The 71,733-nt window shown below is 46.0% G+C and overlaps 3 protein-coding genes across 6 annotated transcripts; 2 read left to right on the top strand and 1 right to left on the bottom strand.

Annotated features, from left to right (window-relative positions):
• The first annotated feature begins 19,733 nt into the window (after positions 1–19,733).
• LOC122932054 (pollen-specific leucine-rich repeat extensin-like protein 2) lies at positions 19,734–22,858 on the top strand. The gene is made up of 3 exons (XM_044286236.1): positions 19,734–20,198; positions 20,663–20,816; positions 22,074–22,858. The coding sequence occupies exons 1-3, from the start codon at positions 19,928–19,930 to the stop codon at positions 22,696–22,698; spliced, it is 1,050 nt and encodes a 349-aa protein (XP_044142171.1). The 5' UTR covers positions 19,734–19,927; the 3' UTR covers positions 22,699–22,858.
• Positions 22,859–28,232: 5,374 nt separating this feature from the next.
• On the top strand, positions 28,233–57,146 carry TRMT10B (tRNA methyltransferase 10B). Of its 4 annotated transcripts, none has more exons than XM_044286204.1 (10): positions 28,233–28,324; positions 39,710–39,931; positions 42,706–42,820; positions 44,147–44,274; positions 52,004–52,088; positions 52,191–52,315; positions 54,429–54,507; positions 55,189–55,256; positions 55,598–55,721; positions 56,946–57,146. In XM_044286204.1, exons 1-10 carry the CDS (start codon positions 28,274–28,276, stop codon positions 57,074–57,076), a joined length of 1,128 nt encoding a protein of 375 aa, XP_044142139.1. In that variant the 5' UTR covers positions 28,233–28,273; the 3' UTR covers positions 57,077–57,146. The 4 variants fall into 4 exon arrangements, with proteins under 4 accessions (XP_044142139.1, XP_044142133.1, XP_044142148.1 ...); XM_044286198.1 differs by having other exon boundaries at positions 52,191–52,384; XM_044286213.1 differs by lacking the exon at positions 52,191–52,315 and having other exon boundaries at positions 52,004–52,156.
• A 5,161-nt stretch (positions 57,147–62,307) lies between these two features.
• Positions 62,308–70,042, bottom strand: EXOSC3 (exosome component 3). The gene is made up of 4 exons (XM_044286185.1): positions 69,771–70,042; positions 68,623–68,772; positions 66,457–66,608; positions 62,308–62,603 (listed from the first exon to the last, which is right to left on the bottom strand). Exons 1-4 carry the CDS (start codon positions 70,008–70,010, stop codon positions 62,399–62,401), a joined length of 747 nt encoding a protein of 248 aa, XP_044142120.1. The 5' UTR covers positions 70,011–70,042; the 3' UTR covers positions 62,308–62,398.
• Positions 70,043–71,733: the final 1,691 nt, after the last annotated feature.

The raw sequence follows: 71,733 nt of genomic DNA, 5'->3' as shown, positions 1-71,733 counted from the left end.
TTTATCGCCTGCGTCCTCGGATCCGGAAGAAAAAATCCTGGAACGCGGACGCTTGCGAGAAGGCTCGTCCTGGGGATCAGACTGAGCAACTCTAGCAGCCCGAATTTCTTCCTGAACCACCGATCTGATATTTTCCATAAGGGACGACTGTTCCTCCTGGATTACATCAGAAATACATGCTTTACAAAGCTTCTTTCCATAATCGTCAGGCAGTTTCCTTGCACAAGAGATGCAGCGAGGAGGTTTTTTAAGCTTTTTTTTGCGCCTCTTTAGCCTGAAACAGATATGGAAATAGCGGTATCAGAAAATAAGGCCTTGGCAAAGAAAGAATATCGTGCCATAAGACAAGCGGATCCCCAGAGGGATACTTACAGGAGGCAGAGGGGGAGCATCCAGCTCCATAACAGTTTGTACCTCAGGACCTGACATTCTGTAGGGTAAAATGCAGCTGCAGTACTCACAGACCTCAGATCAGCGTCCTTATGGCAGCTCCCGCCTTTTATTCAAACTGCTCTGCTCCTGCGCTTTACTTCCGGGTTGCGGCCGAACCCGGAAGTGACGTCACCGATGTCGGCGTGCGCACACGCCGGCCGCTACCAGCCCGACCCACAGGGGAGGAGGAGGAGAATTGCGGCCCGGGAGCAGGCTCCAGACCAGCCGGAGCGAGTCCTCCCGATACCCCCCAGCCCAGCATAAGCACGCGGCCGCCGGCGGACTGGGGGAGCTCCGATGAGCCTCAGGTAACCAGGAGGCCCCTGGAGACAACGAAAAAATAATAAACAAATCCTATCTTCATCTCTCTGTGCCGCAGGGAGACTCTTCTCTGACCCTGGCCACAGTGGGGACAGGAACACTGAGGTGCGGTGGTGGGAGGGGGCAATTTAACCTCTTCTCTGTTTCCTGCCCCCACAGAGGTCATGGGTCAATCTCCTTGTGGCCGTCATGGTGATGATATGGGAAAAAAAAATCCAAATGGGGTGGAATTTGAAAAAGAAATGCAATTCTGCTATAGTTTTATGGGTTTTCGTTTCTACAGCGTTCCCTATGCAGTAAAACTGACATGTTCCTTTCATTCTCCAGGTATGATTACAATACTACATTTATATACACCCCTCACAAAAAGTCAGGGATATTTGGTTTGTGGGTGAAATTTCAGGATGAACCTAAAATGCACTCTAACCTTTACAGGAGAACTTAAAGAAGACCTTTCACTAGAATAAAACATCTAAACTAACTATACAGACATCTCCCTGCACTTACTGTTATACCTGGGCGCCGCTCCGTTCTCGCGGTATAGCCTCCGGTATCTTCATAGTTAGGCTCCACCCAGGGGAACCTGCCGGCGTCTCATTCTCCCATGCTGTAGAGCTGGCCAATCACAGTGCTCAGCTCATAGCCTGAGAGGCTTTTTTCTCTCTCAGGCTATGAGCTGAGTGCTGTGATTGGCCAGCGCTACAGCATGGGGGAATGAGCAGACGGCAGGTTCCCCTGGGTGGAGCCTAACTATGAAGATACCGGAGGCTATACCGCGAGAACGGAGTGGCGCCCAGGTATAACAGTAAGTGCAGGGAGATCCCTGGGCGCCGCTCTACATGTCTCTATAGTTAGTTTAGAAGTTTTATTCTAGTGAAAGGTCCTCTTTAATGTGACCTTCTCTAAACTTCTGAATGCACATGTCCAGCTGTTCAATGTTTCAGTACTTTTTGTACAACTTGCTGTTCTCTAACAAGGAGCTTAACGGCAAAATTCATAGCAGGTATTTAAACCATGAATTGCCTAATAAACTTCCTGGTTCAATTAGAATTGGTATTTAAACAGTCCTCCTCATTATGTTGTTCACATTTTGACATAATGAGACCAAGACGACATCTAACAATTGATCAACAGTACCTCGCCATTGTAAAGGCTTCAAGCAGGATGTTCTCAGACGGAAATGGTCACTGAGCTTAAAGTGTGACAAAGTGTCATCAGCAGATTGCGGTATAAAGGGAGAGAGAGTTTGAGGGTCAGACAGATCTGTTGGAAGGGATTCCACTAGATCTGAAAAACTTGAGGCGCCTCGGGTTTGTAGGAGTGGAGTGGAAAAGAATAAAGTGATAGATGCTAGAGGCTGCTCGGGGTTTGTCAGGTCGACCAGAGTATCTGCCTGTAGAAGATATGGGAGTATACCGAACTGGGGGGACTGATGGGTATTGGTACCACCTCAATCTCGCCTGTTCTTGGAAAACCCCTTTTCAGCACCAGTAGTGGTAGGTCAGTGTCAAGTTTTTTAAGGGTACAGTGGGTTTTACATAAACTTCAAAATTGTAAAAAAGTGTAATAAAATGTGTGTAGATATATATAAAAAATAAAATATTATATATAAGACATATAAAAAAGTACAGGCAAGGTAGGAACAATTTCGAAATGGATGAGCATAAGTGCCTAAGAGACCGTTTTCTGCAGTGTCATACACGGCATAGTGTGGTATAGTAGGGCGAGTGAGTTGTAACAAATAAGTAAAATCTGTTTAAAAGGATACAAGTAAATATAATAAAAAATACTTACCAGGATAAGCATAATACACCTGTAAACCAAACACGCCCCCAGCCTGGATTGCTTCTAGAATCTTAACAGATGAAGGCAGCCAATCACAGAGGTGCTTCTGTTCACTTGTCTTTATTGCAATACATGTAAAAATCCATCTCAACGTGTTTCGGGACAGGCACGTCCCTTCATCAGGAGCAATATTTAATCTGCCTGGAGTAGCGGGTATTTATACCCTTATTCTATTATTAAAATGTTGTTAAAATGGCGCCTAATTGCCAAAAGTACCAGGGGATCGCCCACAGGGGGGAAAAAAGCCACCAAAACCCGATCTGTTCGGCTGGCCGGAAGCGGAAGTATCCAGCCGCGCCTTTGCGCATGCCAGGCTGGAACAAATCGCGGGGTCCGGCCCTGTTCTTCTCTTTCCGGAGTTGTTGTGCGGCTTGTGCGCATGTCTAGAAGTGGGGTATAGCGTTCCAAACTGGAACGCATGTTGTTCTTTCGGATGGTGCGTTCTTCTATGCTTTTTTCGCCGATCTCTTTATGCTACTTGCGGTCATTTTATTACGGAGGGCCAGATAGGCGCATCTTTGCAGTGGTCTTTACAATAAAATCATCATCATTGGGTCAGTTTATTCTTTTGTGTGGGGCATAAAAAATCAATATTGAGATGTATTCTACATAACTTCATGGGGGTGTCTGGGCATTGGTGTGCATGACTATTGACTAAAAGATATCAATAGGGGGGTTATATGTGCATCCATATCACGATCTGCATGAATTGGGTATTTTGATGCGATGTGTGTTCGGATAGAGGTATATGTAGTTCATGTATTCGTATATAGTATAAGATATAGAGGGATAAAAAGGGATAAAAATGAGAAGTCTAAAATAGGAGGTGATGGTGGGGTTATATGATATATATGAAGAAAAATATATATACGGGATAAAGTCCATGGAGAAAATACATATATTTAACCCCTTAGGGACGCATGACGTACCGGTATGGCATGTTTCCCGGTGCCCGCCTCCTCTTGAATATTCATTGGTGTCAAGAGTGTCAGCACATTGCTGAAACTCTGGTATAAACGGCTGACATCTGTGCTGTCCGTACGGACCGCTGTATGAAAAGGGTTAACAGTCAGGGAGCTCCCTCCCTCTCCTATCAGGGGGCTGCTGTGCCTTTGCAGCCCCCAGACAGGATGGGGTCATAGAGGGAGGGAGCCCCCCTCCTTCCCCATCTGCTCAGTTGTGGCAGACGGGGAAGGTTCCCATGGCAACAGGACGCCTTCTCAGGCATCCTGCTGTCCATGGTGCTGAACAGATCTGTGCTAAAGGCATAGATCTGTTCAGACAAAGTGTAAGTAAATACAGTACAATACACTATATAGTGTACTGTACCTTATTATACAGACATCAGACCCACCCGATCTATAAAACGGTCATGTTACTTTCTTAGACTATGGAAACACTAAAACATGATTTTTTTTGTTTCAAAAATGAAATTATTGTGTAAAACTTACATAAATAAAAAAAAGTATACATATTAGGTATCTCCGTGTCCGTATCGACTGGCTCTATAAAAATATCACATGACCTAACCCCTCAGATGAACACCTTAAAAAAATAAAAACATCTTACGTCACAAAAAGTGTAATAGCAAGCGATCAAAAAGTCATATGCACCCCAAAATAGTGCCAATCAAACTGTCATCTCATCCCACAAAAAATGATACCCTACCTAAGATAATCGCCCAAAAACTGAAAAAAACTATGGCTCTCAGACTATGGAGATACTAAAACATGATTTTTTTTGTTTCAAAAATGAAATCATTATGTGAAACTTACATAAATAAAAAAAATTGAATACATATTAGGTATCGTCGCGTCCATGACAACCTGCTCTATAAAAATACCACATGATCTAACCTGTCAGATGAATGTTGTAAATAACAAAAAAAAAAAAAAAAAACTGTGCCAAAACAACTATTTCTTGTTATCTTGCCTCACAAAAAGTGTAATATAGAGCAACCAAAAATCATATGTACCCTAAACTACTACCAATAAAACTTCCACCCTATTCCGTAGTTTCTAAAATGGGATCTTTTTTTGGGAGTTTCTACTCTACGGGTGCATCAGGGGGCTTCAAATGGGACATGGTGTCCAAAAAAACAGTCTAGCAAAATCTGCCTTCCAAAAACCGTATGGCATTCCTTTCCTTCTGCGCCCTGCCGTGTGCCTGTACAGCAATTTACGACCACATATGGGGTGTTTCTGTAAACTACAGAGTCAGGGCCATAAATAATGAGTTTTGCTTGGCTGTTAACCCTTGCTTTGTAACTGGAAAAAAATATTAAAATGGAAAATTTGCTAAAAAATTGAAATTCTCAAATTTCATCTCCATTTGCCAATAACTCTTGTGCAACACCTAAAGGGTTAACAAAGTTAGCAAAAAAAGTTTTGAATACCTTGAGGGGTTTAGTTTCTTAGATGGGGTCACTTTTATGGAGTTTGTACTCTAGGGGTGCATCAGGGGGGCTTCAAATGGGACATGGTGTAAATAAACCAGTCCAGCAAAATCTGCCTTCCAAAAACCATACGGCGCACCTTTCCCTCTATGCCCTACTGTGCCACATATGGGGTGTTTCTGCAAACTACAGAATCGAGGCAATAAATATTGCATTTTGTTCGGCTGTTAACCCTTGCTTTGTTATTGGAAAAAAGTATTAAAATGGAAAATTTGCCAAAAAATCCAAATTCTGAAATTTTATCACCATTTGCCATTAACTCTTGTGGAACACCTAAAGGGTTAACAACGTTTGTAAAAATCAGTTTTGAATACCTTGAGGGGTGTAGTTTCTAGAATTGGGTCATTTTAGGGTGGTTTCTATTATGTAAGTCTCACAAAGTGACTTCAGACCTGAACTGGTCCCTAAAAAGTGGGTTTTTGAAAATTTCTGAAAAATTTCAAGATTTTCTTCTAAACTTCTAAGCCTTGTAACATCCCCCAAAAATAAAATATAATTCCCAAATTGATCCAAACATGAAGTAGACATATGGGGAATGTAAAGTAATAACTATTTTTGTAGGTATAACTATGTATTATAGAAGTAGAGAAATTGAAACTTGGAAATTTGCAATTGTTTAAAAAGATTTTTGGTAAATTTGGTAAAAATGATTTTTTTTTTACTTCATTTTACCAGTGTCATGAAGTACAATATGTGACAAAAAACAATCTCAGAATGGCCTGGATAAGTCAAAGCGTTTTAAAGTTATCAGCACTAGGGATGAGCGAACTCGAACTGTATAGTTCGGGTTCGTACCGAATTTTGGGGTGTCCGTGACACGGACCCGAACCCGGACATTTTCGTAAAAGTCCGGGTTCGGGTTCGGTGTTCGTCGCTTTCTTCGCGCTTTTGTGACGCTTTCTTGGCGCTTTTTGAAAGGCTGCAAAGCAGCCAATCAACAAGCGTCATACTACTTGCCCCAAGAGGCCATCACAGCCATGCCTACTATTGGCATGGCTGTGATTGGCCAGAGCACCATGTGACCCAGCCTCTATTTAAGCTGGAGTCACATAGCGCCGCCCGTCACTCTGCTCTGATTAGCGTAGGGAGAGGTTGCGGCTGCGACAGTAGGGCGAGATTAGGCAGATTAACTCCTCCAAAGGACTTGATTAACTGATCGATCTGCAGCTGTGGATCATTGAGCTGCTGATCCTCAATTGCTCACTGTTTTTAGGCTGCACAGACCGTTTGTCAGTCTCATTTTTCTGGGGTGATCGGCGGCCATTTTGTGTCTTGTGGTGCGCCAGCACAAGCTGCGACCAAGTGCATTTAACCCTCAATGGTGTGGTTGTTTTTTGGCTAAAGCCTACATCAGGGTGAAGCTGTCACACCAAGTGCATTTAACCAGCAATAGTCTGTTCATTTTTTGGCCATATACAAAATCAGGGGCAAGCTGCGCCTGTCACCAAGTGCATTTAACCCTCAATGGTGTGGTTGTTTTTTGGCTAAAGCCTACATCAGGGTGAAGCTGTCACACCAAGTGCATTTAACCAGCAATAGTCTGTTCATTTTTTGGCCATATACAAAATCAGGGGCAAGCTGCGCCTGTCACCAAGTGCATTTAACCCTCAATGGTGTGGTTGTTTTTTGGCTAAAGCCTACATCAGGGTGAAGCTGTCACACCAAGTGCATTTAACCAGCAATAGTCTGTTCATTTTTTGGCCATATACAAAATCAGGGGCAAGCTGCGCCTGTCACCAAGTGCATTTAACCCTCAATGGTGTGGTTGTTTTTTGGCTAAAGCCTACATCAGGGTGAAGCTGTCACACCAAGTGCATTTAACCAGCAATAGTCTGTTCATTTTTTGGCCATATACAAAATCAGGGGCAAGCTGCGCCTGTCACCAAGTGCATTTAACCCTCAATGGTGTGGTTGTTTTTTGGCTAAAGCCTACATCAGGGTGAAGCTGTCACACCAAGTGCATTTAACCAGCAATAGTCTGTTCATTTTTTGGCCATATCCCAGTCTAATTCTGTCACTAAATCCATACCGGTCACCCAGCGCCTAAATACTAGGCCTCAAATTTATATCCAGCTAAATCTGTCCCTAGTGCTGTAGCTGGGCGAGTTATTTAGTGTCCGTTCAAGCACATTTCTTGTTCTGGGTTGAAATACAATTCCCAATTTAGCAATTTCATAATTTAGTGGTTCCTGCTATATCAGAGCTATTTGAAATCTATCCCAAAAAGGGTATATAATATTGAAGGTGCACATTGGGTCATTCAGAATAACTTCACACACACCCGCTACTGTGTATTTCCAAGTCTAATTCTGTCACTAAACCCATACCTGTCACCCAGCGCCTAAATACTAGGCCTCAAATTTAAATCCCTCTAAATCTCTCGTTACCCACCGCTGTACTGTTGTTGCTGGGCAAGATATTTAGTGTCCGTCAAAGCACATTTTTTGTTCTGGGTTGAAGTACAATTCCCAATTTAGCAATTTCATAATTTAGTGGTTTCTGCTATATCAGAGCTATTTGAAATCTATCCCTAAAAGGGTATATAATATTGAAGGTGCACATAGGGTCATTCAGAATAACTTCACACACACGCTTCTGTGCATTTCCAAGTCTAATTCTGTCACTAAATCCATACCGGTGACCCAGCGCCTAAATACTAGGCCTCAAATTTAAATCCCTCTAAATCTCTCGTTACCCACCACTGTACTGTTGTTGCTGGGCAAGATATTTAGTGTCCGTCAAAGCACATTTTTTGTTCTGGGTTGAAGTACAATTCCCAATTTAGCAATTTCATAATTTAGTGGTTTCTGCTATATCAGAGCTATTTGAAATCTATCCCTAAAAGGGTATATAATATTGAAGGTGCACATAGGGTCATTCAGAATAACTTCACACACACCGCTTCTGTGCATTTCCAAGTCTAATTCTGTCACTAAATCCATACCGGTGACCCAGCGCCTAAATACTAGGCCTCAAATTTAAATCCCTCTAAATCTCTCGTTACCCACCGCTGTACTGTTGTTGCTGGGCAAGATATTTAGTGTCCGTCAAAGCACATTTTTTGTTCTGGGTTGAAGTACAATTCCCAATTTAGCAATTTCATAATTTAGTGGTTTCTGCTATATCAGAGCTATTTGAAATCTATCCCTAAAAGGGTATATAATATTGAAGGTGCACATAGGGTCATTCAGAATAACTTCACACACACGCTTCTGTGCATTTCCAAGTCTAATTCTGTCACTAAATCCATACCGGTGACCCAGCGCCTAAATACTAGGCCTCAAATTTAAATCCCTCTAAATCTCTCGTTACCCACCGCTGTACTGTTGTTGCTGGGCAAGATATTTAGTGTCCGTCAAAGCACATTTTTTGTTCTGGGTTGAAGTACAATTCCCAATTTAGCAATTTCATAATTTAGTGGTTCCTGCTATATCAGAGCTATTTGAAATCTATCCCAAAAAGGGTATATAATATTGAAGGTGCACATTGGGTCATTCAGAATAACTTCACACACACCCGCTACTGTGTATTTCCAAGTCTAATTCTGTCACTAAACCCATACCTGTCACCCAGCGCCTAAATACTAGGCCTCAAATTTAAATCCCTCTAAATCTCTCGTTACCGCTGTACTGTTGTAGCTGGGAAAGTTATTTAGTGCCCGTCAAAGCACATTTTTTGTTCTGGGTTGAAGTACAATTCCCAATTTAGCAATTTCATAATTTAGTGGTTCCTGCTATATCAGAGCTATTTGAAATCTATCCCAAAAAGGGTATATAATATTCAAGGTGCACATTGGGTCATTCAGAATAACTTCACACACACGCTTCTGTGCATTTCCAAGTCTAATTCTGTCACTAAATCCATACCGGTCACCCAGCGCCTAAATACTAGGCCTCAAATTTATATCCCGCTGAATTTGAATACAATACATTGGGCCAAATAATATATTTGTTGTTGTGGTGAACCATAACAATGAGAAAAACATCTAGTAAGGGACGCGGACGTGGACATGGTCGTGGTGGTGTTAGTGGACCCTCTGGTGCTGGGAGAGGACGTGGCCGTTCTGCCACATCCACACGTCCTAGTGTACCAACTACCTCAGGTCCCAGTAGCCGCCAGAATTTACAGCGATATATGGTGGGGCCCAATGCCGTTCTAAGGATGGTAAGGCCTGAGCAGGTACAGGCATTAGTCAATTGGGTGGCCGACAGTGGATCCAGCACGTTCACATTATCTCCCACCCAGTCTTCTGCAGAAAGCGCACAGATGGCGCCTGAAAACCAACCCCATCAGTCTGTCACATCACCCCCATGCATACCAGGGAAACTGTCTCAGCCTCAAGTTATGCAGCAGTCTCTTATGCTGTTTGAAGACTCCGCTGGCAGGGTTTCCCAAGGGCATCCACCTAGCCCTTCCCCAGCGGTGAAAGACATAGAATGCACTGACGCACAACCACTTATGTTTCCTGATGATGAGGACATGGGAATACCACCTCAGCATGTCTCTGATGATGACGAAACACAGGTGCCAACTGCTGCGTCTTTCTGCAGTGTGCAGACTGAACAGGAGGTCAGGGATCAAGACTGGGTGGAAGACGATGCAGGGGACGATGAGGTCCTAGACCCCACATGGAATGAAGGTCGTGCCACTGACTTTCACAGTTCGGAGGAAGAGGCAGTGGTGAGACCGAGCCAACAGCGTAGCAAAAGAGGGAGCAGTGGGCAAAAGCAGAACACCCGCCGCCAAGAGACTCCGCCTGCTACTGACCGCCGCCATCTGGGACCGAGCACCCCAAAGGCAGCTTCAAGGAGTTCCCTGGCATGGCACTTCTTCAAACAATGTGCTGACGACAAGACCCGAGTGGTTTGCACGCTGTGCCATCAGAGCCTGAAGCGAGGCATTAACGTTCTGAACCTGAGCACAACCTGCATGACCAGGCACCTGCATGCAAAGCATGAACTGCAGTGGAGTAAACACCTTAAAACCAAGGAAGTCACTCAGGCTCCCCCTGCTACCTCTTCTGCTGCTGCCGCCTCGGCCTATTCTGCTGCTGCCGCCTCGGCCTCTTCCTCCGCCTCTGGAGGAACGTTGGCACCTGCCGCCCAGCAAACAGGGGATGTACCACCAACACCACCACCACCACCTCCGTCACCAAGCGTCTCAACCATGTCACACGCCAGCGTTCAGCTCTCCATCTCACAAACATTTGATAGAAAGCGTAAATTCCCACCTAGCCACCCTCGATCCCTGGCCCTGAATGCCAGCATTTCTAAACTACTGGCCTATGAAATGCTGTCATTTAGGCTGGTGGACACAGACAGCTTCAAACAGCTCATGTCGCTTGCTGTCCCACAGTATGTTGTTCCCAGCCGGCACTACTTCTCCAAGAGAGCCGTGCCTTCCCTGCACAACCAAGTATCCGATAAAATCAAGTGTGCACTGCGCAACGCCATCTGTAGCAAGGTCCACCTAACCACAGATACGTGGACCAGTAAGCACGGCCAGGGACGCTATATCTCCCTAACTGCACACTGGGTAAATGTAGTGGCAGCTGGGCCCCAGGCGGAGAGCTGTTTGGCGCACGTCCTGCCGCCGCCAAGGATCGCAGGGCAACATTCTTTGCCTCCTGTTGCCACCTCCTCCTTCTCGGCTTCCTCCTCCTCTTCTTCCACCTGCTCATCCAGTCAGCCACACACCTTCACCACCAACTTCAGCACAGCCCGGGGTAAACGTCAGCAGGCCATTCTGAAACTCATATGTTTGGGGGACAGGCCCCACACCGCACAGGAGTTGTGGCGGGGTATTGAACAACAGACCGACGAGTGGTTGCTGCCGGTGAGCCTCAAGCCCGGCCTGGTGGTGTGTGATAATGGGCGAAATCTCGTTGCAGCTCTGGGACTAGCCAATTTGACGCACATCCCTTGCTTGGCGCATGTGCTGAATTTGGTGGTGCAGAAGTTCATTCACAACTACCCCGACATGTCAGAGCTGCTGCATAAAGTGCGGGCCGTCTGTTCGCGCTTCCGGCGTTCACATCCTGCCGCTGCTCGCCTGTCTGCGCTACAGCGTAACTTCGGCCTTCCCGCTCACCGCCTCATATGCGACGTGCCCACCAGGTGGAACTCCACCTTGCACATGCTGGACAGACTGTGCGAGCAGCAGCAGGCCATAGTGGAGTTTCAGCTGCAGCACGCACGGGTCAGTCGCACTACAGAACAGCACCACTTCACCACCAATGACTGGGCCTCCATGCGAGACCTGTGTGCCCTGTTGCGCTGTTTCGAGTACTCCACCAACATGGCCAGTGGCGATGACACCGTTATCAGCGTTACAATACCACTTCTATGTCTCCTTGAGAAAACACTTAGGGCGATGATGGAACAGGAGGTGGCCCAGGAGGAGGAGGAGGAGGATGAGGAAGAGGGGTCATTTTTAGCACTTTCAGGCCAGTCTCTTCGAAGTGACTCAGAGGGAGGTTTTTTGCAACAGCAGAGGCCAGGTACAAATGTGGCCAGCCAGGGCCCACTACTGGAGGACGAGGAGGACGAGGATGAGGAGGAGGTGGAGGAGGATGAGGATGAAGCATGGTCACAGCGGGGTGGCACCCAACGCAGCTCGGGTCCATCACTGGTGCGTGGCTGGGGGGAAAGGCAGGACGATGACGATACGCCTCCCACAGAGGACAGCTTGTCCTTACCCCTGGGCAGCCTGGCACACATGAGCGACTACATGCTGCAGTGCCTGCGCAACGACAGCAGAGTTGCCCACATTTTAACCTGTGCGGACTACTGGGTTGCCACCCTGCTGGATCCACGCTACAAAGACAATGTGCCCACCTTACTTCCTGCACTGGAGCGTGATAGGAAGATGCGCGAGTACAAGCGCACGTTGGTAGACGCGCTACTGAGAGCATTCCCAAATGTCACAGGGGAACAAGTGGAAGCCCAAGGCCAAGGCAGAGGAGGAGCAAGAGGTCGCCAAGGCAGCTGTGTCACGGCCAGCTCCTCTGAGGGCAGGGTTAGCATGGCAGAGATGTGGAAAACTTTTGTCAACACGCCACAGCTAACTGCACCACCACCTGATACGCAACGTGTTAGCAGGAGGCAACATTTCACTAACATGGTGGAACAGTACGTGTGCACACCCCTCCACGTACTGACTGATGGTTCGGCCCCATTCAACTTCTGGGTCTCTAAATTGTCCACGTGGCCAGAGCTAGCCTTTTATGCCTTGGAGGTGCTGGCCTGCCCGGCAGCCAGCGTTTTGTCTGAACGTGTATTCAGCACGGCAGGGGGCGTCATTACAGACAAACGCAGCCGCCTGTCTACAGCCAATGTGGACAAGCTGACGTTCATAAAAATGAACCAGGCATGGATCCCACAGGACCTGTCCGTCCCTTGTCCAGATTAGACATTAACTACCTCCCCATAACCATATATTATTGGACTCCAGGGCACTTCCTCATTCAATCCTATTTTTATTTTCATTTTACCATTATATTGCGATGCTACCCAAAGTTGAATGAACCTCTCCTCTGCCTGTGTGCTAGGCCTAAATATATGCCAATGGACTGTTGCAGTGGTGGCTGACATGAAGCCTGATTCTCTGCTATGACATGCAGACTAATTCTCTGCTGACATGAAGCCAGATTGTCTGTTACGGGACCTCTCTCCTCTGCCTGGGTGCTGGGCCTAAATTTATGACAATGGACTGTTGCAGTGGTGGCTGACGTGAAGCCTGATTCTCTGCTATGACATGCAGACTGATTCTCTGCTGACATGAAGCCAGATCGTCTGTTACGGGACCTCTCTGCTCTGCCTGTGTGCTAGGCCTAAATATATGCCAATGGACTGTTGCAGTGGTGGGTGACGTGAAGCCTCATTCTCTGCTATGACATGCAGACTGATTCTCTGCTGACATGAAGCCAGATTGTCTGTTACGGGACCTCTCTGCTCTGCCTGTGTGCTAGGCCTAAATATATGCCAATGGACTGTTGCAGTGGTGGGTGACGTGAAGCCTCATTCTCTGCTATGACATGCAGACTGATTCTCTGCTGTCATGAAGCCAGATTGTCTGTTACGGGACCTCTCTGCTCTGCCTGTGTGCTAGGCCTAAATATATGCCAATGGACTGTTGCAGTGGTGGGTGACGTGAAGCCTCATTCTCTGCTATGACATGCAGACTGATTCTCTGCTGACATGAAGCCAGATTGTCTGTTACGGGACCTCTCTGCTCTGCCTGTGTGCTAGGCCTAAATATATGCCAATGGACTGTTGCAGTGGTGGGTGACGTGAAGCCTCATTCTCTGCTATGACATGCAGACTGATTCTCTGCTGTCATGAAGCCAGATTGTCTGTTACGGGACCTCTCTGCTCTGCCTGTGTGCTAGGCCTAAATATATGCCAATGGACTGTTGCAGTGGTGGGTGACGTGAAGCCTCATTCTCTGCTATGACATGCAGACTAATTCTCTGCTGACATGAAGACAGATTCTCTGTTACGGGACCTCTCTCCTCTGCCTGTGTGTGTGCTGGGCCTAAATATATGCCAATGGACTGTTGCAGTGGTGGCTGACGTGAAGCCTCATTCTCTGCTATGACATGCAGACTGATTCTCTGCTGACATGAAGCCAGATTCTCTGTTACGGGACCTCTCTCCTCTGCCTGTGTGTGTGCTGGGCCTAAATATATGCCAATGGACTGTTGCAGTGGTGGCTGACGTGAAGCCTCATTCTCTGCTATGACATGCAGACTGATTCTCTGCTGACATGAAGCCAGATTCTCTGTTACGGGACCTCTCTCCTCTGCCTGTGTGTGTGCTGGGCCTAAATATATGCCAATGGACTGTTGCAGTGGTGGCTGACGTGAAGCCTCATTCTCTGCTATGACATGCAGACTGATTCTCTGCTGACATGAAGCCAGATTCTCTGTTACGGGACCTCTCTCCTCTGCCTGTGTGTGTGCTGGGCCTAAATATATGCCAATGGACTGTTGCAGTGGTGGCTGACGTGAAGCCTCATTCTCTGCTATGACATGCAGACTGATTCTCTGCTGACATGAAGCCAGATTCTCTGTTACGGGACCTCTCTCCTCTGCCTGTGTGCTAGGCCTAAATATATGCCAATGGACTGTTGCAGTGGTGGCTGACGTGAAGCCTCATTCTCTGCTATGACATGCAGACTAATTCTCTGCTGACATGAAGACAGATTCTCTGTTACGGGACCTCTCTCCTCTGCCTGGGTGCCGGGGCCTAAATATCTGAGAATGGACTGTTCCAGTGGTGGGTGACGGGAAGCCAGATTCTCTGCTATGGAACCTCTCTCCAATTGATTTTGGTTAATTTTTATTTATTTAATTTTTATTTTAATTAATTTCCCTATCCACATTTGTTTGCAGGGGATTTACCTACATGTTGCTGCCTTTTGCAGCCCTCTAGCCCTTTCCTGGGCTGTTTTACAGCCGTTTTAGTGCCGAAAAGTTCGGGTCCCCATTGACTTCAATGGGGTTCGGGTTCGGGACGAAGTTCGGATCGGGTTCGGATCCCGAACCCGAACATTTCCGGGATGTTCGGCCGAACTTCTCGAACCCGAACATCCAGGTGTTCGCTCAACTCTAATCAGCACTTAAAGTCAGATTTGCAAAAAATGGCCAAGTCCTTAAGGTGAAATAGGGCTGAGTCCTTAAGGGTTTAAAAATAATAATTAATAAATAATGTGGGGTTAGATCTCCTTATTTGTGTTGCTACTTCTTTGTTTAGTTATAGTATATCGCTCAACCTCTTTATGTTGTTCCTACCTATCTACTTTTTTTGAAAGTTTATTAGACTAGCTTTTTCATGTAGGTGTAAATGCGTCCAGGGGTTTAAACAGGATATGTATGTTAGTTTAACGATATGGGGCTGGATTAATTATCTTGGTGCATGTATATTAAAGTCGTAGCACTTGGGCGGATCCTTCGAGTAATGTAGGTTTATCTATCGGTCACTTGGGGGGGATGTATCGATCAATTACAGGAGATGTTTCTTAACTGGGGTGGGGGTGGAATCTTGATTTTTTGGGGTTTTTAATGTGACTGTAGTGATAATTAGTAATTAGTAGTTGGCGTGTTCTAGTGTTTCATTTAGGCCAAACGGAGTGAGGGTGTTGAGTTTGAAAATCCAGAACATTTTCTTCCTGCAAAGTTGTTGGTAGGAAGGGGTTTGTTCTAGAGGGATAACTTTCAGATTGAGAGGGTTGCCTTTATGCAGTAGTGAGAAATGACGCGATACGCTGTGTGTTGGGATTTTCCTTTTTATAAAGAATATACTAATGTGACGCACAGGAACGGAGAAAAGTCAGGTGGAGGTGCTCACAGTAAAGAGGATCCGCCCTTCCTCTGGCATTGAATATATGAAAAGAGAAATACTGGGCACTCTCCCTTTATGGTGAATCAAAACACTTTATTATACATATAATTGATTGGTAAATAAACGCATAATCACTTTAAAACCATCAATTGGAATATAGAATTAATAAAATATAAAATTACTACCTAAAAATACAACACTAAAAGATAGACATAAAATTATAATATATATGTATATATTATCTATTACCACAATAACGCTAAAATAGTGACCAGTCCATAGATATGGAAAAAATTAGAAAGAATGGAATCCCGACTTCTTGCTGCTAATGATCATGTAGTTGCAGACAGTAATATCGCAATAAAGTCAGAGTCCACACTATTAATCCCTTGGAGAAGATTTAGGATGTTGCAGTCAATATAATACACCTAAATGAGTATATTCGCGGCGTCCCGCTTTTACTCACTGTGCAATAGAATCTTCTTGATCGATAATCTTATGGTCCAAGCGCTCCTCACTACTCCTGCTGTAGACGTATGTTAGGCTTTCGTTCCGGTGTCACTCTGGTCCTCTGGCTGCCGCTCCGTAGTCACTTAGAGCCGGCCAGCCCTGACCGACCGACCGTAAGAAATATAAGCTGGACTATTAAGGCTGGGTTGCACTTTAAATTACCCAAGGATTCCGTAACTTGTTAAACCCTGACACGCCGGCGGCTACAAACACAAAGCACGAGGATACAAGGTATCGTGTCGCAGGACAGCCGACGAGGGGAAAGGCACTGTGAGTCCCAGGGCTGGCCGGCTCTAAGTGACTACGGAGCGGCAGCCAGAGGACCAGAGTGACACCGGAACGAAAGCCTAACATACGTCTACAGCAGGAGTAGTGAGGAGCGCTTGGACCATAAGATTATCGATCAAGAAGATTCTATTGCACAGTGAGTAAAAGCGGGACGCCGCGAATATACTCATTTAGGTGTATTATATTGACTGCAAGATCCTAAATCTTCTCCAAGGGATTAATAGTGTGGACTCTGACTTTATTGCGATATTACTGTCTGCAACTACATGATCATTAGCAGCAAGAAGTCGGGATTCCATTCTTTCTAATTTTTTCCATATCTATGGACTGGTCACTATTTTAGCGTTATTGTGGTAATAGATAATATATACATATATATTATAATTTTATGTCTATCTTTTAGTGTTGTATTTTTAGGTAGTAATTTTATATTTTATTAATTCTATATTCCAATTGATGGTTTTAAAGTGATTATGCGTTTATTTACCAATTAATTATATGTATAATAAAGTGTTTTGATTCACCATAAAGGGAGAGTGCCCAGTATTTCTCTTTTCATTTTCCTTTTTATGTTTGATCTGTGCTCATACATCCACTCTCTCAGCGTTTGTGTGGTGCGGCCTACATAGTAGATGCTGCAGGGGCATTGGAGTAGGTAGATAACGTTTCTGCTTTCACATGTCATTTGTTGTTGGAATGATATTTTACCTATAGGATGTGGGATGTCCATCTCTCTTTCTGCCGTTTTTATCATTTGGCAACATTTACATTTTTTGTGCCACATTTGGAAGATCCCTTGAATTCTAGTGTTTTTTTATTTTTTGTGTGTTCCGTTGTTTTCGGGGTGTGTTTGTTTGGGCATTATGGGGTTAAAATGTTTTTTAGGGTTTTGGCTCTTCGGAAGGTGAGTCTTGGTGTTTTGAGCATTTCTTTACCTAGTATGGGGTATTTTAGTAGTACGGACCAGTGCTTTGCAGCGCTTGGATTAAAGCTTCTGCCCCTGCCCCGCTGCTGTCACGGACAGCATACAGTGCAGTAATGCCGGCAAGGGACCAATCAGAGTGGCCCCTTGATGGCAATCGATCAGATTGGTTAGTCTGTGCAGACAAACCAATCGGATCGCGGCAGTGTTAAAATGCCGGTTTCATGCTCTGATCTGCGCTCTGCAGATCAGAGCATGAAATCAGGTAATGTGTCCTCGAGTAATACACCCCCCCCCCCCCCCGCCGATCTGTGGCTGTGCCCCCCCTTGTGCCACCTGCAGCTCAACTCCTACTAGCTGCCGTGATGTGGTCCGCCCCATGCAGTCATTTTGTAGCCTCCCCGATCCTCCCCCACCTTTCCAGCGCTGCCCCCCGATCCCCCTGCTGTGTGCAATGGCGGCGACTCCATTACTGAGCAGAGAGTGTCAGCTCTATGCTGACACTCTCCTGTAACCCCATAGATGCCGCGGTAGCGGCATCCATGAGGTTAATAGAGGGAGGGAGCTCCCTCTCTCAACCATCGGGGCTGCAGCGCTGTGATTGCAGCACCCGATGGTTGCCATGGCAACCGGACACTTTGCAAAAGCGTCCTGTTGCCATAGAAAGGTGTCCAGTGCTGCCACCTACAGGACATCTGGAAGTATTATACTTTGGAATGCAAGAGAATTGCAAAGTATAGTACAACTATCAGCCCCACTGGATCTTGAAGATCCAAGAGGGAACTGATAAAAAAGTGAAAATAATAAAAGTTAAAATAAATAAATAAAAATGTAAATTAAAAAAAGAAATTGCCTTTTCCAATGAAAAAATAAAATATACACATATTAGGTGTCAGCGCGTCCGTAACGACCGCCTCTATAAATATATCACATGACAGACCCCGTCCGATAAACACCATAAAAATAAAATTAAAAAAACAGTGCCAAAAAAGCTATTTTTGTCACCTTACATCACAAAAAGTGCAACAGCGAGCGATCAAAAAGGCTTATGACCCCAAAAATAGTACCAATCAAACCGTCACCTCGTCCCGCAAAAAATGATACCCTATTTAAGACAATCGCCCAAAAAATAAAAAAGTTATGGCTCTCAGACTATAGAGACACTAAAACATCATTTTTTGGGTTTCAGAAATGCTATTATTGTGTAAAACTTAAATAAATAAGAAAAAGTATACATATTAGGTATTGCCACGTCCGTAACGATCTTCTCTATAAAACTATCACATGACCTAACTCCTCAGATGAACGCTGTAAAAATAAATAAATGAAAACTGTTCCAAAACAGCCAATTTTTGGGTCACCTTGCCCCATAAAGTGTAATAATGAATGATCAAAAAATCCTATGTACCCAAAATTGGTACCAATAAAAACCTCAACTCTTTCTGCAAAAAACGAGCCCCTGCACAAGACGATCGGCAGAAAAATAAAAAACATATGGCGTTCAGAAAACCAATCCAGCACAATCTGCCTTCCAAAAACCGTATGGCATTTCTTTCCTTCTGCGCCCTGCCGTGTGCCCGTACAGCAGTTTACAACCACATGTGGGGTGTTTATGTAAACCGCGGAATCAGGGTAATAAATATTGAGTTTTGTTTGGCTGTTAACTTTCAATGTGTTAAAGAAAATAAATTATAAAATGGAAAATCTGCCAAAAAAGTGAAATTTAGAAATGTCATCTCCATTTTCCTTTAATTCTTGTGGAACGCCTAAAGGGTTAACAAAGTTTGTAAAATCAGTTTTGAGTAACTTGAGGGGTGTAGTTTCTACAATGGGGTCATTTATGGGGGTTTCCACTATGTAGGCCCCACAAAGTGACTTCAGATCTGAACTGGTCCTTAAAAAGTGCGTTTTGGAAATTTTCTTAAAAATTGTAAGAATTGCTTCTAAACTTCTAAGCCTTCTAACGTCCTAAAAAAATAAAATTACATTTCCAAAATGATGCCAGCATAAAGTAGACATATGGGGAATGTTAAGTAATAAATATTTTATTAGGTATCACTTTCTGTTTTGGAAGCAGAGAAATTGAAATTTGGAAAATTGTGAATTTTTCAAAATTTTGGGTAAATTTGGGATTTTTTCATAAATAAAGGTGAAATATATTGACTCAAATATATGACTATCATGAAGTACAATGTGTCACGAGAAAACAATCTCAGAATGGCGTGGATAAGTAAAAGTGTTCCAAAGCTATTACCACATAAAGTGACGCATGTCAGATTTGTAAATTTTGACCTGGACACTGGGGCATCAATGACCCTTGGTCATGAAAGGGTTAATTACTTTTGGTCTGGGTTGGAGGCTTTCCTCCTGGTCTATTTGAGAAATGTTATTTTTCAAATTTTTGATGAGTTGCGGGGGATAGCCTTTTTCCAGGAATCTTTGGCTTAGGCCTCATGCACACGACCGTTGTGTGCATCCGTGGCCGTTGTGCCGTTAGACGTTTTTTTCTGCGGCTCCATTGACTTTCAATGGGGCCGTTGAAAACTCGGCTTGTGCACCGTTTTTACACCGCGCCCGTGACCCGTGTTTCGAGGCCGTGAAAAAAATATAACCTGTCCTATTTTTTTCACGGCCAACGGTTCACGGCCCCATTCAAGTCAATGGGGCCGTGAAAAACGCGTTTGCACACCCGTTTGTCATCCGTGGCCGCGCCCGTGTCCGCGCCCGTTTTATTTCATACTTCTGACATGGTCAAATTGTCTGCCAAAACTTGTGCCAATAAATTCTTAAAAAAATAGATACAGGAAGTATATGGTCACAGGATATGGTAATTTCGAGCCTCCTGTGCAGACAAGCTGGTGTGTGGTGAGGCAGCCATTTTTCCAGTTTTCAGCAGCCACCATGTCAAGGTTTAATGTAGAAAAGTTGATAACCCTGGTCCAGGAGAGGCCCGAACTTTGGGACATCCGGGCCAACTCGTATTGCGACCGGGTTAAAAAGGAGGCCTCATGGGAACAAGTGGCCCGGAGCCTACGCAAGCATGAATGGGCCAAAGCGGATAGCCGAGGTCGTGCTGAATTAGGTAAGTGATAGCAATGTAGATGTGCTGTCATTTTCCTCTGTGTGGGCCAAATATGTAGTTTGTAATTTCCAGAGGGCACCATAGTGTTTTCTTTGTTGTACCGCCTCATTTTTCCGAAAGCCCTGTACCTGGCTTATTATAGAGACGTGTATTAAATTCCATTTCCATATTTAAATGGCTGTCCTGCCCTTTGCGACAGCATTCAGTACTCATGTATAATAACGTCTGGCTACTTTTTACCTTGAAATTGAGCATCTTACAGTTGTCTCCTTCACATATTGTAACGTTTATTAGTCCTAATGGCTTGCATCCACACACCTGCTGGACTGTATCATGTGCTTTTTCCATTATTGCTTATTTTGCGCATTTTCCTTTTCCCTTTTTATTTTGTTTTTTTTGAAAAAATGTAGTTTTTCCAAAAAAAAGTAGATCTCACAATTGTCTTTCATTTCATTTTTAAACAGTCAAGCAAACCAAAACAAGATGGGCGAGTTGCCGCGACCAATTCCGGCGAGAGGTTAGCAACAAAGGCCGGAGTGGGGAAGGAACCTCAAAAAAACGGGCCTACATATACACTGCCCAGCTGCAGTTCTTAAGGCCAGTAATGGATTTGAGGCCGTAAGTAGTTTTCTGTTTTTACTATGAATGTATTGAAAGGGCACACTTTCGGTAGTATGTAGACGGGTAAAACAGAACCAGAATTTAAAGGATCCAGTTGTGTTCTTGTATTGTTGATCTATACTTTCTCTAGTGCAGGCATGTCATAACTGACTCCATCCAGCTGTATAACAACGCAAACTCGCAGCATAGCTGACTAGCTGTAAACTTACCTGTCCGGTTGGGAGTTGTAGTTGTGCATCAGCTGGTGGGCAACAGTTTGTACATGCCTGGTGTTGTTAGTCTACATTATTTTTGGGGTGTGGTTAATCCGGGGCCCACCGCTTATGATCTGTTTGCTGAAACGACACGTGTAGTGTGCAGATTGCGCCTCCCCTCTCTGTTTTTTTGGTGTACAATACATTTATTGTCCGTCTAGGGACTAAGATGTTTGCAATATGAACAAGAAATAGGAGAAGGCAGATGACACGTGCACACTGCACGCTTTATTTCCTCATACAGTAGATCATCTAGTTTGCCCGCAAGAATTGGAAGGGCCGAATAGGAGGGCCGAATATGTATTTCATATTTTAGTTTTGGGACAATGCCACTTTGGTTTAATATAGACCGATTCCCTTACTTTGGTATGTATTTGAAAATGGAACTCCTTAGGTATTGGTATTGTCATTTATATTGCTTAAATGGTACTGAACCAAAGCCAACATTGATTCCTTTCTGAAAACTATGAAAATGTCAAAAAACCGGATCCATAGAAAAAGGATTATAATGATGTTCCAACTACGGTTGACCAGCAGGATTAAAAGTAATACTCTCACCATGGTCAATAGAGGGCTGGTACATGTACATTCTTAGTAAATGATCGTATACTCAAATCTATTTTCCGCTTGATACTTTGGATGGTGGTAGCGGGTCACATCCTGACGAGATGCCGTTGGCACTGGTTTCGGCCCTTGAATGTTGAAACCTCTTCAGTTGTTGGACAGCTCCAAACGGCAAACAATGTTTGCCATTTTCAGTAACATTATGCCTTTCCAAGACTTCTGCTGGCGTTACATGTCAAATGACTATTTTTCTCGATTTTGCACTGTTCACCTCTAAGCTAGTAGTGAGTAATTAAAATCAAATGTCTGATCTATGCTACCACTCTGTATCTAATTTGGAGACACACGCCAGATTCTAACTAATATATAGTCTGTGTATTTATAAATGTAATCCAGGCCAAAATGTAATGTACTTTTTTTGGAAATTCCATTTCAGAACTGTGGACAGTCTGGATCCCTCGGCTGATTCCGAGACGTCTGGGAGTGAGACCCCTGCGGTTTTCTCCCCCGCCACAAGTCCTGCTCCCACGCCGGCTGAGGACCCCGAGGACTCCACCCAGAGCCAAGGCCCCCAACCACTATCCAGTCCACCGCGGATAGTTCAACCCCAGCCCAGACATCGCCGCCGTGTCCCTCCCTCTTCCTCTGTGCCAGAGAGTCGGGAAGTAATTGATGCCCGAGTCATCGATTTTCTGGCCCAGAGGAGGAGTGATGGCAAGGAGGAGAAACTGTTGAGGGGACTGGGGCCGCTACTGCAGCAGGTCCCTGCGAATGAGCAGCCAGACTGCATGGCTTGCTTAAATATGGTCATAAAAATGTTTACTTGCCCCAACCATGGAGACCTCATTGGGCCATTGCATGCATTGAAACTCCAGGTTGAAAATGCAGGCCAGCAGCCAAATCCTGCCCCATATTCATTCCCACCCCAACCCACCCAAGGCCCTTCTTATGCCCCCCCCCCTTCCCCAGTACCTTCCACCTCAGGGGCCTATTCATCCTGGGGGCCAGCCCCTTTACCAGCCCCAATTACCAACTGGTGCCCCAACACAGGCCCAGGTTAGGCCACGGTCCACATTTGCACCGGGCTCATTCACGCGGGACCTTCTAGATTTGTAATTTGGGAGGGTTGTTTTATATTAAGCACTTTATTTTTATGTTATTTGTGTGTTGTAAGATTTTTTTCATTGCCAGTGTTTTGGGTGACCCCTTATTTTGACTAAAGTTTGGTTTGGGTCCCAAAAAATTTGACTATTGTTTTATTTGCACACTACACACAACATGTACATTTTAAAATGCATTCTAAAACAAAAGCTACACACACTGTATCTCAGAAAGCCACACTTTATTTGGACGATAAAGATCTTTATTTAGGGTTCCTGTGCAGATGAGGTATTAGAAAACTTTTTGGACCATAAGAGCAAAATATCAAGATGTTTCTGAAAAATTCCATTTAGACAGAAACATCATTAATATTTTGTTTTGAAATATGTGATGTCCAAAAAATCTCAGCCCGCAAGCCCACGTCAAGGGTCCTCATTATCTTGCGAGTCCCTACACTCAACTAACACAATCATTTTTAGTAATTTAGCTAGAAAAAAAAAAAAACTAAAGAGCCCAGAAGATTTCAAAAACTGCCACGAATAGCGTCCCTCTGCCATGGCAAAGACCCCTCTGGGCTGATAAAGTAGTCTGCAAAGAGTTCCCGAACTGCAATGCCTGCAGTCCCAGGTCGTCTATGCAGGGTCCTTTCCAAACCCAAATCTGATGACGTAGGAAGATCTTCCATGTCAAGAGAAGAGGAAGCCTCGTGAATCCTGGTGAAGTTGTGTAGAACAACACAAGCTTGAATCACCAGGGTAGCATTCTCCGGATCCATCTGTATGGATGACAGAAACACCCTCCACTTGCTAGAGAGTATCCCGAAAGCGCACTCCACATACCGACGGGCACGAGTCAACCGGTAGTTGAAGATACGCCTCCTGACATCCAAACCACGCTTTGGGAAGGGCCGCATAACATGTGGAGTCAATGCAAACCCTTCATCCGCCACGATGACAAACGGAGCCGGCGGACCTGCATATCCGGGCAGTCTTCTGGACTCGGGCAGGGCAAGCTGGTTGGCACGAAGCCGCTCACCCATTCTAGAAGCACTAAAGATGCGAGCATCCGCAGTGCTTCCATAGGACCCGATATCTACCATTATAAACCGGTAATGACTGTCAGCAACAGCCATCAGCACTACCGAGAAAAACTGTTTATAATTGAAGAAACGGCTCCCTGAGTGTGGCGGCTTCTTCACACGGATGTGCTTGCCATCCATTGCCCCGATGCAGTTTGAGAACTGCGCAGAATTTTGGAAGCCCTCAGCGATCCGAAGCCAATCGTCCACCTTGGGCTGTGGCATCACCGTCTCTCGGATTTGCTGCCAGATGACATGGCAAGTGTGTCGTACAATTCTCGAGATCGTTGAGGTCCCTAAAAGAAACTCAAAATGCAGGGATGCAAAAGAGTTCCCAGTGGCAAGGAATCTGTAGGAAAAAGGGGGAAAAAAAAAAACAGTCATCAACAAATTGCAGGTAAGAACAGATTCAGGATTCTAGTATAATGCTGTATACACTCCACGATTGAAAACACCATATGTCTAGTGGTGGGGAACCTATGGGACGGGTGCCATAGTCGGCACTCAAGGCCCTGTGTGTGGGCAGTACTACCACAACTAAGTGACAACAACTATGTTTAGACCCTTTTTAATGCAGTAAATGCTGAGCAAGTGCACAATTATGTGAACATTATGCATGATGAGGACGATAGCTGGAAATCTCGTGGGTTGCCAGCAGCACAATCATCCCAAATAGGGTCCAGACCGGTACATCGACTTGGACCAAGGTGGTGCACGCAGAGAGAGATCCTGACAGAGGGACCAATTTCATTCAGACACTATCAAAAACCACGGCACTCGACAGTATAGGATGAAAATTGTTGACAGATTAATAACTCTGAAAGGAAGGTTACAGCTGCTGAATCACGCCGGACTGAGTGTATTAAACACCATTTTTAGCAAACGCCTGGCGAGTGCAGTGTATTTTTGGAGTGTCTGGAGGACGATAGCTGAACACAAGTTTTGCACAGTATCCAAATGGTAAAAAAAACACCAAAAATGTTAGGTCATGTAACTGTGATTAATGTGTAAAGAAACAAACCATTAAACTCCCCCCCCCCCCCCCCAAAAGAAAAAAAGGGCAAAGAAATGCTACTTCAGCAAACAGTAGCACATGTCTCACAGCAGCCATTTTGGAGCACATGTTACTCCTAACACAAGCAGTGCACATTTCTGGTGAAACTTAACAAGTACTATACTGCTTACCTCAACGTGACGATGAGCCTTTCCTCAGGAGTAATGCTGCGCCTCATATTGGTGTCCATAAAGGTAAGGACAGTACGTAGAGACGACAGCAATCGGTCAAAGGTACCCACTGACATCCGACAGAAGGAATAGAACTTCTCCGGATGGCGGCGAAGATCTTGGTATAGCGTATGGAAGTGTCCTTTCCGGTGCCGTTGGGAAACAATCGGATGGACCCAAAATCGTCGCCTTCTCCTCGGTTCCTCATTCACCAAAGGAGTGCGCTGTCCCCAACGCCGAGAAACCAGCCAATGCAGCAAGACCTCGTCCTCAGAATCAGACATGGTGATACAGCAAAGAGAGCAGCCAAAATAACCTCTGTACTCTGGAAAGACTACAGAAAATGGCCACAAATCCATACTCAGGTGCCCCTGATTTATACCAGTATCCTGGGTGGAGTTATTAAAATTAATTTTTTTTTACCATTCCTAGATTTCTGACGGTCCGCAAAAAAAACGGGAACACGGACACACGGAAGCACAACGGAAGCAAAAACGGTCACGGATCACGGACCAACGGAACCCCGTTTTGCGGACCGTGAAAAAAAACGTCCGTGTGCATGAGGCCTTAGGGTCTCTATTTGTGTTTTCATGGTGTCTGTATTTGTGCAGTTGCATCTTATTCTTTTCATCTGGCTAAAGGGTATGTTGGTTTTCTATTTGTGGTAATGACAGCTGTTGAAGTCTAAAAAGCTATCATCGATATATCTTTTGTAAAATTTGATGTTGGGGTGCTTTAGCAGATTGCAACAGAAATACAGTAAGACTGGAAGTCACAGAAAGGCATAGAAGTGGAAGTCCTTTGGCCACATGCCACACTGATGAACATTTCATTTTGCATAATGTCCTGCACAACCGGATGATGAATGCCACACAACTCCAGGCACATTTAGAGAAGTGAGAGGCACCCAAGTGTCACATCAGACCATTCGAAACCATTTACATCAGCGTGGTCTGCGTGCTAGACGACCAGCAAGGGTACCTGACCACACCGCCAGGCCCAGGTGTCATCGTCTTGCATGTGCCAGTGTTTGTTTGCCCATAGTCCTGTATTATGACGGATCAAAATGCAATGCCTCTAAAGATTATAACGGAATTGCAAATGCGGACTCCCCCTAACCTAACTTTATTATGTGGGTCAATATAATGAAGAAAATACCAAATTTCTAGAATTTTTTTATTATTTTTTCCTTTCCTCCTGCTGGCTGTCAGCACCCCACTCCTCCTCCACACTGAGGGGGAGGTCTTTTTTAGCTGCTTATATCTCTAGATAGGCAGCAGCTAAAGATATATATTTGCTTTGTTTGAAAGCTAAGGGCCCTTTCACACTTGTGTCGTCGGGGCTCTATGCCGGAAGAATCCTGATCAGTTTTATCCCAATGCATTCTGAATGGAGAGAAATCCGTTCAGGATGCATCAGGATGTCTTCAGTCCTGGAACGGAACGTTTTTTGGCCAGAGAAAATACCGCAGCACGCTGCGCTTTTTGCTCCGGCCAAAAATCCTGAACACTTGCCGCAAGGCCGGATCCGGATTTAATGCCCATTGAAAGGCATTGATCCGGCCTTTAGCTTTTTCTGAATGGTTACCATGGCTGCCGGGACGCTAAAATCCTGGCAGCCATGGTAAAGTGTAGCGGGGAGCGGGGGAGCAGCATACTTACCATCCGTGCGGCTCCCGGGGCGCTCCAGAGTGACGTCAGGGCGCCCCACGCGCATGGATCACGTGATCACATGGAACACGTCATCCATGCGCATGGGGCGCTCTGACGTCACTCTGGAGCACCCCGGGAGCCGCGCGGACTGTAAGTATACCGCTCCCCCACTCCTACTATGGCAACCAGGACTTTAATAGCGTCCTGGGTGCCATAGTAACACTGAACGCATTTTGAAGACGGATCAGTCTTCAAAAGCTTTCAGTACACTTGCGTTTTTCCGGATCCGGCGTGTAATTCCGGCAAGTGGAGTACACGCCGGATCCGGACAACGCAAGTGTGAAAGGGCCCTAACATTCCAGGCAAAACAACACCAGATACCAGCATTATCTTCACTACATGGGAAGATATCACTGTTAGAAATCCCAATGCAGTAAATGCAGCTGAAAGTTAACGTAAAAGTAAGTTTTACACCACTTATTCTTGACTCGATTTCTAACAGTGCTATTTCCTGCTGATGTTGTGCCAATGCTGTCGTTATGGAATGCCAGCTTTCAAACAAGACCAGGCCCATGTCTCTAGCTGCTACCAATCCAGAGATAACAGAAGCTAAAGCAGCCCCCCTTCTGCCCAAGATGGGTTCAGGCAGAACAGGTAAGTGCTTTTCCCAAACCACGAGCTGGGCTTGGGGAAAACTGCTACGTGGTTAAAGTGCAATGAATTATTATTGCAATGTACGGTAGATTTGTTACATTATGGAACCCTGCCACCTGCAGGCCTCCATGAGAACTATAGTTGTAGTAGGCTGATCAGTGGGACCCAGGCTACTAGCATGAACAAACAGCTTCCCCGATCTCTGCATGGGGATACAGATCGCACCGGGCCATGGCATAAGAGGGATTAAATGATCTGTTTTATTGCCGACTGCAGACATTAGCCCTGGGTGTCTGCGATCACGAGTGCCATCTTTAAAAACCCAACTTCCACCACACATGGAGATAGTGCTGGCAGAGGTGCACCTAGCGGTTTTGTTGCATGAGGTGAAAACTGAAATGGCGCCCCTCCCTCCTCAATGCCAATTTCTTAACCTAACCCCTTCCCTTCAGCTCCCTCTCTCTCGCCCCTACCTGGTGCTGCCTGAGGTAATGGCCTCATTGGTAGTGCACCCCTGAGTGCTGGTCTCACTGGAAGTCTCCCATCCAGTGAAGCACAACAGATATTTCTGCAGGAAAATCTGCTGCCTGTGAAGGCGCCTTAAAGCACATTCAGAGGCTACAGCTGTGAAAATAACACTATATACGTCTCTGCAGAAAAAGACTGGCAACTATAGTTGCTGGAGTAGCAAAAAGTGAAAAAATCTTCAGGACTGGACAAAACCGGCCTATAACGTGCGTCTGGCATAGAGCGCATTCACCCAGCAACGCTCTGGCGACTAGCGAGCTCAGGGTACGAGAGCCCATGGAAAGCCTCTTCCCCCGACTACATAGCCGATTGGCGGCCTTGTCACACGTGACTGTAACGTCACGTCTCTCTGGGCTTTCTCCGAGATCCCGCCTACTCAATGATGCCGTGCGCTGAGTGATGACGTCACGTAAAGCGAGGAGCGCGTGTCCCAGCAGGATGAAGTCAATGGTGAGTAGTGACGTCCTTCATAAGCTCCGCTCACATAGGAACAGCTGACCGGCCTGCTGCGGCTTCATACCGTGGGCCTGAACGGCACATCTGAATACAGTCTGACGAGATACGTGCCAATAATAATAAAAAGAAATGACCCGGGGCATGCGCAGTAGACCTTGATTAGGGCTTTTGGTGCATATGAATGGAATGTCCGCAGCGCTCCAGTGTGAATGGTGTGAAATCAAAGTAGTCTGTATTCACCCGGATGTATCCCAGGACCTATCTATCTCATCTATCTACCTATCTCATATCTATCTATCTATCTCATATCTATCTATCTCTCATATCTACCTAATATCTATCTCATATCTATCTATCTATCTATCTATCTATCTATCTGTCTATCTTTCTCCTATCTCATATCTATATATCTCCTATCTATCTACCATCTATCTACCTATCTCATATCTATCTATCTATCTATCTATCTATCTATCTCCTATCTCCTATCTCTCTATCTATCTCCTATCTATCTACCATCTATCTACCTATCTCATATCTATCTATCTCCTATCTATATATCTATCTATCTATCTCCTATCTATCTATCTATTTATCTACCTATCTCATATCTATCTATCTATCTATCTATCTATCCATCTCATATCTATCTATCTCATATCTATCTATCTATCTATCTCATCTATCTATCTACCTATCTCATATCTATCTATCTCATATCTATCTATCTATCTCATCTATCTATCTATCTCATATCTATCTATCTATCATCCATCTATCTATCTATCTCATATCTATCTATCTCATCTATCTATCTCCTATCTATCTATCTATCTATCTCATCTATCTATCTATCTCATCTATCTATCTACCTATCTCATATCTATCTATCTACCTATCTCATATCTATCTATCTCATATCTATCTATCATCCATCTATCTATCTATCTCATATCTATCTATCTATCTCATATCTATCTATCTATCTATCTATCTCATATCTATCTCATATCTATCTATTTATCTATCTCATATCTATCTATTTATCAGTCCGTCCTTCAGGATGTCTTCCGTTCCGGACCGGAACGTTTTTTGGCTGGAGAAAATACCGCAGCATGCTGCGCTTTTTGCTCCAGCCAAAAATCCTGAACACTTGCCGCAATGCCGGATCCGGAATGAATGCCCATTGAAAGGCATTGATCCGGATCCGGCCTTAAGCTAAACGTCGTTTCGGCGCATTGCCGGATGCAACGTTTAGCTTTTTCTCAATGGTTACCATGGCTGCCGGGACGCTAAAGTCCTGGCAGCCATGGTAAAGTGTAGTGGGGAGCGGGGAGCAGCATACTTACCATCCGTGCGGCTCCCGGGGCGCTTCAGAGTGACGTCAGGGCGCCCCAAGCGCATGGATCACGTGATCGCATGGACACGTCATCCATGCGCATGGGGCGCCCTGACGGATGGTAAGTATGCTGCTCCCCCGCTCCCCGCTCCTACTATGGCAACCAGGACTTTAATAGCGTCCTGGGTGCCATAGTAACACTGAAAGCATTTTGAAGATGGATCCGTCTTCAAATGCTTTCAGTACACTTGCGTTTTTCCGGATCCGGCGTGTAATTCCGGCAAGTGGAGTACACGCCGGATCCGGACAACGCAAGTGTGAAAGAGGCCTTATATCTATCTATCTATCTATCTATCTTATATCTATCTATCTATCTCATATCTATCTATTATCTATCTCCTATCTATCTCATATCTATCTATCTATCTCATATCTATCTATCTATCTCATATCTATCTATCTATCTCATATCTATCTATCTATCTCATATCTATCTATCTCATATCTATCTTATATCTATCTCCTATCTGTCTATCTATCTATGTATCTATCTATGTATCTTATATCTCTCTATTTCCCTGCTTTCACACCTGAGCGTTTCTCAAACGCGTGTTTTACGCGCGTTTTTGTCGCGCGTTTTTATGCGCGTTCTTTGTAATAGTAAACGCGCGTTTGACGCGCGTTTGTGTGATTGACTGCAGTGTCCTATGGCCACAAACGCGCGTCAAAACGCCCCAAAGAAGCTCAAGTACTTGTTTGAGCGTCGGGCGTTTTACAGCTCGTTCGTACGCGCTGTAAAACGCCCAGGTGTGAACCATTCCTATAGGGAAGCATTGGTTTTCATGTCTTGAGCGTTTTACAGCGCGTTTGAACGCGCTGTAAAACGCTCAGGTGTGAACTTAGGGTTAATCTTATATCTATCTATCTTATATCTATCTATCTATCTATCTCATATCTATCTATCTCATATCTATCTATTGTGGGGATTCGCTTTGGTAGGCAGGGTAAGCGGACGCAGTACAGAGGCAAAAAACAAGGTTTAAATCAAAGTTCAGTGTTTATTCACACATAGCCAGAAAACAAGCCAAAAGAAAGTGTTCAATCTTGGTGCCTGTTCACACCACACAAAGTTCACAGTGCAAAAAGACGTCACCTGGTCAGCAGATGATTTTCACCCAGAGTCCACAGCAGTCTTTAGTGGCCTGTTTCCCCAGCCTATGGCTCACACAAACAGATCCCTCAGTGTCTCAAACCACAGACTCCTCAGCTTCTCTGTCATGGAGGATAATTAATTTTCCACCTGAACATGCTGGCTGGGTTTTTTATATTCCAGCCAAAACCCGGCCTGGAACCGTGGGGAACAGCCACCCACCCTGCTCTTTGGCTGCTCCCAATAAGAACCGGCCCGGATTGGCTTTACAGCCATTCTAACAGTTGAAGTGTCAGATTGCACTACAGACCTGACACTTCAGGAAAAAACCCGGTTCTTACCTCACCGAGGCCAGGAACCTCGGTGACACGTATCTTCCGTCAAAGACGGCTCCTTGTTCCTTCTTACATACCTCCCCCCTTTGTTCAACCCTGAGGGGGTGAACACTTGCCAGACAGTGTACGCGGGATAGGGCATCCGCGTTTCCCTGTAACCTGCCTGCCCTGTGTTCCACGGAAAACTTAAAATTTTGCAAAGATAAGAACCACCTGGTGACCCGAGCATTCCTCTCTTTGGCCTGGCTCATCCATTTCAAAGGGGAGTGGTCGGTCACCAGACGGAACCTTCTCCCCAAAAGGTAGTAGCGGAGAGACTCGAGTGCCCACTTGATGGCCAGGCACTCTCTCTCCACTATACTGTACCTAGTCTCGGCTGGGGTGAGCTTCCGGCTGAGGAAGACAACGGGATGCTCCTCCCCGTCAATATCTTGAGATAGTACAGCACCGAGACCTACCTCAGAGGCATCGGTCTGCACTATAAACTCCCTTTTGAAGTCGGGCGCCACCAAAACCGGGGACCCACACAGGGCCGACTTCAAAGCGGAGAAAGCCTTTTCCGCCTGCTCATTCCAGTGGACCGTCACTGACTTGCGTCCCTTCAAAAGGCCTGTCAATGGTGCGGCGACTGTAGCAAAATTGGGGACAAACCTCATATAGTACCCCACCATACCCAGGAACGATTTTACTTGCCGAGTAGAGACAGGTCGGGGCCAATTCATAATTGCCTCAATTTTGTTCACCTGAGGTTTGATCACTCCGCGCCCAATGACATACCCCAGGTACTTGGTCTCTTCTAACCCTATCGAGCACTTTTTTGGGTTAGCGGTTAAGCCAGCCTTCCTAAGGGAGTCCACTACAGCCTGGACTTTAGGTAAGTGACTTTCCCAGTCGTTGCTATGGACAACGATATCGTCCAGGTACGCTGAAGCGTATCGACGATGTGGATGGAGTACAATATCCATTAACCTTTGAAACGTGGCGGGAGCGCCATGTAGACCAAAGGGTAATACCTTGTACTGATACAGCCCCTCTGGCGTGACGAAAGCCGTTTTTTCTTTGGCAGCCTCCGTCAAGGGTACCTGCCAGTACCCTTTGGTGAGGTCCAACACAGAAAAATACCGGGCTTGGCCCAACTTTTCAATAAGCTCATCCACTCGGGGCATGGGATACGCGTCAAACTTGGACACCTCATTAAGTTTGCGGAAGTCATTACAAAACCGCAATGTCCCGTCTGGCTTGGGTATTAATACTATCGGACTGGCCCACTCACTTTTTGACTCCTCGATGACACCCAGCTGGAGCATTAGCTGCACTTCCTCCGTGATGGCTTGTCGCCTAGCCTCGGGTACCCGGTACGGTTTTAACCGGACTTTCGCCTGAGGCTCAGTGACAATGTCATGCCGGATTACGGACGTGCGTCCAGGGAGGTCTGAGAACACATCCGTATTCCGACTAATGAACTCCCTGGCTTCCTGAGCCTGTTTAGAGGAGAGGCTGTCAGCAATTTTCACTGTGACAGCCGCTTCCCCTGCTTCAGACTGAGGGGCCAAAACCGCTTCCCCTAGGAACCCTGGTCGTGGGCTGTCTTCCGTACAGGTTTCCCTTTCCTTCCACGGCTTGAGCAGATTCACATGGTACACCTGCTCCGGCTTTCGCCTCCCTGGCTGGTGTACTTTGTAATCTACTGGTCCAATTTTTTCTAGTACCTCGTAGGGCCCCTGCCACCTAGCTAGGAACTTACTATCTACCGTTGGTACCAGAACCAACACCTGATCACCCGGGTTAAAGTTTCGGACCCGAGCCTGCCGATTATAGACCCTACTCTGGGCTCGCTGCGCTGCCTCCATATGCTCCCTAACCAGAGGTAACACTGTTTCCATCCGTCCCTGCATCTGGGTGACATACTCAACTACACTTTTGTGCGGTGTGGTTTGTTGTTCCCACGCCTCTTTGGCGACGTCTAATCAACCACGAGGGTGTCTGCCGTATAGTAGTTCGAAGGGCGAGAACCCAGTAGAGGCCTGGGGCACTTCTCGCACTGCGAACATGAGATAGGGCAGAAGAAGGTCCCAGTCCCTCCCATCCTTAGACACCACTCTTTTCAGCATATTTTTTACCGTCTGGTTAAACCTCTCTACCAGGCCATCCGTTTGCGGATGATACACGGATGTCCGTAACTGTTTTATTTGGAGCAACTTACAGAGTTCCCTCATGACCTTGGACATAAATGGGGTCCCTTGGTCAGTTAGAACCTCCTTAGGCAGACCCACTCTAGCAAACATTTCCATTAACTCCTTAGCTATGAGTTTGGCTGACGTATGACGCAATGGCACCGCCTCTGGGTACCGCGTGGCGTAGTCGAGGATGACCAGGATGTGCTGGTGCCCTCTAGCTGACTTCGGTACTGGGCCTATAAGATCCATAGCGATCCGCTCGAAGGGAACCTCAATAATCGGGAGAGGGACCAGAGGACTACGGAAATGTGGCTGGGGGCTGGTTATCTGGCAGGTTGGGCAAGACTTGCAAAACTCTTCTACCTCTCTGAACACACTGGGCCAGTAAAACCGCTGTAAAATCCGGTCCTGCGTTTTCTGCTGGCCCAGGTGTCCCCCAAGAACATGTTGGTGGGCTAATTTCAACACGAGCTTGCGATATGCCTGGGGCACCACCAGCTGTTCAATATGTTCACCCCGTAGTTTATTTACCCGGTACAGCATCTCCTGTTGAACCACAAAACGGGGGAACATAGATTCGGCCCCCGGTTGTTGCAGCTCACCCTCAACTACTACCACATTTTCCCAGGCTCGAGATAGAGTCGGATCCTGGTGTTGTGCTGTACCGAAATTATCCCTAGAGACATTGAGGTCTGCCAGCTCAGGACCCGGCGTCAAATCCTCTACGTCTCCCACCATCACACTTAACGGGGTTGTCTCCCCCTCTTCCACCGAAGTGGCGGTCACCCCTACAGCTGGTCCTTCTGACTCCGGTTCCCAAGGTTCTGGCCTCCCCCCTGAGTCAGGCCACTCTGCTAGGGGTACATCTGTCTCCCGGGTAACTTTCGTATCCGGCCAGAGTGCCGGGAACCCGGGGAAGTCTCTCCCAATGATCAATTCATATGGTAGCTTTGTGGCGACGGCCACCTCATGCATCCACCTGCCGGCCACCATTGACAGAGAGACCCGGGCGGTGGGATACTCCTTTAAGTCCCCATGTATGCAAACAACACCGACTTTTCGGCCAGTATACTCAGCCGGCCGCACCAGGGCAGCTCTTACCAGGGACACCAGGCTCCCTGAATCCAGGAGAGCCACCGCCAGAGTGCCCCCCACTTCCACCTGGCACAGGTGGCTATTGTCCATAGTCTCTGAAGTTCCTGTGGCACACAACATCCTGGCATATAATGAGTGGCGGAAGCCATAGTTGGTGTCCATGGGTTCCCCCCGATGGGGACAGTCCGCCCTTATGTGTCCAGGCTCCTGACAACGCCAGCAGACCACCGGGTTTAGGTCGGCAGGGGGTACATCCCGGGCGGGTCTAGCTGGCACCGGCCGCCGGGTCTGGGGCGGGGTTTGACTGGCCCCCTCCCAAAAGAACCCCCCTGTAGATTTCTGGTGGCCTCATAGCGCTCCACCAGGTCGACCATCTCCAGGGCATTATTCGGAGACACCTGGCCGATCCAGTGCTGGAGAGGGTACGGCAAAGCCCTCCAAAACACATCCGCCAACAGCCGATCCAACATAGCAGTGGGAGTCAACATGTCCGGCTGCAGCCATTTTTGCAAACGGTGCAGCAGATCATAATATTGTGGTCTAGCGGGTTCAGCCGGGTTAAATTCCCACCGATGCACCCTCTGGGCCCGGACCAATACATTCACCCCGAGTCTCGCCAGGATCTCACCTTTTACTGTCGGGTAGTCGGCCGCCTGATCATCGGGGAGATCAAACAATACTTGCTGGGGACCGGACGCTAGGAACGGAGCAACGACCTCAGCCCACTGGTCTCGGGGTAACTTTTCCCTCACGGCCACTTTTTCGAAGACCGCCAGATAGGTCTCGACGTCATCCGAGGGGGTCATCTTCGGAATCGCCGCGCGAACAGCTTTCCGGGCATCGTGGACATTCTGGGACGCTCCTGACGCCTGCAACGCCATCACATGTTGCAATAGCAGCTGGTTCGTTTCTTGTTGCTGCTTTTTAGCCTCCCGCTGCTGCAAGTTAGCCTCCACGAGGGCCTTCACGACCGCCTCCATTTTGTCAGGGGATACGGGTCGTAACCTTGCCGGCTTAATGTAGGACATGCACTTGTGCCCGGATAAACAAAAACTTTTCGGCCTTCAGGCCTGCCTCACTGCGTTTGCCCGCATCCTCCACCAAATGTGGGGATTCGCTTTGGTAGGCAGGGTAAGCGGACGCAGTACAGAGGCAAAAAACAAGGTTTAAATCAAAGTTCAGTGTTTATTCACACATAGCCAGAAAACAAGCCAAAAGAAAGTGTTCAGTCTTGGTGCCTGTTCACACCACACAAAGTTCACAGTGCAAAAAGACGTCACCTGGTTAGCAGATGATTTTCACCCAGAGTCCGCAGCAGTCTTTAGTGGCCTGTTTCCCCAGCCTATGGCTCACACAAACAGATCCCTCAGTGTCTCAAACCACAGACTCCTCAGCTTCTCTGTCATGGAGGATAATTAATTTTCCACCTGAACATGCTGGCTGGGTTTTTTATATTCCAGCCAAAACCCGGCCTGGAACCGTGGGGAACAGCCACCCACCCTGCTCTTTGGCTGCTCCCAATAAGAACCGGCCCGGATTGGCTTTACAGCCATTCTAACAGTTGAAGTGTCAGATTGCACTACAGACCTGACACTTCAGGAAAAAACCCGGTTCTTACCTCACCGAGGCCAGGAACCTCGGTGACACGTATCTTCCGTCAAAGACGGCTCCTTGTTCCTTCTTACACTATCATCTCATAGCTATCTATCGAGAGCATCTCATATCTACTATCTTATAGCGATCGCCATCGATCTATGTAGCATCTAGCTAGCGCAGAGCCAGCGGATAGCTAGCGATGGATCGAGCAGCGGAGACGACTATCGAGCAGCGCAGAGCGTACCAGCGAGGCAGAGCGACCGATCTATCTAGCGCAAGCGAGCTATGATCTCATACTATCTATCTATCTATCTATCTATCTATCTATCTATCTATGTATCAGCTATCTCGATGTATCAGCGATCTCATACTATCTCATCTATCTATCTTATATCTATCTATCTCATATCTATCTATCTATCTCTCTCAAATCTATCTATCTTCTACTATCTATGTATCTATCTATCTATCTATCTATCTATCTATCTCATATCTATCTATCTATCTCATATCTATCTATCTATCTCATATCTATCTATCTACCTCATATCTATCTATCTCATATCTATCTATCTCATATCTATCTATCTCATATCTATCTATCTATCTATCTATCTATCTATCTATCTATCTACCTCATTTCTACCTATCTATCTACCTCATATCTATCTATCTATCTATCTATCTATCTATCTATCTCATATCTATCTATCTATCTATCTATCTCATATCTATCTATCTATATGTATCTGTCTATTTCTCTATCAGCTATCATGAAATAATAAATTAAAGGAGATACTTTCCTTATAACTGCAGGGAATGCTGTAAGATAAGAAACAAAACCCGGTTGACCCCTGCTACTCCAGCGCAGTTGCTCTGTTTGTCCCCATAGGTCTTTGTTTACCTTGCAGCATCGGTCGCATGCCGTTCTCTCTTGACCCAGTGGCAGCCAGTCACAGACTGTACATCCACAGGACTGCTGCCGCCAGGCACTGGGCTCAGTGTCTTCATGCCGACATCATCACTGAGGTCAGGGACTGACTACACCGGTCACATGCCGTAGTCTCTTGTCCCAGTGGCAGACAGTCACAGGCTGTACATCCACGCAACTGCTGCCGCCAGGCACTGGGCACAGTGGTCTCATGGTGTACATGCCGAAATCATCACTTAGGTCAGGGACTGACTACACCTGTCACATGCCGTAGTCTCTTGTCCCAGTGGCAGCCAGTCACAGGCTGTACATCCACACGACTGCTGCCGCCAGGCACTGGGCTCAGTGTCTTCATGGTGTACATGCCGACATCATCACTGAGGTCAGGGACTGACTACACCGGTCACATGCTGTAGTCTCTTGTCCCAGTGGCAGCCAGTCACAGGCTGTACATCCACACGACTGCTGCCGCCAGGCACTGGGCTCAGTGTCTCCATGGTGTACATGCCGACATCATCACTGAGGTCAGGGACTGACTACACCGGACACATGCTGTAGTCCAGGCATGTCCAAACTGCGGCCCTCCAGCTGTTGCAAAACTACAACTCCTAGCATGCTTGGATAGCTTACAGCTATTAGGGCATGCTGGGAGTTGTAGTTTTGCAACAGCTGGAGGGCCGCAGTTTGGACATGCCTGCTGTAGTCTCTTGTCCCAGTGGCAGCCAGTCACAGGCTGTACATCCACACGACTGCTGCCGCCAGGCACTGGGCTCAGTGTCTCCATGGTGTACATGCCGACATCATCACTGAGGTCAGGGACTGACTACACTGGTTACATGCCTTTCTCTCTTGTCCCAGTGGCAGCCAGTCACAGGCTGTACATCCACACGACGGCTGCCGCCAGGCACTGGGCTCAGTGTCTTCATGGTGTACATGCCGACATCATCACTGAGGTCAGGGACTGACTACACTGGTTACATGCCTTTCTCTCTTGTCCCAGTGGCAGCCAGTCACAGGCTGTACATCCACACGACTGCTGCCGCCAGGCACTGGGCTCAGTGTCTTCATGGTGTACATGCCGACATCATCACTGAGGTCAGGGACTGACTACACCGGTCACATGCCGTTCTCTCTTGTCCCAGTGGTAGCCAGTCACAGGCTGTACATCCACAGGACTGCTGCCGCCAGGCATTGGGCTCAGTGTCTTCATGGTGTACATGCCGACATCATCACTTAGGTCAGGGACTGACTACACCGGTCACATGCCGTAGTCTCTTGTCCCAGTGGCAGCCAGTCACAGGCTGTACATCCACACGACTGCTGCCGCCAGGCACTGGGCTCAGTGTCTTCATGGTGTACATGCCGACATCATCACTGAGGTCAGGGACTGACTGCAGCGGACACATGCCGTAGTCTCTTGTCCCAGTGGCAGCCAGTCACAGACTGTACATTCACACGACTGCTGCCGCCAGGCACTGGGCTCAGTGTCTTCATGGTGCACATGCCGACATCATCACTGAGGTCAGGGACTGACTACACCGGTCACATGCTGTTCTCTCTTGTCCCAGTGGTAGCCAGTCGCAGGCTGTACATCCGCAGGACTGCTGCCGTCAGGCACTGGGCTCAGTGGTCTCATGGTGTACATGCCAAAATCATCACTGAGGTCAGGGACTGACTACACCGGTCACATGCTGTTCTCTCTTGTCCCAGTGGCAGCCAGTCACAGGTTGTACATCCACACGACTGCTGCCGCCAGGCACTGGGCTCAGTGTCTTCATGGTGTACATGCCGACATCATCACTGAGGTCAGGGACTGACTGCAGCGGACACATGCCTATACTGCAATGAAAGCATGGAGGACCGCCATTTCTGAATGCTGGATAATGGTGATGAAATGGTGCACGTATTACAGGTTTACACATTCCTGCTACCTCTCAGTATGTCATGTGAGCTGGGTGACCACCCTACACATTCAGTTCTGATAAGGACGTAGATGTCTTTAGCTCGTTTTGGATACAGATTTCTCTGACTGACCCATTGATGTCATGTGTGGTAGAGCCTGATGCAAGACCGAGATTTCTTTATTAGGGCTGTGTTCACATCTGCCTAGATGTTGCAGTTCTTCTAGTCTGTTCTAGGTACAGAAAAAATGATCTGGTATATGACGGAAATGAAAGACTCCTGATGGACCCCATTATGGTCAGGCTTCTCTAAGGAATCCTGGCACTTTACAGGACAAAGTAGTCCAGTCTGCGGCATGATATTTTTTTCTGCTTTTTTAACTGAGTGTGATGGAGGTTCCTGACAAAGCCTCTCTCCAGTGTGAACAAAGCCTTACATGGGGGTCAGAGGGCTGAGCTTTACTCTCTGGTATTGTAGAATGACAACCACCCTGATCATTCATGGCGATGGAGTAGTAGTATTCACACTGCTAAAGGGTTTGTCTTAGACAACCCCTGGCCATATGCCCTGTTAGGTATACGGCAGTCATAAAGGGCACTTCCCTGCTTAGGGCACCCCTTCTATGAACCTCCCCCGCTCTTGTAGACCTGTCCAATCCCTGCATTACATGGACGGCCATTCATTTACAGCTGCTCTTCAGGGGATGGAGAAGATAGAGACCGTCTTCCACTCATGAGAGAACTTCGTTAAAATCTTGTTGTGTGTCCATATTTTAAGAAAATTGCACAAAGTTCTCCTCTGATAACGGACATAATCTTGCGTTACACATAACTAATGCATTGTCATGTTTCTAGACCAGTCATGAAGAAGGCGACATGAAGTCTGCTGAAAACAAGATCTGCTGTGAGACAGTAACTTACATGGGAGAAGCTGGAGACGTTCCTGATGGAGCAGGCAGCAGAACCGAGACACCTGGAGATGTCAGCTCTTTAATAGATCACCTCACTTTAATACATATAGATGTGGAAAGTAATGATCCTGGGTTACACTCTCAGGAGAACCAAGCTTGTTGTTCGGTGAGTGTGCTGGCATTGGGTTATGTCCGTTTCCACCAGCTGCATGGCGCACAGTTGTATAGATCAGGGCTGCTCGTTGGGAGATTTTTCTGACATAAACAAAGGGCTGGGCGATTAATCAAATTAAGGACTCATTCACATAACCATATGGTCGCCATACCCTTGCTGCATACCACAAACAGCAGGTCTGCAATACACAGGCACCTTCCATGTACACTCCCTGCTGCGGATTCAGACACTTTGACTGGAATGGGTCTGCGATCCGCAAAATAGGGCAAAAGATGGGACATGTCCTATCTTTTGCGGCGCAGAGGCACTGTTGGAAGCCCACAGAAACACTCGGAAGCCCTTCTGTGGGCTTTAGGGGTCCTTGCCTCCGCACCGCAAAAGATAGGACATGTGCTATCTTTTGCATTTTTTTTTTTTGGGGGATCATGGGCCCATTCAAGTCAATGGGCTAGAACCCTTGACCTATTCACCTTAATAGAGCTCTATTAGGTTGAATAGGATTTTACACTGTCCCTGCTGTCCTTGGCTTTGTGCACACAGCAGCAGGGAGCTTACCATGGCAGCCATGGGTGGCTTTAGTAGTGTCCTGGCTGCCATGGTAACTGGTCGGAGTTCTGCGATTTCACTCCTGGGGCTCTGATTGGATACTGCCACCACCACCAATGAAAATACTTAGGTGGGGGGCCCTGTGGCCACTGCACCACCAATGAATATAATACTGAGTAGGATGGGGGGGCCTGTGACCACTGTGCCACCAATGAATAGAAATAACCCCTAAATACAAATGTACGCGGCGGGCGCCGGCTGTATCACACAGCCGGCCTTGATGACAGGGAATGGCAATCCTGCAGAACTACGTCAATTAACCCCTCAGGTCCAGCACCTGAGGGATTAGGCTATTTTCACACTAGCCCCTTCAGGGCTCTCACAAGCAGTCCAAAACTGATCAGTTTTGCCCTAATGCATTCTGAAAGGAAAAGGATCCGCTCAGAATGTATCAGTTTGCCTCCGTTCAGTCACTATTCCTGCAGCGTTTTGCTGTCTGCCTGATGAAGCGGGGCCAAACGGATCCGTCCTGGCACACAATGTAAGTCAATGGGGATGGATCCGTTTTCACTGACACAATCTGGCACAATAGAAAACGGATCCGTCCCCCTTTGACTTTCAGTGGTGTTCAAGACGGATCCATCATGGCTATAGAAGACATAATACAACCGGATCCGTTGCGGTTGTATTATTGTAGCGGAAGCGTTTTTGCAGATCCATGACGGATCCGCAAAAAACTCTAGTGTAAAAGTAGCCTTAATTGACAGGGTTCGGCGGGATCCCACTCTCCTCAGTATTATATTCACTGCCAGCAGCAGGTTAACAGACCCTCCCCTTAATCTTTTCATTGGTGGCAGTGGCGGTCACGTCACAGTGGGGAGGGAGGGACTGCCAGCTGATGAGAACATGGTGCGTGCCGAAGGGCCGCGTGCGCCATGTTCTCTAAAAGATACTAGACTGCGCAGTAGCACAGCCTAGTACTGAAAAACAGCAAATTCTGGTATCGTATTGATTGGGTATCGAATGTTTGATACGCAGTGCAACCCTAGTCGACCGTACAAAGTAAGACTATGGGCACTTTTGGGGGCAATTTTTTTATCATGACATTTACCCATTTGTTTGTTTTTTACTTTGTCTTTATTAAAACATTTTCAATAGTTTTTTATGTTCAGCTTTTTCTTTAAGTGCGTCTGCAGACTGTTGGTTTCTGCTTCAAAGTGAATATGTCAGAGAGCTGCTCTGTAATCCTTATCTATACTTACCTAACAGCTCATAAACATTCATTATAGCTTAATTCACATCAGTTTGATAGGAATTTAGCTTTAAGAGGCTGTCCAGTTTTATGTTATTGATGAACCTATTGCAATTCCCAGCACCTCCACTGATCAGTTATTTGAAGGGACCTCAGCACTTGTGTGAGTGCTGCATCCTTGTCACCGCATGTCGATTGTAGGGACACTGCAGTATGAATTACAGCTGTTCATCCTGTTCCCTTGAATAGGAGAGGTAGCATCAATTACACTGCCGCTACAAGCTAGATGGCCTGCTGAAAAACACTGAAGAGGATTCAACGCTCACAGGAATGGTGCAAGCCCTTCAAACATCTGATGGGTGGGCATGCCGGGAATCAGGCATTGGTCATCACTATCCCGTGGATAGGTAATCAATATAATGAAATTGGAATATCCCTTTAAATGAGTTTATAAGCTGTCAGGAGTTCAGAGATAAGGGGTATAGATAGAATTGTCTGATCACCTCCCTGACAGATCCACAGTGAAGCAGAAAGCAGCAGTCTGCAGATGTATTGAAAATGAAAGTGTAGAGAAAAACGGTTTATTTTAAAAAAATTAAAAACTATTGAAAAAAACAACGAATATTAGCCCAACATCAGTAGAATGCAGTGAAAATAATTACCCCCCAACGATGTCCATAGCCTCTAAAGGTGTTGTCCAGGATTGCCCTTTTTCCTTAAATACTACTTCCTCCTCGCCGGAGCTTTGAAGGGAAGCATCCTTACCTGCTGCCCGATGCCAGGTTCTGGCTCCTTTGGTCCGTTCCCGGTTGTCTTCACTGTACTTTGGTCATTACGGGTAAGCTTCCAGCATGGACAGGGGTCAATAAAAGAGTGGCTGCCATATATAGTTCTGTCCTAATATTGGTTGCCACTGGTATATACTTCAGTTACATAGTAATGTACATTTTTTGCAAATTCTCCTCAGAGGAATGTAATGAGAAAACAGAAACACTGGGAAAAAATAATTGCAGCGAAAAAAAGTAAGAGAAGACAGGAAAAAGAGAGAAGAAAAGCCAGGCAGTGTGAGGATGCCAATGCAGGTGATATGCCACATCTGAGATCTTCTTCATCTTATGGAAGATCTTAGGATCATCATTCCTTTACTTACAATCAGTGGTGTACCCCAATGGTCTGTTCTGGGCCCTGTTATTTGTTTGTAGGTGACATAGGAGAAGGTTTGGTAGCCAAGGTTTGCCTGTTTTGGATGACTTAAAAGTGTGTAATAGGGTTGATAGTCCTGAAGGCATATATAAATGGTCAAAACCATGGAACATCAGTGTTTTCAGACATTAAATAATGCACTTGGAGAGAAGGAATCCTCTAAGGCCTGATGTACATGGGTGCGGATTCACTCGGATGCCATCCGTACGCTGTCCACATTTTTTGCGACCCCATAGAAATGAATGGGTCCGTGTGCAATCCTCAAAAAAATTGGATCTGACATGGGCCAAAAATACGGTTGTGTGCATGAGACCTAAGTATCGTCAGCACTTCAGAAGAAAAGGATCTAGTGGTCCTGATATTTGACAGCTTCAAAATGAGTGCCCAGTGTGGGCAGGCTGCTGGGAAAGCTAGAAGGATTCTTAACTCAATAACTAGAGATAACCAGTAGGAAGAGAGAGCTCATGATCCTGCTGTATAGAGTCTTAGTGAGACAACATCTGGAATACTGTGTCCAGTTCTGGAGACCCCACCTACAAAAATACATTAACAAAATGGAACGGGTGCAGAAACGGTTACAAAAATGGTGGATGGTCTTAAGCATAAAACTTAAGACCATCCACCATATTTTTTTTTCACCATATGCAGCCCACTTAAAAGGTGTTTGAACTGGAATACCCCTTTAACCCCCTTCCCAACATTTACTGTACATGTACGGCAGATGTCAGGACTTTAAATATGGCGCCTGCTCCGGAGCCAAGCGAGCGGCATAGTTGCTGGGTTTCTGCTGTTTCACACAACAGACATCCGGGGCTTATATCGGAGGTGTCTTTCCTATGAAGTGCTGCGCTCCTGGGGCCAAAAAAGGCTCCCCCGCTGGGTGATCGGAGAAGCCGTTCATTCTTTGTACTGGCCTCGGTCCCTCGGAAGGGTCTGAGGCTAACAGAGCAGTAGCTCCTAACTAGAACATAAGGAAACTCCCATAGACTGCAATGTTACTTATTCTGACCCACACAATAAAGTTATTGTGTAATTCATGCCGCATGGTTAAAAAATACACCTCATCCCACAAAAAAAAAAGAATAATCCCCCATACAGAGGATTGTGGCCTTCATATTCCAGAAAAAAAGTAATCACCATGTCATCAAGGACTAAAGTAGGCGGGGCCTAAGGGGTTAACTGTCTTCTGATCCTTTGTGTTCCAGGTACTGACTGCCATCAGCACAGCAAAAAGTTTCTAAAAGCTTTAACCAAAGAACGTCTCTTAGGAGCAAAAGATGCTGGCCCTAGGCTTTGCATTGACTTGAGTATGACCGACCACATGAGCAAGAAGGTAACACCAGTTCATCTCCTTTATATGCCTGTATTTTAAATTTTCTATGTCTATATCTATAAGCAAACAAAAAACCTAAAGTCCTGCAGTATTCGCACTGGCCACTAAGCTCGCCGGCTGTTCCCTTTTGTGCTGTGCCTGCAGACATGAGGCTTTATGAGAAGTCAGGGCCAGGCGTCAATCAAAGTGCAGGGGGCGTGGCAGCAGCAGGGAGAGCGGAGCCTCGAGGAGTAACGCCCCGTTGCCCCTAGAGGCTCATTTGCATATATTAAAGTTCTTTATTCACCAAATTGCAGCCACATATCACGATCGGGGCCAAGACAGGTCAATTCTGCTGACCAGCACACAGGTGAGCCTGTTCTAATGCTGTGAAGCTGGTGACAGAAGCCATTTAATAAGCCTTGATCAGATTGTATTTGCCTGTGCAGTGAGCTCAATGATCTCGCTTCAGTTTTTGTGAAATACGAATGGTTTTCATGCCTTATGCATGACATTGAACTATTTCACACGACAGCCCCTGGATGGCTTAGACTTTAGGTTCTGGAGTATGAACTGCAAGAGAAGCGCCCAATTTATTAATGACCAGCCTGTTGTCGGCCTTACTGACCAAGCGTTTTTCTTCCTTTTTTCATGGTCTCATTCCAAGAGCTATAACATTTTTGTTTTTCCGTCTATATAGCTTTTTGAGGGCTTGTTTTTTGCGGGACAAGTAGTAGTTTCTAATGGCGCCATTTTGGAGTACACATAACTTTCTGATCAACTTGTATTAACTTTTTATGGGAGGGAGATGGGAAAAACAGCAATACTGCCACTGCATTTTTACATTATAAATTTTACGGCATTCATTTTTCAGTATAAATAACATAATGCCTTTATTCTCTGGGTCAGTACCATTACAGTGATACCAAATACATATAGTTTTTTTTTTATATTTTACTACTTTTTTGCAATAAAACCCCTTTTTTTAAAAGAAAAAAATGTTTTTGCATTGCCGCTTGCCAAGACCCATTACTTTTTTATTTTTCTTTCTATGGAGTTGTGTGAGGGCTTAATTTTTGTGGGACGACTTGTATTTTTCCTTGGTATCACTTTGGAGTAAATGGCGCTTTTTGATCGCTTGTTATTAAATTTTTTCGGTGGCAACAATTCTGTCTTTTCTTTTATTTATTTTTTTACAGCGTTTACCATAGAGGATAATTTACATGATATTTATGTAGTCCGAGTTGTTATGGACGCGGCAATACCAAACATATGGGTAAGGTTATTTTTTTTGCTATTTTTTTCATTGAAAAGCATATTTTCCATGGAAAAAAAAGCGTAATTTTTTTTCTAATGGGATTTTTTTATTGAATATATGATTTTATTTTTATTTTTTTAACACTTAATAGTCCCACAAGGGGACTATAACAGCTTTTTGATTGCTCTTAAAATGCAATGCACTATCCTTATAGTGCATTGCATTTTAATGGCAATGCCATTCTAACATTGACCAGAAGGCTGTGCCAGAGAGGGAAATAACTGAAGGCTGGTCTGGGGCCTACATCAGACCCCAGGCAGCCTTCACACACATCGACACCCCGCGATCGCATTTGTGGGGTGCCGATGGGAGACAGAGGAAGTCCGCTCCCTCTGTCAGCACTTTACATGCGGCGGGCGCCATTGCCCGCGGCATGTAAAGTGTTAAACAGCCTGGATCAGCACTCCTGCCGGTCTGGGCTGTTAGAACAGGGCTGCCGCTTTCATGTGAGAGCCGCCGTAAAAAAGCAGCGGCCCAGCCTAAGTCCTATTAGTGACCGCCATAAAAACACGTATGGGTGGTCACTAAGGGGTTAAGAGGTGTCTGCCTCTTAATAAATTAGGCACATCTCACTCCAATGCAGAGGGTTCAAGACTGGTGTATGGGAGCACCAGTCTTAATAAATGTCACTCAGTATGTTTTCAACAGACTCAGAAAGAAATAACTAATTTGTAAGGCTGACACTGTGGCCCAGATTTACTAACCCTGAAGATGGCGTAAACTTAGACAAGCTGTCTAGAGTGTAGAAACCCTAGATGCGCCAAATTGCACCATTTAGACAGATTTTTGGCACTCGCACATTCGTAAATTTGGGCCGTTTTTTATTTATTTATTTATTTATTTTTCATGTCTTTTTGCTTCTGAACAAAACATAATCTCTAATATTTATAGAATAAAACACTATTCAAAGACCATAAATATCACACAAACGGGGCCCATGTGCAACGTACAAAATCACATACAGTGATGTATAGAGGTAAGCAGCCAGTAGATAAGATTTAGCTGATAACCTAGACTAAACAAATTAATGAGCCGTTGGGGTATAATGTACCTAGTGATTATGTAAAGCGAAATTTGGAATAATGGTCACCTTTAATAATTAACTTTTAATGATATTTATATTAAAATAATTGCCCTAAGATAAGGTGCAGAGAAACAAAAGAGCAGGGTAGAAATCCACCCTACTCGTGGTGAATGTACAATATCTCGAGGGAGGGAGGGAGGAAAGGGGGAAAGGGGGTGCTGGGTCTCAGCCCCTATTTTTACCCTGATAAAAGGGCCCTATTCCTGCACTCCGCAACCTCCTAACAAAAGCCCTCAGTTGTCCCTAAGCAGTGCTCTGACTGCCCAGCTTCGTCCTGAAAAGGGGACAGGTGAGGGGGGAGGGATTCCCTAGAAGCAAATGAGGTACACCACCTACAGAGGCGCTCCCAGGTCCCTGGTAGCGACTGTAATTGGTACACTAGACTTGTAAGGATCAGTGTCCTGAGAGAATGGTGTGTGTGGGTGTCACGGGTTGATCACCCCACACATATACAATATTGTGCTGAAATGCTCAGTATCCATAGAATGGCCCGACGCGTTTCTCTGTTATGTTACAGTTCGTCAGGGGCCCAAAGGAATGGATATCAGCAACAGTAGCGGCAGTGTAGCATAAGCCGCAATCACAAGTGGGGGTGGAAGGAATACTACTTAGCTCGTCAGGAGTGTCCTGCGACCATGGTAAGATGGGGAGAAGTTGACAGGCTGTTATTGTGGTATACGGGGGTGCTTACAGTATATAAGTCACAGTCGCTAGCCCCCTATACTGAAGTCTCATTGGGGTAACCACAGTATTGAGTCCCCATGAGACTGGAGCGGAGATGTTGTGTGGGGATGCCTACTTGTAGGATCTTTTGGTCCCAATTGCCTCCCCTATTTGGGGGTGGGACAGCCTCAATACCCATGAATCGGACTTGTGAGTAATCCCCGCCATGGAACATTGTCACATGGCGTGCCAGGGGGGTATCCTTATGATGACGTAGATCCCCCAGATGTTCTCCTATCCTCCTGCGCAGCTCCCGCTTGGTTTTGCCAATATATTCAAAGCCGCATATACATTGTGCACGATAAATCACACCTCTGCTGCGACAATTTATGAACTGTTTGATGGTATATGTGTGATTTGTCACATGACCAGTGAAGCTATGCCCCTGTTTGATGTAGGGGCAGGCAACGCACCCACTGCAGTGGTAGGAGCCATGTGGTGCTCTCAGCCATGCAGTCGACGCGGTGCCAGCACCCGAGTAATGGCTATGCACCACATGATCTTTGATGTTACGCCCCCTTCGATACGTGACTTGGGCATATGGGGCCACCATTTTTTTTAATGTCTGGATCGAGCAGGAGAGTTCCCCTGTTTTTCTTCAGAATCTCCTTTACCTCTTCAGCCCCCATGTCAAAAGTGCCTATCAAACGTATCATTCTTTCATCACTTCGGGATCTCTGTGGATGTAACAGCCCTGTACGGAGGGAGACCAAATAGAGGAAGAGGGAGGGGTAGATCTGGAGGTAGGGGGGGCAGAGGAAGCCGGGACAGTAGGAGCGTTTTTTTTTTAGAACAGGCGGTTCCATATCACCTACGACAAAGGAAGCCACCTCCGGATATCAACATCCCTCAGAACCCCCCGCACAGAGCTTGAGTCTATACTCTGAGCCACCCACCCAGATCCTCAACCTCTCCAAAAAAACTCTTTCACCACCCGAATTAAAAAAAGACTTTTGTCGGATCGTGAAACCTATGAAAAAGTGAAGAATAACCCAACCCAAAAATATCAAACACAACTTCACCTAATACTAAGGGAAGCCAGAGAACAAGATCTTATCTCCCTAGATGAATTGGCTTTTCTGGTGTGTCGACATCCACAAGTCGCTACATTCTATTCTTTACCAAAAATTCATAAGGGTACTGTACCCCTGAAGGGACGCCCCATTGTTTCTGGCACCAATAGTCTCAATCAGAATGTGGGTGTGTATGTGGATCGGCTATTGGCCCCCTTTGTCAGAGCGCTGCCGTCCTACACAAGAGACACCAGCGACCTTCTGGGTAGACTAGAGGGTATCACTTTGTAGGACGACTGCCTCCTAGGCTCTATTGATGTGGAGGCCTTATATTCGTCCATCCTGCATGACCTAGGTATGAGGGCAGTGTCAGAATTCCTGGCTACGAGAGGTTGCCAGTTCACCAAACATAATGCCTTTGTTATGAAATTGTTGCAGTTCACCTTAACTTGCAACTATTTCATCTTTGACGGGTCCTTTTACCACCAGCTCAAGGGCACCGCGATGGGGAGTCCCTGTGCCCCATCGTATGCAAATTTGTTCCTGGGCTGGTGGGAAAGGGAAATGGTGTTCACCGACCCCCCCCCTAGCCCACTCACCATACCAGTGGTGATGTGGGCCAGATATATTGATGATATCTTTATTATCTGGCGGGGGTCGGCAGACACCTTCCGAGACCTGGTGGACATTCTTAATGTGAACCAACTCGGACTTCGGTTCACACATGAGATGTCCGCGGGTTCCCTGCCTTTCCTTGACATCCGGATTGATAAGGGACCGGAGGGTGAACTCCTCACACAGACTTATAGAAAACCGACAGCCACAAACTCCTTGTTGGAGTGGGAGAGTTTTCACTCCGGCCCTCTAAAACGAGGCATTCCTACAGGTCAATACCTGAGGATGAGAAGGAATTGTTCCTCCATCCATCAGTTCAAGGAACAGGCGGGGGACCTCCGCCAAAGATTTCTGGAAAAGGGGTTTCCAGACTATGTCCTGAGAAAAGCTTATCAGAGGGCACTTGCCTCTGACCGTACAGGGCTGTTACATCCACAGAGATCCCGAAGTGATGAAAGAATGATACGTTTGATAGGCACTTTTGACATGGGGGCTGAAGAGGTAAAGGAGATTCTGAAGAAAAACTGGGGAACTCTCCTGCTCGATCCAGACATTGAAAAAAATGGTGGCCCCATATGCCCAAGTCACGTATCGAAGGGGGCGTAACATCAAAGATCATGTGGTGCATAGCCATTACTCGGGTGCTGGCACCGCGTCGACTGCATGGCTGAGAGCACCACATGGCTCCTACCACTGCAGTGGGTGCGTTGCCTGCCCCTACATCAAACAGGGGCATAGCTTCACTGGTCATGTGACAAATCACACATATACCATCAAACAGTTCATAAATTGTCGCAGCAGAGGTGTGATTTATCGTGCACAATGTATATGCGGCCTTGAATATATTGGCAAAACCAAGCAGGAGCTGCGCAGGAGGATAGGAGAACATCTGGGGGATCTACGTCATCATAAGGATACCCCCCTGGCACGCCATGTGACAATGTTCCATGGCGGGGATTACTCACAAGTCCGATTCATGGGTATTGAGGCTGTCCCACCCCCAAATAGGGGAGGCAATTGGGACCAAAAGATCCTACAAAGAGAGACCTGGTGGATCTTTCAATTAAAAACTGTTCACCCACAGGGACTAAATGAACAGCTCTCATTTAGCTGTTTTATCTGATTATATCCCCTACCTCCTGCGCAGCTATATACCCTTTGGGTATAACCAGGGTCAGGTATTGCCATTATGTGACCCTTTTGATATAACGTCACACACTTCAGGGACATTGCTGTGAATTATTGCATAGGTGACTGGAGTGCATAGGTAACTAAATCTAAGGATACATCTCTTGCTGTTTTTCCCCTATCTCTACTGGCCAAAATACCCTAATAGGTGACGCTGCGCCACTTTGTTTGTGGTTGACAGCGGCGCACCATCTACCTGAATGAATATGGAATTTCATTCATTCTATTACGGTGTGGGACTCCCCTATCTCTGTAGGGCATCCCCACACAACATCTCCGCTCCAGTCTCATGGGGACTCAATACTGTGGTTACCCCAATGAGACTTCTGTATAGGGGGCTAGCGACTGTGACTTATATACTGTAAGCACACCCGTATACCACAATAACAGCCTGTCAACTTCTCCCCATCTTACCATGGTCGCAGGACCTGCGACCACATGACGCCCCACGTGACCATGACGTTGCGGTCACGTGATGGGTCACCTGGTGGGGATGATGGGCGGAGCACAGATGACGCAGACGGCTTAAATGGTGCAGCGGTGCCGGCGTCTCTTGCTGCACTGCCACACGCGGGATCCAGCATACAGACTGGGGAGGAACTGGAACCAGTCTGCATCGTGGGAACAGGTCCACTGACCGGTCACTCCTGACGAGCTAAGTAGTATTCCTTCCACCCCCACTTGTGATTGCGGCTTATGCTATACTGCCACACTATGGGAGATGTATGAAGGAGACATGATACATATCAGCTGTTAATAACCATTGCCGAGTACAGTTTAGTTGGAATTTGGTGACCTGTCCCAACCAGAGGGCAGGCCGCCGCTACTGTTGCTGATATCCATTCTTTTGGGCCCCTGACGAACTGTAACATAACAGAGAAACGCGTCGGGCCATTCTATGGATACTGAGCATTTCAGCACAATATTGTATATGTGTGGGGTGATCAACCCGTGACACCCACACACACCATTCTCTCAGGACACTGATCCTTACAAGTCTAGTGTACCAATTACAGTCGCTACCAGGGACCTGGGAGCGTCTCTGTAGGTGGTGTACCTCATTTGCTTCTAGGGAATCCTCCCCCCTCACCTGTCCCCTTTTCAGGACGAAGCTGGGCAGTCAGAGCACTGCTTAGGGACAACTGAGGGCTTTTGTTAGGAGGTTGCGGAGTGCAGGAATAGGGCCCTTTTATCAGGGTAAAAATAGGGGCTGAGACCCAGCACCCCCTTTCCTCCCTCCCTCCCTAGAGATATTGTACATTCACCACGAGTAGGGTGGATTTCTACCCTGCTCTTTTGTTTCTCTGCACCTTATCTTAGGGCAATTATTTTAATATAAATATCATTAAAAGTTAAAATTATTAAAGGTGACCATTATTCCAAATTTCGCTTAACTGATAACCTGCCTTGGAGACAAGAGACCTAAGGGCAGTGGATTGTGTCCCTCACTGTGAACCTAGAACGCCCCATACAGGAACCTTGCCAGGATGCACTTTGTTAAATCCCCTACTCTGCCAACACATTTTCCCTCAATGACAGTATACATCTAGCCCTGTACATGTAGATCACACCAATGCATTCAGGAGACTGTTGAGCAACATGCACATCAACTAGACATGACCCTGCTAGACCTCCAGGTGTTCTACACACCAGGTCCTCCACTTCTCCATTACACAACACTGGTGGACTTTACTATTAACGTGTCACCAGCACTTCCTTTTATATTAGGCATGGACCTTTTGCTTTTTGGTGTCATTTTGGGGGAAAATGTATTTTTTTAATGCTTATGTGTTGCTCGTGGTGTTCTAGGAGATGTGCCGCCTTGCTGCTCAAATCAGAAGACTTTATGGTTCCAACAAGAAAGCTGCAAAACCATTTTGGCTGTACCTGACAGGTTTTGTAGAAAACAGTCTGTTATATGATGAATGTGTGAGAATGAATGATGGATTTGTCCATTATCTGGTAAGTTCTTCTCCTTGAATTATAACTGTTTCAGATCAGCATTTAAAGGGCTTGTCCCAAGATTTAAGTGTATCCGCTATCCAGAGTACAGTGATCCCTCAAGATACAATGGCCTCAGAATACAATATTTTCAACATACAATGGCCTTTTCTGACCATCGTAAGTTTAAACCAGACTCAACATACAATGTCTCAGACTGAGATCCAACCAATCAAGACCACTTTTCTGGTAAAATAGCTACAGTATATCAGTTACTATTTAGCAGCTATTCCTGACTGTTATATGTAAAGACTTATATTACCTGTCTTAGTTATCTGCTTATTTTTCTTAAATCTTCATTTTCTCTTATCTTGGATGACATTTTGGGGCTTTGGAACGGATTACTCAACTTACAATGGTTTCAACATACAATGGTCGTCCTGGAACCAATTAATATAGTATCTTGAGTAGGGATCGACCGATATTGATTTTTTAGGGCCGATACCGATAATTTGTGAACTTTCAGGCCGATAGCCGATAATTTATACCGATATTCTGGGAATTTTCATTTTTGAAAAAAAAATAAAAATTCCCACAAATCTGCTGAAAATTAATGTTTATTGTTAATGTGTATTTTTTTGTTGTAAATCTTTCTTTTTCATTTATATTTAATATTTTGGTGTTTTTATTATTTTTTTGTAACTTTTTTTTTTAACTAGCTTTTAGCCCCCTTAGGGACTAGAACCCTTGTCCTATTCACCCTGATAGAGATCTATCAGGGTGAATAGGAGCTCACACTGTCCCTGCTGCTCTGTGCTTTGTGCACACAGCAGCATGGAGCTTATCATGGCAGCCAGGGCTTCAATAGCGTCCTGGCTGTCATGGTAACCGATCGGAGCCCCAGCATTACACTGCTGGGGCTCCGATCGGAGGAGCAAGGGAGAGGGGATCCTGTGGAGGGGCGCACTGCGACTGGGGTGGGGGGGCCCTATGCGCCACCACTGCTTAATACTGGGGGGGAGGGGGGGCGCACTGCGCCACCAATGCTTAATACTGGGGGGGCTTGGGGGGGGCGCACTGCGCCACCAATGTCTGATACTGGGGGGCTTGGGGGGGCGCACTGCGCCACCAATGAAGCTTAATCTCACATTTATTCATATACAGGAGGCGGGAGCTGCAGAATCACATAGCCGGCTCCCGACCTCTATGAGCAGTAGCTGCGATCCGCGGCACCTGAGGAGTTAACTACCGCAGATCGCAGCTACTGCTCATAGAGGTCGGGAGCCGGCTATGTGATCCTGCAGCTCCCGCCTCCTGTATATGAATGAATGATAGATTAATCTTCATTGGTGGAGCAGTGGCCATAGCTCCTCCCCTCCTCCTGTCCCCTGTCCTTACATTGGCGGCAGGAGCAGCACAGGGGGAGGAGACACTGCTCCTTCTCCCCTGTGCTGCTAAGGGGAACACGGAGAGCGCTGTCAGCAGCGCGATCTGTGTTCCCCATACACTATCGGAATATCGGCAAAATAGATGCCGATACCGATAGTGTTCAAAATCCTGAATATCGGCCGATAATATCGGTAAATCCGATAATCGGTCGATCCCTAATCTTGAGAGACCACTATATCGTGCTCAGCTATCTCCATCAGTCCCATAGAAGTGAATAGAGCAGCAGTGCCCATGCTTAACTTTACTTAAACAGGGGACACGGGATCCCCACCAATAAAACACTTATCCCCTATCCTGGGGATAGGTGAACAATTTGAAACCTTGGGACAATCCCTTTTAAGTTTATTAGGGCTGTTTCACACGAGCGGATGCCGTGCGTGACATCCGCTCCGTGAATGACAGCCAAGACCCGATGCGGACTGCAGAAGCACGGAGCATTAACATGACTGATAATGCTCTGTGATCTCTTTACTACGAAATCACAGTGAGATAAAGTTGTCATTGTGATTTCGTAGTAAAGAGGTCACAGAGAGGCACGGAGCATTATCAACCATGTTACTGCTCCTTGCCTCTGCAATCTGCATCGGGTCTTGGCTGTCATTCACGGAGCGGATGTCACGCACGGCATCCGCTCGTGTGAAACAGCCCTTAGAAGTCACCTTGGCGTTCTGTGAGCTATATAACTTTCTGCCTCATGTTTTTTATATATAATCCTTATTACTATCTAAAGGTCTCCTACTATATAATAATAGGGGAGCATATTACATGCTTGACCACTAAAATATCTGCTGTTTTTATTGGTTGATTTTCAAAGACTTGGGGTTAAGGGTCTTTCTATTTTCAGGTTGAAACTACAGAAGCCAGCTTTCTTGATCTGTTTGCACTGGAGACAATAGTTTATCTCACTCCAGACTCTGACCATGGTAAGTAGATTGACTTTGATGTATTGTAGCACGATCAGCTATTGTGGTTTCAGATTCCTATAGTAAATGTGAACCAGGGGTGGACTGGCCATTAACCCTAGGTGGAAATTTCCTGGTGGGCCAATGCTCATGGGGCCACCGGTGCCCTCCTCATGGTCAGTTAGAAATGGTCTGATGCTCTCAGCATTAATAACTGTTAGGAGCAACAGGTACTTATGCACCTGGCCGGCAGCCGCATGTGCCCTCCTTAATTCAACTGTATTGTGTTGGCAGTGTTTTGTGCGGCCTTTTTGGTATTTGGTTTTGCTGGGGTAGTAGTTAGTGCTGTGCTACGGTATTGCTTGCCCTGCCTTCTATGAATTTGGACCCACCTACGACATGGGGCCACTTTAGGTTCCCACGCCCCTGATGTGCACACAGGAATGGACAGGCATGAGCTCTGCAGACTCCAGTATTTGGTGTCTCTGGCCTCAGTGGACACCATGTTAAGGCATTACCTTTGAAAAGATTTATTGCATGTCATTTAAAATTCTACAACTGCACTTTTGTAACAGAAGTCTCTCTTTTCTTAAAAATTTGTAATGTTTCTGGTCACTTAATTTATATATTTCCTTTATGGTTTTATTTTCAAATATTCCCCCAAAAATTGAAAATAAGTCTAATCCTATTTTTTTCTTTAAGTCCTGGAAGACATTGATCCTACAAAAGTGTATATTCTTGGAGGACTTGTGGATGAAAGTGTCCAGAAGGTGTGATAACTAAAGACATATTTCAGCAGTTTGTGGTGTTACTGTGTGAACTGAATCAGAACTGGTGAGAAATGTACATTTACATGCAGCAGTCATCCCCAAGCGACTGCAGTAACTTCCATAGAGAAACATTGTTTGCTTGAGGACTTTTCTGCAGTTTTCAGTGAAACCTCATTGGATCCAACCTATACATTGTACTTAGGGGTCACTGATGCCTGCAGTGACCACGGCAAGGACACAGAAGGAGTAACATAAATGAGCAGTGTTGACTTTGCCTGTTCAGCAGTTTTTGAATTATTCTTAGTGCATTTTATAACAAAATATAACTTTATTTTTTTTAGAAAGTAACATATCAAAAAGCTAAACACAATGGCCTGCAAACTGCTCGACTGCCAATACAGGAATACATGGTTAAGAAGGTTAATGTGAAGAACTTCCACTCCGAGATACTGGCTATCAATCAAGGCGAGTCACAAAAGTTTTTATATTCGCCCAGAAAGTGAAGCTTTCCGCTTGTATGTGTACTGGTGCAGGAGCTGAACACCAAAGACACCTTTTTTTCACCAAAATGTCTCAACAATGTAGTTGTACCATGTACAGGTATTTTTCCATGCATCATTTAAAAAAAATGGCAACAGCTTCTGCAGATTGGAAGAAGGTAAATCTGTTCATTCCTTTCAGAGATTTCATCATATTTCTTCTTCCTTAACCCTTAGGATACCGGAGGTTATTTTCATTTTTGCGTTTTTATTTTTCTTCACTATCTTCCTTAAGCCTTAACCTTTTTATATTTCCGTTCACATAGCTGTATGACGTCGTATTTTTTTTTTGTGGGACAAGTTGTACTTTCTAATGCCACCATTTAATATGGCATACAATGTAGTGGGAAGCGAGGAAAAAATTTCCAAATGGGGTAGAATTGAAAAAAAAAAAAAAAAAATCTATTCGTCCACCGTTTTACGTGTTTTGTTCCCTTTGTGGCAAAACCTTGACCTGTGCCCCTCGTTCTCTGGGTTAGTACGACTACAACAATATCACATATGTATAGGTTTTTTATGTCTAAATAGTGTAAAAATAAATGTAAACTTTTTTTTTTATAGTTAAATCTACTGAGCTGTGTGGGGGCACAATCTGTAGTTTTTATTGATATCATTTTGGAGTGTGTGTGACTTTTTGATCAAATAGTGGGTCCGCAATATACGGGCATCGGCCGTGTGTGCATCGTATCACATGTCTGCAATCCGGGAGATACTGTGCGGAACGGAGGCACGGATCGAAAGCCCTATGGAGCACTTCCGTGGGTTTTTCTGTCAGTGCCTCCACACCGCAAAAAAATAGTGCATGCACTACTTTTTTTTAGAATGCAGATTATATGGGTCCTGCGTCCACATACGGTGTGCATGAGCCCTTAGTAACAGAAACCCACAGGACTAGACCATCATAGATTTCCTATAAGGCCACATTCACATGAACGGAGTACCCTTCTATTGTTCAGCTGCACTGTACTTGGATCACTGTAGGGTTCCTATGCAAGGGCCGAGTATTGCACCTTTCATATGGACTCCTTAGTGTCCGTGTGAAAATGGCCTTGATCAAGGCCCAATATTTTTGCCAATACATCTTCATTGTTTTTGTGCAGGATGTTTTTATGTCCCAGTGTTCATTAAAATACGTTATTCTGTTTTACAGTGTTCGATATTTTACGCACCTACAGTGAAACACAGAGCTGGCCGGAAGCGCTGAAAGCTGGAGTGTCACCAGGAAAAGGCTTTGTTCTCCCAGGAGAAATCATACCGGAAAAGGAATCCTCTTTTACTTAGTTTTACATCTACTTACAACTAAATTATTGTGAAGAAAAAAAAATTAACAGGAAAAAAGGATTTTCAAAAATCTAAATATTGTTTTAATTTTCCTTTAACAGAAAGCAAACACTGTAAACTTACATCACATTCAACATTTCAGAATTTAAAAGAAAAGGCTGATACAATACTTGTAATACTGGCAAGTATCGGGAATTATAGTCTAGATTTTACGAACATGGTTTAAAACCAGTTCCATTATGCTATGTAAACCATTTTGTAAGTACACATTTTGAGGGGCAGCTATCAATCTGTTTACGCCACTATATTGGCATTATAAAGTTGCAAATTATGGTGCACACCATATTTGCGCCATCATTTGTGACTTTGAGCTACTCGACCCTTTTCAAAAGGGATGAGCTTAATGATGAAGGGTAGAGCATATTGAGGCCATGTTGGATTTACTATAACTTACTCCAATCTTCACAAATGTCCACCTTTATTTCTCCTCAAATGTTGCAGTTTTTAGAACAGGAGTAGGTGCCGCAGTGTTTGCTATTTACATAGCATTGGCGCAGCTCTCAATACCACCTCTCTTGCTGTGTGTTAAGGCTAGTTTCACACTAGTGGCAGCCTTCTCCGGCAGGCTGTTTTGGCAGACGCTTCTCGGCACACGTGCTCTAGCGGCAGCACGGATACGGCAGGCTGGTCACCTGCCGGAACAGGCTGCCACTAGTGTGAAACTAGCCTAACTAAGCAACTACCTGGTGTAGAATAATAAAATAAATATATAAAGTATTTTTCGCTTTATAAGACGCGCCCCCCCCCCCCCCCACACAAAAAAAGTGGGGGGGAAATGGCCATGCGTCTTATAAAGCGAATATTAGTGAGCGCTTCCATTATGCAAGCGCTCACTAGTATGCGTTAGGGGCCGGGAGTAGGGAGTGAAGCACTGCAAGCGCTTGTAATACTCACCCTCCCGGTCTTCATTCATGTTGCCGGCGCACTATGACCTGACACTGCATGCAGTCAGGTGACAGAGCAGCGCCGGCCGGGAAGACAGGGGAGTGCGACTTCTGCCGGAGGTGGAGAGTTGCCGCGGCGCAGGACAGGTAAGAGATGGTTTTTATTTTAATCTGATGTGGTGTCCTGATATTTATGGGGGGGTCTGATGAACTTTTTTTTCTTATTTTCCTCCTCTTAAACCCGAGGTGCGTCTTATAAAGCGAAAAATACAGTAGTCCTTATTTCAGTCTGTGAATGGAGAGCAGCAAAATCTGAGAAAGCTACTGTAGGTCACTTTCACACAAGCACAGTTCAAAATGATTTGCATAAAAGACCAAATAGGGTTTAGAGTAGGGATGCCCAACCTGTGGCTCTCCAGCTGTTGCATAACTACAACTCCCAGCATGCCCTGTACATCCTCCAGCTATCATGGCATTTTGAGAGTTGTAGTTTTGCAACAGCTGGAGGGCCGCAGATTGGGCATCTCTGTTTTAGAGGATCACCATTCCATGTGCAAGTCCAAACTCCACAGGTGTGGTTTTACCCCTATGTGCCATAGAAATGAGTAGAGATTCATTCTTCTGGATGTGCTGGGACAGGGATCTGGTGACTCCTGTTCTTCACATAGATGTGGGACCCACATCTATCAAACATTTATGGCGTATTCTGTGGATGTCTAATGCCTGTATTACACATACCAATTTAGCAAGTGAGTGTCTGCAATACACTCACTTGCAATACACAAGAGGAGCGATCGCTATGCCATTTGTTTGATCAGTGATTGTGAGCCAAAATCTAGCTAAGGCTAGCCTAAAAGGCCACACAGAGATCAGGTATAATGGGAAGATTTTTATTTGTTTGGTGTTATTTGACCCACACGATTTTGGTGCATTTTCTGAGTAAGGCCTCATGCACACGACAGTTTTTTTTCACGGTCCGCAAAAACGGGGTCCGTGACAGTTTTTTCGTCCGTGGGTCTTCCTTGATTTTTGGAGGATCCACGGACATGAAAAAAAAGTCGTTTTGGTGTCCGCCTGGCCGTGCGGAGCCAAACGGATCCGTCCTGAATTACAATGCAAGTCAATGGGGACGGATCCGTTTGATGTTGACACAATATGGTGCCATTTCAAACGGATCCGTCCCCATTGACTTTCAATGTAAAGTCTGGAGTTCTTTTATACCATCGGATTGGAGTTTTCTCCAATCCGATGGTATATTTTAACTTGAAGCGTCCCCATCACCATGGGAACGCCTCTATGTTAGAATATACTGTCGGATATGAGCTACTTCGTGAACCTCAGATCCGACAGTATATTCTAACACAGAGGCGTTCCCATGGTGATGGGGACGCTTCAGGTTAGAATACACTACAAACTTTGTACAAGACTGCCCCCTGCTGCCTGGCAGCCCTGATCTCTTACAGGGGGATATGATAGCACAATTAACCCCTTCAGGTGCGGCACCTAAAGGGGTTAATTGTACTATCATATTCCCCTGTAAGAGATCAGGGCTGCCAGGCAGCAGGGGGCAGCCCCCCCCCCCCCCCTCCCCAGTTTGAATATAGTTGGTGGCACAGTGTGCACCCACCATCGCCCCCCCCTCTATTGTAATAAATCGTTGGTGGCACAGTGTGCCCCCACCATCGCCCCCCCCTCCCTCCCTCCCTCTATTGTATTAAATCGTTGGTGGCACAGTGTGCCAACCACCATCGCCCCCCCCCCCCCCCTCCCTCTATAGCAGTAACATTGGTGGCAGTGTGCGGTCTCCCATTCTCCCCCCCCCCCCCCCATCATTGGTGGCAGCGGAGTTCCGATCGGAGTCCCAGTTTAATCGCTGGGGCTCCGTTCGGTAACCATGGCAACCAGGAAGCTACTGCAGCCCTGGTTACTTAGCAATAGTACAATTGTAGAAGATTCATACTTACCTGCTTGCTGCTGCGATGTCTGTGTCCGGCCGGGAGCTCCTCCTACTGGTAAGTGAAAGGTCTGTGCGGCGCATTGCTAAAGAACTGTCACTTACCAGTAGGAGGAGCTCCCGGCCGTTCACAGACATCGCAGCAGCAAGCAGGTAAGTATGAATCTTATACTGTTGTACTATTGCTAAGTAACCATGGCAACCAGGGCTGCAGTAGCTTCCTGGTTGCCATGGTTACCGATCGGAGCCCCAGCGATTAAACTGGGACTCCGATCGGAACTCCGCTGCCACCAATGATGGGGGGGGGGGGGGGGGGGGGGGAATAGGAGACCGCACACTGCCACCAATGTTACAGCTATAGAGGGAGGGGGGGCGATGGTGGTTGGCACACTGTGCCACCAACGATTTAATACAATAGAGGGAGGGAGGGGGGGGGCGATGGTGGGGGCACACTGTGCCACCAACGATTTATTACAATAGAGGGAGGGAGGGGGGGGGGGCGATGGTGGGCGCACACTGTGCCACCAACGATATTCAAACTGGGGAGGGGGGGGGGTCTGCTGCCTGGCAGCCCTGATCTCTTACAGGGGAATATGATAGTACAATTAACCCCTTTAGGTGCCGCACCTGAAGGGGTTAATTGTGCTATCATATCCCCCTGTAAGAGATCGGGTGCTGCCAGGCAGCAGGGGCCAGTCTTGTACAAAGTTTGCAGTGTATTCTAACTAGAAGCGTCCCCATCACCATGGGAACGCTTCTGTGTTAGAATATACTGTCGGAAATGAGTTTTCACGAAGTGAAAACTTAGATCAGAAAAAGCTTTTATGCAGACGGATCTTCGGATCCGTCTGTATGAAAGCAACCTACGGCCACGGATCACGGACACGGATGCCAATCTTGTGTGCATCCGTGTTCTCTCACGGACCCATTGACTTGAATGGGTCCGTGAACCGTTGTCCGTCAAAAAAATAGGACAGGTCATATTTTTTTGACGGACAGGATACACGGATCACGGCCTCGGCTGCAAAACGGTGCATTTTCCGATTTTTCCACGGACCCATTGAAAGTCAATGGGTCCGCGAAAAAAAAACGGAAAACGGCACAACGGCCACGGATGCACACAAGGCCTAATACTAAGCCAACATATAGGGGTCATTTATTAAGATCGGCATTTTAGACGCTGGTCTTAATAAGCCCTTGCGGTGGATCCGTGGAGGTTAGCTAGAGGCACAGATCTCTACATAACTTTGGCGTATCCATCGCCGGTCTAAATGTAAGGCAGCTTCCTTGCTGACTTAAATTTAGACCATATTCTACACCTAAAACAGGTAGAAAATGATGACTGAGATGGGCCTGCCAACCCGCCTGTTTTTTTTAGTTTTTTTTTTTAGACCTGGCTCGAGCATGGAAAAGTGGCAGATTAGGTTATTTGTGCTGCAGTCTCCGTCAGAAATACACCTTGTATAGGTGTATTTCTGATAGTAAATGACCCCCATAGTTGGTAAACTTTGACTAAACAGTCTACTGATGAGATTTATCAGCCACTGTGATATATCTGGTGCAATTTAAGAGTAAAGCCTGTATTACACTGGCAGATTGTTAGCGATCATCTGGCAGTCTAATACTGCCACCAATTACCCGAATGAGCCCTGTCATTTCAGTTTAGAGTCTTGTAAAGCTCTAATTGCACATTGCTAAGGAAAGTCAGTCTTCATCATTCTACTGAGTGCTGAAGACACCTGTGTGTAACAAGTCAGACAGGCAGAGTGATGGGCAGTGATAGGGCACATGTACATAGTCAGGGACTGGGGTAGTGACAAGTGGCAGGCTGGAAGTCTATGTTACCCAGGTGTCTTCAGCGCTCAGTAGAACTGAAGACAGATTCTCCTTTACATCGCTGTTAGAAGTTTGATAAAGACTATATTCTGTTTTATAACACACACAGACAAAAAATAAAATAAAAATCTCCCCAATAAAGTACATTACAAAATGTTTTAGTGACAGGTACACCAAGTATGTTCTTTTACTTTTCTTGAACGAGCTTTGAGCTATAGGTCATTGTGTTCACCATTTGCTGCTGGTTCCTTCTTGAAATATCTGGATTATCTGCACTCCACATGTGACCTAAAGAGGTTGTGCATAGGTGATAAGTGTCATCAGTAATGGCCCGACTGCTGGTAGCCCCTCCAATCACAAGGGTGGGATCACACAGACGCAGTGATCGAGCATGGGACATGAGAAGTTGTAATTCTGTGTCTAGAATACTTTTAAATGCGACACTAATGATAAATATTAATTTGGCAGGAAGGCAACACAATGAATGGTACACGGTCTTTGTGACAAAAATATTTTATTTAAAAAAAAACACGAATATATTTAGAGCACATCAAAGTAGCCATTTCAGCATCTCGGTTGCATTCACTTTCATACATTATTGGAGAACTTAGCAAAGACCTGTTTCCTCTGTGCAGCAGTTAAGTATTCACAAGCTTCCAGTATATTCGCTACAATTAAAGTCTGTTGCAGGGTTTTGGCCTTGACCCATATTCTTCCATTCATACCAATGACCAACTCCATTGGCAAAACATTCATAAGTTCCTGAATTATGTCATTCTGAGGGGTTAAAAGCCTGAAATGAAAAGCATGCATTAGTCATCCACAGATATAATGAAAGTCCATGATCAATTCATGTGCCATTATCTTTTTAATTTGCCTCCCTGCTCTGATGGCCCTGTTAGGGATTCAGATGGTGAAAATATCATTTATCTCCTGATTGGCAAAGGCATTAAAAAAATTCTAGTGCCCAGATCTGTACTTTTGCACACTGCCATCGCCACAGTCATGCCAATATATACCATGACAGGGAAGTACTAGAAACCCCCGAACACAGCCTTCTGCAGAACATGCACGTGTTCACAGTGGGAAGAGTGGACTGAACAGTTGCCAGACTCCTCTGGTGGCTTATCTAACCAGATAAGAAATGGATCCTGCCCTGCGGGGTGGGGGGAGACAGACAGGAGGCCCATATACACGTTAGATGGTTGGCCAGCCCCACCAAAACCAGCAGGCTTGGCTTACATTCCTCTAAAAGGATAGGTCATCAATATCAGATCAGCTGTCCCATTGAAGTGAATGGGACGGCTGCTTGTAATTACACCTGCTCATCACTGCATTGTCGACTGGTACCTTAGAACCGAAGCAGAGTTGGGATTCAAGTTTTAAAGTAGTTTTCCACTTTAAAAATCAACTACCCAAGTTATTAAATGAAATCACTGATGACTTTGCAAATAACCGACTTCGGCTCATCGGAGCCCATACATTTTAATACTGTTCGGAGTCGAATCTCCGTACAGTATTAATCTAAGGTTTTGAACGAAGCGTCTTCGGATGTAGCATCCGAAGCTCGCATCACTAAATTTTGCGGGATTAGGGTCCATTCACACATCTGCAATTCTGTTCCGCATTTTGCGGAACGGAACTGCGGACCCATTTATTTCTATGGGGCCGCATGATGTGTCCGCATTTCCGTTCCCGAAAAAAATAAAAAATGCCCTATTCTTGTCCGCAATTGCGGACAAGAATAGGCATATTCTTGTGCAGAACGCACATTGCTGGTGTCAGTGTTTTGAGGATCTGCGGATCCACAAAACACACACGGATGTGTGAATGGACCCTTAGTTGTAGGTTTTTAGGAACCATTTTGTGAGATATATATATATATATATTATATTACTTATTTTTATGGGGAAAAGAAAGAAAAAAAATTTCATTTTTTTGTGGAATTTATTTACGGCGTTCAGTGTGTGGTATAAATAACATAACTTTAGTACTTTAAAGGGGTTATCAGACACTAGAAAATGCCCCCCATATGCCCGGGCCCTCCACACTGAATCTACTTACCTGGCTAGGGAGGCTCGTCTCAGTCACCGGATGCTTTCATCCATGCACGGAGAGAAGCAGCAGCAGCGGTGCAGGGAGCCAGGTAAGTAAATTCAGTGTGAGGGGCCCAGGCATATGGGGGCATTTTCTAGTCTCTGATAACGCAGTTTAATAATTTTTTTCCTCCTGCAGGCTGTCAGCTTTCCCACTGCCCCCCGCCCCTCCCTCCTCCAGACAGAGACACTCGTATAGTGTATTACTGTAGTCCAGCAGCGGCATGAAGCGCACGGCGTCATAGCAACCAATGACGCCGTGCGCGCCTGCTCTCAACAGGATGCCAGGCTGTGTTACCACGGACCGCTCCCGGCCGCGGAACACGGACGTGTGCATTCGGCCTTAGCCTCACTACATGGGAAGATAGGGCTGTTAGAAATTGGGATGCAATGAAAGCAGCTAAAGTAAAAGCAGGTTTTACCGCGTTTATTTACGACTTGATTTCTAACAGTGATATCTCCTTCTGATGATGTGCCAATACAGTCATTCTGGTCTTTCAAACTGGCCCATGTCTCTAGCTGCTACCAAATCAGAGATATTAGCAGCTAGAGCAGCCCCCCTCTCCTCTCCCAAAGATGGGCTCGGGCTGAACAGTTAGGTGGTTAAAGAGATTTTCCAGGATCCATATATTGATTACCTGTCCTGTCAGACCCCCACCAATTAACCGTTTCCATGACTACAGTAGTATACAATATATTGTACACAGATCCAACTCTGCAGGCAGGGACAACCATGACACATTCATATTCACCTTTACCCATTTCTATGTATGCTCAGGGGATTTTTAGTTTAGAGTCTGCGTAAATCTTGGCTGCCGCAGTTTTTAGTAGGTACATGCCTCTGTAATAAATCCGTCGGATTTTGGGCTGCATCAAAGTGAAATCCAATATTGTAATCGGCGGACGTACATTTCAATTATAATTTACAGCCATTTTCTGGCAGAAATTATAGTAAATTTGTTGGAGCCAGAAGGCCTTTCCTTTAAGTGTCACACAATAACTTGAAAAGTGATGAAAAATGTGGCTTACGCTAAATGAACTCCCCCACAGCAATTAGAAGCACGGATGCCCCTTTCCCCATGTGAATGGAGTGGTAGACACCACCAGAGTCAGTCTCATAGAAGTGAATGGAGCAGTGATGTACACTACCGCTCCCATTCACATGGGGCCAGCAATCAGACAATTTCCATATCCTTTAATGCAATGTAAAAACATTCTCATTTAGGCTCTGTTTATAATCGTCCAGGGTCATTCCGGCAGGATTTCCAACATTTTTGTTATCGAAAATCACTTTGTAATGGCAATTAAAAACGGATGCATTTGATGAGATAGCACGTATATACACATGTGCAGGCAGCGCTGATCAGTGCTGGGATTAAGGGTCTATTCACACGTCCGTTTTTTCTTTCCTGATCTGTTCCGTTTTTTGCTGAACAGATCTGGACCAGATCTGGACCCATTCATTTTCAATGGGTCCTGAAAAAAAACGGACAGCACAATGTCTGATTTTTTTTCAGGACCCATTGAAAATGAATGGGTCCAGATCTGGTCCAGATCTGTTCAGCAAAAAACGGAACAGATCAGGAAAGAAAAAACGGACGTGTGAATAGACCCTAAAGCTCTTGCAATCTAGCAGGAGCAGGTGGGGTCCTGGCTGACAGACACAGGTGGGAGCGGTTTATTACCGCTTCTGCCTTCTCCTGTGCCGGCAGGAGAGCTCTGAACCAGCGCATGGTGGAGGGAGCAGGAAGCGGCAGGGCCGATTCCTCTGTTAGTCCCGGCGGTCACGTGACCCCCGGGGGTAGCTGGAGCATGAGCAGAGCTGCAGGGGCTAAGGAGACCCTGATCAGCTCTGCCTGTGTGTAATGCCCCCACAGGGGGCTGTTTTCCCCTGTAACTGGGGATCCTGTGGATGCCCCAGTTACAGTGAAAAAAAAAGTCAGTGTCCCCCAGAGGTCTTTTAACGACCTCCTGGGGGACATATTATGTGCCAAAAATAAATTTAAATATAAGTAAAATAATGATAATAAATGCAATCGCCAATAGAAACTGTCACCAATTTTTAATAATAGGTGTTTTTTCTCCAAATTAAACCTAAATTTAAAAAAAATATATATATATAAATAAATACTAATAAAAAGTCAATAGAAAAAGTGTCAAAAAAAAAAAAATTTGCAAAAATTATTTTGGTAGTCTAACAAATAAAGCTACGGTCACTAAAGCGCCATGTGCACAAAATCACAAACAGTTGCCTGGACATTCAGGCCTTTTTTTGCCCTCAGTCATGAAAGGGTTAAAAACGGGCCCATCGATTTTAGTGGGGTCTGTCTGGCAATGAAAACGTCAAAAAATAGGACTGGCCGTTAAAAAAATGGCAATGTGAAAGTCCCATAGACACTAATTGGCTCTGAAAACGGCAGTGTGACGGTCATGTGATTCTAGCTCTAGGCAGATCACGGCATCGTGCTTTCCGTTCTAAACAGGAGCCATGATGCCAGGGTGTACAGTGCCCTAAAGTGGTAGGTGTAATACAAGTGCTAGGTCTCTTACTTTCTCACAAGTCCCAGGGAAACTTTAAACATAAAGCCATCCTGTCCAATGACTCCCATCCCGTTTGCTTTGCCAGAGCCATCTATGCACGCCAACTCTGGCTCCATGTCTTTATTGGCAACAATGAACTGTCCATAGACGAGATCGCCAACCTGCAAGACAAGAAAACATGTGCCACCTCATTTTTAATGTTAGCGATCATGTTCCCGACCAAAATGTACATTTAAAAGTGGTGCCTGCGTACATTTAACCCCTCAGAGGCCATGGTGAAATGTGACCACGGCATCTGGAAAGTAAAAAATAAAATACAAAATCAGGTGTGCGCGTTCCCAGTTGTGTACCGGCTCCCCCCGACAAGGATCAGAGAAGCCAGATGTAGTGTGCAGCAGTCTATGTACTATGTAGGAACATAGTAGAATTCTCATACACTCCAATAATGCATTGAAATCTATGAAAAGCTATTCAATTAGTAGTCGCTTAGGGCTCTTTCACACTTGCGTTCTTTTCTTCCGGCATAGAGTTCCGTCGTCGGGGCTCTATCCCGGAAGAATCCTGATCAGGATTATCCTAATGCATTCTGAATGGAGTGAAATCCGTTCAGGATGCATCAGGATGTCTTCAGTTCAGGACCGAAACGTTTTTTGGCCGGAGAAAATACCGCAGCATGTTGCGCTTTTTGCTCCGGCCAAAAATCCTGAACACTTGCCGCAAGGCCGGATCCGGAATTAATGCCTATTGAAAGGCATTGATCCGGATCCGGCCTTAAGCTAAACGTTGTTTCGGCGCATTACCGGATCCGACGTTTAGCTTTTTCTGAATGGTTACCATGACGCTAAAGTCCTGGCAGCCATGTTAAAGTGTAGTGGGGAGCGGGGGAGCAGCATACTTACCGTCCGTGCGGCTCCCGGGGCGCTCCAGAGTGACGTCAGGGCGCCCCAGGCGCATGGATGACGTGATCGCATGGCACGTCATCCATGCACATGGGGCGCTCTGACGTCATTCTGGAGCGCCACCGGGAGCCGCACGGACTGTAAGTACTGTAAGTATACCGCTCCCCCGCTCCCCACTACTACTATGGCAACCAGGACTTTAATAGCGTCCTGGCTGCCATAGTAACACTGATCCGTCTTCAAATGCTTTCAGTTCACTTGCGTTTTTCCGGATCCGGCGTGTAATTCCGGCAAGTGGAGTACACGCCGGATCCGGACAACGCAAGTGTGAAAGAGCCCTTAGCTCCAAAATTCGTTTTAATGCTGTACTGGGGCAAAGTCAGTTATTCCTTAAGTCTCCCTTCAGCAAATGGCATTTATCTAGTTACTACAAGTCACTTACTAATGTACAGTGATTACCCATATTGCGTCCTTTGCTGGCTGGATTCATTTTTCCATCACATTATACAGTGCTCGTTTCCAGGGCTTATGGGCACCCTACAATCCATCAGCAGTGGTCGTGTTTGCACACTATAGGAAGAGACACAAGCGATTCTGGTGGCCAGGACCGCGGGAGCACACATAGTTTGGTGCTTTTTGCTGTAGTGTACAAGCACGGCCACCACTGCTGATTGTAACCATGGAAACGAGCAGTGTATAATATAGTGGAAAAATGAATCCAGCCAAAGGAAGCAATATGGATAATAACAATATTAGTAAGTGCCTTGTATTAACCTTCTCTACATGATACATGCCACTTACTGAAGTGAGACAACCCCTTTAAGTAAAAACTAGAGGACCTGTTTCTCCGATATGTGTATTTTCATAATTGCTTATAGTCCCTGTGTAATAATTCTGGGCCATCTTTCCTCTTAACACTGTATTGTGTTTTTCCTCTCTTATTCCTCCTAGCAATGTGTGAATAAATTGACGACTGATTGTTACCAGTCTCCTTGGCTCTGCCAACACTGACTGACATTGTGAAAATGTGCAGGGACACAGTCTGTATTTTGGGATATTTAGCTTGAATCAGGGGGAACGCAAGTATTTACCAGGAGAGACAACAGGTCAGAATGTAAGGCACTCCATATGAATTGTGTATGTGGTGCCAGAGGATGAGCCGGCAAAGGGTCCCGCTGCACTCACAGTAAATGGGGCATGCTGGGAATTGTAGTTCACAGCAGCTGGAGGTTGCCGACCCCGTCTGTATGATCACAGCTCTGTGACGTAGACTCACCTTCACATTCGGTCTGTTCTTTTTAGTTGCACCTTCAAAGGCCAGAAAGGATAACGACGCTTGATCGCTGCCGGCGACATCGAGCTTGAAAACATCGCCAGACTTTATGGTGACAATCCCGATGATGTGGTCCCCTTTCACCGGGACATACTGTGGACAGCAGACAATACTGGGTGAGAAGCATCCCCAATATAACAAATTCACTGGTGGGATTCCGGCTCCGAGATCCCCACCCTTCACAGCAGACTGAGCCTCCTGTCAGCATCTTCCTGGATGTGCTCCAAGAAGCGCTGCAGCAGCTTCATGTCATCAAACAGGGGAGAAAAACACACCCAAGAGGGGGCTCTGCTTGACCATTAAAGGGGAAGCGCACCTCTCTCTTACAATCTATTATATCAGGCACTGATGAGGGGGCTCTGCTTGACCATTAAAGGGGAAGCGCACCTCTCTCTTACAATCTATTATATCAGGCACTGATGAGGGGGCTCTGCTTGACCATTAAAGGGGAAGCGCACCTTTCTCTTACAATCTATTATAATCAGGCACTGATGAGGGGGCTCTGCTTGACCATTAAAGGGGAAGTGCACCTTTTGCTTGCGATCCATATACCAGGCACTGAAGAGGGGGCTCTGCTTGACCATTAAAGGGGAAGTGCACCTTTTGCTTGCGATCCATATACCAGGCACCCAAACTGTTAAAATCTTCTACTAAAAAGACCTCTTCGTCTAGCTTCACGAGGCCATTATGGGAGCACTTTGTCGCCTGTATGGGCTCATGCACACATACATATCCCGTATGCAGAACCATTCACTTCAAATTGTCTACATTTGCCATTTATGCATGGAAGGCAGTTATAGAGTACAGGAGAATAAAAGAGTTCCTGCTTCGGGGCTTCAAACCTACTTCAGCCGGTATTTTAAATAATGGTCCTTCTTTATTTAATAAAAGGTGCATAAAACAACGCGTTTCAGGGAATCTTAAGCCCCCTTCAACATGCTGAAAAAGTTGCTTAGTTATAGAGTATAGACCGCTTCTCTCCGCACCCCCTGATCACTGTGATCGCTGGGGTCCCATAGGCGGGGCCCAACCATCAGAAAGTGATGCCAATAGGAGAGGTGTGCCACGTGACTCCCCGTAGGAGACATTACCCGCTTCTGATGAGAGTCCACCCAGTACACAGACGGCTCCCGGTGTCTCAGGAGCCCGCACTTGGTCACTTGCAGGTCCTCTCCATGGCGCGTCAGTCCCGGGCCACACACCACCCGCATCCGCTTAGTAGCTGAGGAGGCAGCGGACAGGGAGAGCGGGGCGTCCGTAACCGGAGCCGGGAGTGAGAGCACGTCCCCCGGTAACACAACCTGACCCACCGCATCCTGCACTGACGACATGCTGCCAGGAGCAAGGAAGCTAAAGGACCTTTGGTGATGTCATGAGCATGTGATCAGTCACGTGGGTGGGAGGAGCCAGACTCGCTAGAGGCGTGTCAGGCCCTGATGCTGGTATAATGCTGTCCGACACCTAATCTGTCCTGAGGTTATATTTACTGGTTGGCTAAAATATATTTTTATATAGTGTATTTTTTATTATGTGAATAAATAAGAACTAATGATATACATAACTATAATAACTGAAAGAGCGTAATAATAATATGGATTTTATCTAAAACTGAATGAAATTAAATAATTATAAGAAGGTGACAGTACATTGATGTATTGTGGACCCCGACATGCAACCATTACATTGCAGTTTGTATAAAGTAATGGCTGCACATTTACTTAGGGTCTAAAATAGTCGCAAGTCCCCAAGTGGCTATGCAACAGTATTTAGTTGCACGGCTAGTTGTAAGCGGCATCTGCCACATGACTGGGACGTGCTGGGCCTGGGGCAAATTATTAACATTTCCTCCTGGAAACAGGTGTAAACGTTGGCGAAAAACTCTGCCAGCCAGGGGCAAGGACTGCCACAGAGGCACCTAATGATGAGGCGCACGCCTTGTCATAAATTAGATGAATCTAACGGCAGCAGGGAGACTAAGGCCTCATTCACACGTCAGTGTTTTGGTCAGTGATTTCCATCAGTAATTCTGAGCTAAAACCAGGATTGGAGCCTCCACAGACATAAGGTATAAAGGGAAGATCTGCACCTGTTATGTGTTTAGTGCCGCACCTGGTTTTGGCTCAAAATCACTGATGGAAATCACTGACCGAAACCAAATCACTGACCGCTGTAAAAAGCCCCACGGATTTTTATCCTTTACCATATACAAAGATCTGTATATTACGATCCAGTGCTGCCCCCTGCAGGCCTGAATTGGAATATACCAGTAATAAGCCTAGAAGCCTACTATAGGCTTCAGCTTATTACTTCAATGGAACACCTTCTCTGATCTCAACTCGGGGGAGGCAGTCCTTCTTGGCAAATGCTGTAGTTTTACAGGATCCTGTAAAAAAAAAAAAAACTGATCCTATGCATAAGGCTCCATTCACACGTCCGCAATGTGTTTTGCGGATACACAGAGCCACGGATCCGCAAAACACGGAAAGCGGCAATGTGCGTTTCGCATTTTGCGGACCGCACATTGCCGGCACTAATAGAATATGCCTGTTCTTGACCGCAATAGCGGACAAGAATAGGACATGTTCTATTTTTTTGCGGAAACGGAAGCACGGATGCGGAAGTGCGGATCCGCAAATGTGGATGCGGACAGCACATTCGGGCCCCATTGAAAATGAATGGGTCTGCACCCGTTCCGCAAAATTGCGGAACGGATGCGGATCCATTTTGCGGACGTGTGAATGGACCCTTACTGATGCAACATGATCCATTTTTTTTTTATAGGATCCTGTTTTTTTCTCTCTCTCCCTCTTCTCGCTGAGGGTTGTGGTCAATGGAGTATATTCAGACCATGGTCTTGTTACCAGTGGGGTACCTCAGGGATCTGTTCTGGGACCCATATTGTTTAATATCTTTATCAGCGAAATTGCAGAAGGCCTCGATGGTAAGGTGTGTCTTTTTGCTGATGACTAGTGGCGTCGCTACAGGGGGGCAAGGGGGAGCAATTGCCCCCCCCCCCCCGGGTGCCCCCCCGCTGATTCGCTGAATATCGCTGAC

This window comes from Bufo gargarizans, chromosome 1 (genome assembly GCF_014858855.1).
Source record: "Bufo gargarizans isolate SCDJY-AF-19 chromosome 1, ASM1485885v1, whole genome shotgun sequence".
Taxonomy (NCBI): domain Eukaryota; kingdom Metazoa; phylum Chordata; class Amphibia; order Anura; family Bufonidae; genus Bufo; species Bufo gargarizans.
This window is presented reverse-complemented; position numbering and strand designations above follow the sequence as displayed.

What these genes read in the sequence shown, in the direction of transcription:
- TRMT10B (XM_044286198.1), top strand. Translation starts at nt 28,274, where the DNA reads ATGACGTCACGTAAAGCGAGGAGCGCGTGTCCCAGCAGGATGAAGTCA. An exon ending in GTGTGAGGATGCCAATGCAG is followed by an intron (nt 42,821 to 44,146) that starts GTGATATGCCAC and finishes TTTGTGTTCCAG; the next exon opens with GTACTGACTGCCATCAGCAC. An exon ending in CACTCCAGACTCTGACCATG is followed by an intron (nt 54,508 to 55,188) that starts GTAAGTAGATTG and finishes TTTTTCTTTAAG; the next exon opens with TCCTGGAAGACATTGATCCT.
- EXOSC3 (XM_044286185.1), bottom strand. Translation starts at nt 70,010, where the DNA reads ATGTCGTCAGTGCAGGATGCGGTGGGTCAGGTTGTGTTACCGGGGGAC. An exon ending in TGGACTCTCATCAGAAGCGG is followed by an intron (nt 68,773 to 69,770) that starts GTAATGTCTCCT and finishes TGCTGTCCACAG; the next exon opens with TATGTCCCGGTGAAAGGGGA. An exon ending in AGAACAGACCGAATGTGAAG is followed by an intron (nt 66,609 to 68,622) that starts GTGAGTCTACGT and finishes CTTGTCTTGCAG; the next exon opens with GTTGGCGATCTCGTCTATGG.
- LOC122932054 (XM_044286236.1), top strand. Translation starts at nt 19,928, where the DNA reads ATGGTCACAGGATATGGTAATTTCGAGCCTCCTGTGCAGACAAGCTGG. An exon ending in CCGAGGTCGTGCTGAATTAG is followed by an intron (nt 20,199 to 20,662) that starts GTAAGTGATAGC and finishes ATTTTTAAACAG; the next exon opens with TCAAGCAAACCAAAACAAGA. An exon ending in CCAGTAATGGATTTGAGGCC is followed by an intron (nt 20,817 to 22,073) that starts GTAAGTAGTTTT and finishes ATTCCATTTCAG; the next exon opens with AACTGTGGACAGTCTGGATC.